The 72,089-nt window shown below is 36.6% G+C and overlaps 1 long non-coding RNA gene and 1 pseudogene across 1 annotated transcript; both read left to right on the top strand.

Annotated features, from left to right (window-relative positions):
- Positions 1–27,304: 27,304 nt before the first annotated feature.
- On the top strand, positions 27,305–71,282 carry LOC140533285 (uncharacterized). The gene is made up of 3 exons (XR_011976864.1): positions 27,305–27,481; positions 70,790–70,932; positions 71,033–71,282. It is a non-coding gene; the product is annotated as an uncharacterized lncRNA (long non-coding RNA).
- On the top strand, positions 47,179–48,803 carry LOC140531257 (actin-related protein 2/3 complex subunit 1A pseudogene; annotated as a pseudogene).
- Positions 71,283–72,089: the final 807 nt, after the last annotated feature.

The raw sequence follows: 72,089 nt of genomic DNA, 5'->3' as shown, positions 1-72,089 counted from the left end.
AATTACTACATGGGGGGCTTTTTGTTTTTATTGATGCTGTGAAGTCTCAGCAAATCCAGTTGGCTCTTAGATCATTCCTCTCTTCCTAATGCAATGTCTAAGTCTAGCCACTGCAATCTGGGTGAGTTGGGGAAAATAATGTTCATTTTTATAATCTATGACAGGACTCCCAATAATAAATCAATTCTCCAACATTTTCTGGCAGCAAACCTTTTGGATGTTTTTGCATTCTAAAGTGGCAGGAACATTTTGTATGCTGTTGGTATTTTTCATTCAGCCAGGTTAAGTCAAAAATTCAAAGTGATGTCAAGGATTTATGTATACATCTTGGCAATGATGTGGCATGTCTGTCAGTTATAATGATTGAGTATTTTGATGCTGAACCTAACTGTAACTTTCTGATTGGGGTTATATTGGTTAAAGTTTATGGAATGCTAGTTCATCTGGAAGAGGGATTAGAATTGTTATACTTGGTTTCAGAGGGCAGAGCCTGAAGGTGTGGATGGAAATTACATAAAAACAAATTTGGGCTCAGGTCAAAGGAAAACTTCCTCATAATTAGAGCTAACCAAAAGTGGAATGGATTGCCTTGGGAGATGGTGAGTTCTCCTTCATTTTAAATCACCAAGCATAGAGGATTCAGTTTTTCTGTATAGTTTGTACTAAATGAACCCTGATGTCTTTTCAAAATATTAAATTCAAGTGATTTGGTAATTTTTTTCCCATTGTGTAATAACTTGTGTTTGAGGTTATTGTGGTTACCATTATATTGGCTTGTGATTTTAGGTATAGAAAGCTTATAGCAGCAACTTTGAGAACAATGGAAAATAGAATTAGAATTGGTGGAAGGAAATCTGAGCTCAAATCCTGGCCTTGCCACTTATCATCTGTGTGACCTTTTGCAAATCACTTAACCTAAATGCTCCTCAGTTCTCTCATCTGTGAAATGGCAGACTGAGGTCAGGAAGAGTCATCTTTCTGAATTCAAATCTGGCCTCAGACACTTACTGGCTGTGTAATCCTGGGCAAGTCACCTGACCCTGTTGACCTTAGTTTCCTCGTCTATAAAATGAGCTGGAGAAAGAAAGGGAAAACCACTCCAGTATTTTGGCAAAGAAAACCACAAATGGGGTCAAAAGAGTTGGACATGGCTGAAACAACTGAACAACAACAATGAAAGGATAAGGGATGGACTAGAGGACCTTGAAGGTCTCTTAGACCCCTAAATCTGTGACTCTGTGGAACTTTTGAGAAAAGTCTGATGCAATGACATTTAAGGTAGCATTAGAATTTCATTCTTGTTACTTGAAGCTTATATAAATGAATATAATGTAAGTAGTGACATATACTTAAATAGATGGCATTATTACCTTGAGGATAATACATTACAGAACCAATCCTGGAAAAAAAATGTGAAGTAGGAAAAGTTTGTATATGCTGGGCATTAGAATCCCAGTGACCTTATCTTTAGCCTCCCAAGGTCTTTCATCCTTCCTCAAAATGCTACCAGATTGTCCCCCATCATTATTTTCATCTTTCCTGGACTTTTTCCGTTTATCACCAAAACCACTCTGAACTTCACTCCTTGGGATTTAATGTATCTTCATTCCAAGGTAACAACTTATTGTCTGACAAACTGCTTTGGGTTAAAGCACTAATGGATGGAGAAGAGTCAATATGTCACACAGAATAAGCATTTGACAAATGTATTTTTTATTGAATTGAGTTGACTATTCCTGACATGGCTAGTGTGAGGAAAAGTCTATATTGTAGGCAAAAATTATCAGTTTGGCAAATATATCTTTAAAATATTTGCATTATTATGAATTATGGTTCTGGAAAAAATATTTCTGAAGTGATACTTGAAGATCGAATTATCAAAGAGAACTTGGGAAAGTGATAGTAAAAATTCAGAATAGAATAAGAAGAGACACGGTTCCTGGCCGTAGGAGAGAATTGCCATGATGGAGGGAGTGATAGTGATGGTCTCTAAAATGGAAACTGCATAGATATTAATAACACTAAGCATGAACATTAGACTAGAGCAATATTTGGAAGATCAGAATCTTATTTAGAAGTACAATCAAATAGCAACCAGCTACTACACTTACTTTTAGCTAACCTATAAATAGATAGGATGGGATAAGACTTTCGGGTTCTGGAACCATTGAGACTTACAGAAAAAATGAAGGAGATAGATTGAAAAGGCAATCTTGGATGCCTTAGAGACTGGGAAAGGAATCTTTGGCTTTAAAATAGGGGAGGGCTTCCACACTGAGGAGAAAAGGTTTTTCTGCATTCTGAGATAAAACTTGGAATCAGGGGCTAAAAGCGGATGTTAATCAATAGTAGCCTGAATTTAGTTTGGTTTAGAAATTCAAAGAATGGGTAGTATCAGTATTTCTGGTTTAATAGAGCAGAACAGGAATTGGAAACTTGCATCCCTTTCTTTGGGTTAATTAGGTGAAAATACAGTAGTTGAAATGGTAGGAATGGTGATTTGAAAAATAAATAAAAGATTAAATAAGTGAGCAAGTCTTCTAGTCATGTATTGAAGAAAGTGGAATAGAATGAGCTAAGGAAGAACCAAAAGGGTCTCTAGAGATTTAATTAATGGATGATATTTGTTCTTCATTCTTGAAGAGGACCATAATTTTGGGAAAGTAATGCCATGACTTGCAAGTGACTTGGAGTTCAGTGAGGCACAGAAGGCCAATGTGACGTCACAGTTCATACCTTCATAAATTTGTCAAACTCTGAGAGGTTGTGACTTGCCAAAGGTCACACACGTAGCAAATAGCTGGTCTCAGATTTGAATCCAGGTGCTATAACTTCTCCCTCCTCCACACTTCCCTCCTCCTTCTTACCCCCACATATTCTATACAATGTCTCTTTCTATTGATGGGGATATGCTTTAAAATTAATCATGAATTTCATGGGACATAAACATTTTCTACATCAAGCTTTCTATAAGATAACTCTAACTTCTTTGGAGCACTTCCAGGCTTTTTCAAGGCTGGAGTGACATAAATATAGTTTGATTTCATTGATCCAAAAAGGCTTATGTTACTTCAAGCAATATTATTACATGCTATTGAAGTCTTGGTAGGAAGCAATTTTCATTTCTTCAGTTCCTTAACTTCTTTGCCCTCCCTTGAGAGTTGCAGTTTTCTAACAAATACAGTGAAATCTCATTAATTTTGACTCAACTAATTAATAATTCATAGGAATTCAATTCAGAAATTCTAGACTGAATGTTGGCCTCTGACCTAACTATGACAAAAAAATTAATTGCTAACCAAATTGATAGTTTGGCTACTTAGGCTGAAGAAGAGTTCAGGACTATACAATATTTCTAAGCACTTAGAAATCTATTTTGTAATCACTATTGACTGCTTTATAATGAATTTTTGTTGGAATAATTTTTAGCTTGTTATTAAAGCACTAATGAGATTCTATAAGATGTAAAGGTCAGCTCCTTATTCTGTTGTCTTGTCAACAATGTTACTGTTTTTTACACTTCAAATGCAAGGATGTGGTTGCTCCCCTTACTGACACAAATTCTTTTTTTTTTTTTTCTGACACAAATTCTAACCCCCTCTTTACTGTAGTAGGCCGTTTCCAAAAACTGTACTGGCCTCAAAATATTATCATCTAAATTTCTAATGAGGAGTCTCTCTGATCTTAGCTAAGCTGATGTTCAGGTTAAGAAACAATCCATACTAGGGCTCATACTCAGTCTTTACAGTTTTGTGGGATCAATCAGGACCTGTTCTTTGTAATTATAACTGTGAGGAATCTTTGCCTGGCATATAGCTAGGTATATTAGGTTCCGGTCTTTTCTATTTTACTTATCTTCTGTCATTTTATCTTCTGTCAATTAATTGGTAATTTGATTTTCTTCCCTCTTATTTTTGATTAATTTTGTTCAAGGTGTTGATTTTGTAGGTTTTTCAAGAAATAGCTTTTTGTTTTGTCTATTCTAGTCTTCTGTTTTCCAATTTATCTGTTTCTCTTCTAATTTTCAAGACTTCTTTTGGCTTTATTTGTTGATTTTCTAATTTCATTCAGCTTCCTTTTCTATTTGTTAATGCATGTTCTTGGAGGGATACTTGTTTTCCCTCCAAATTCTACATTAGCTGCATCTCAGAAATTCTGCTATATTATCTCCGGATTATTGTTCTCTTTTTCATTGTTATGATTTTTATGCCTTATTATATAATTCACTCATTTTTCAGGATGGCATAATCAAATGGACAATGAGGCCCATCTTTTGTTTCTGTTCCCTGTATTGATTACTATTTTTATTGTATTATAGTCTATCAATGATGCCTTTAGAATTTTTGCTTTTTAGTGTTTACGATTTCTCTTCTCTCTAGCACATGGTCAATATTTGACCATACAGTCATTGCCATACAGTCATTGCCATTCTGATGAGAATAGGTGTGCAAAGAGGAGCCGTTTATATGTGAAAGTAGTAAAAAACATACTGATCTGAAGATTATGGCAAATTAGTGAAGTTTAGTCATAATTAAAGAATATGACAGAAAATATAAATTCAAGGTATTTGATAAATTAAAGGATTATAATAAGATAAATCATTACCATATTTAGTTTGACGTAGAATAGAAGGAACCAGCTTTCCCATGGTCTGTTTTTTTGAAAAGAAAATTGGGATAAATACACAACAATCTGGAGATCAACTATGTCTATCAAGAGCCAAACTGAGAAGTGAAAAAATTCAGAAAATTAATTGTTCTATCTATTCAATTTCCCAGAAGTGAACTGAATGATTTGTTTTTCACTGGTGACTAATTGCTTTGGAATCATTTAGACAGAGTAGTCATTAAAGAGTTTCTTTATCTTGAAAGATAATAACTCAATAAATAACAGTACTATTAAATCATTGTAAAAGACTATTCTCAAAGAACTTCTCTCAAACCTAACTTATATATGTGTATGTTTGTCCTTCGTTGCCGAGGAAGACCATGTCATCAGAGAAATAATGACATGGCTTGCACTTGACTTTGTTTTGAGTGAGGGAGGGCTGTGCAGGTCACCAGCTTCACTTCTGCTCCAGAGCCATCCGAATTCGGTGACCAGATATTCATCAGGATGACTGGAGATGACCCAGGATGAGGCAATTGGAGTTAAGTGACTTGCCCAAGGTCACACAGCTAGTGAAAATCTAACATATAATTAAAGCTAGGAGGTAGTCTAAAGATAACCTATTAAACTACCTCCTTTTCAGGATAAGGAAATTGAGGCCCAGAATGTAAGTGACAAGGTCATACCCGAAGTAAGTAGCTATTATTTAATCCCAGTTTTCTGACTCCAAATTTAGTGATCTTTCTAATACATCTCACTGCCTCATCTTGAGCCATCCAGGGCATCTTCAGTCAACCTAAATTAACCAATCCAAGAATGACTGCTTGAAACATAACATACCTGATTTGTGGTATCAGGAAATCTCTTCCAAAACATTGAATGACAGGTTATACCTAGCTAAGGGAGGAGGGAAGAAAAGAATACTTAGGTAGTTGCACTGTGAAGAAAAATCTTATTTTGAATAATTATACACTTGGAGATTTTTAGCTTGCTCTAAGCTTAGGAAGAACTCTAGCATTATCTAGGATTATCATAGCCTTTCTCTTTTTATATTCACTTCATCTAACAGAGCTAATGATTTGTGGTTTAAATCTAAGAAAGAGAGGGTGCATTTGCTGAATTATATGAAATCCTGCAAAGGATAACTGGCTAAAAGACTGTAGAAAGCCAAAATCTTTGCTCATACATTTGTGTGTGCTGTGAAAGCAAGTTATTTAAGAAATGAATTGTATACTCTTTGAAGGGAGTTAATAAGAATTATACAGGACTGTATAAAGTAGACCTGCCAACCTCTCTCCTTCTGATTAACTGAAAGAGATTGATTCAAAATCTACACTAGCAAGGAAAAAGCAATTTTTGTATTACCCCCAGGCAGTTACACCTTAGTGAGAAACATAGTTTCAAACTCTATCTCCCCATTATGCACACTTGCTTTCAAAACTGTTAGTCCATTTCATCATCAATCACTCATGTCCATTCAAGAAACATCAGCTAGCAGTGCAGTTCATTTATTGTATACTATTTTCATACTCAGTACTGTATGAAAATGAATTTTACAAAAGGTTAAATTCAGCCTTATTAAGAGTGTGGGAGCCGCAGATATATGTAAGATAAGCTACTAAGTGCTGTGACAGCAGGTGAGGATAGAAATTGTTGTACAGATTTTATCCTAAAAATGATACTAGAAATGCTTTTGTTTTTTTTTTTAAATGAAGTCTATCTTTTCTTTCTCTTCAAATTTAAAGGGAGCCAAGATTGAATTCCCTAAGCATTTAGGAGAAGATGAGAGAATGAAACAATTTCCTTCTTACAAGTAATTTATGTATACTCCAATTTTATTATAAGAGTAAAAACAAGGAATCTCTGGCTTTTTAACATATGAACAGAATGAAAAATTCTGCAAAGCTGCTTTCAGACCAGCTGACTCACCAGGAGACTTAATATAGTGGTTCAAAGCAAAATCTGTATATTTTAGGAATCTGTGCCATAGAAATTCCACCCCCACATTCCAATGAAACAACAGTACCCCCAAAGATTGTTCTAATAATTGAAAAGAAAATCTAAAGTAATTTTTAGCTTTTGAACTCAAATAGTTAGTCTTGGCAAAATTGGAGAGAATTCCTCATGATGCAAGCAAAAATCTTGAACCAGGAGAGAATTTTGAGGGAAGTTTTCTTAAGAATTGCTTCCTTTGGAAAATTTTCCATATTACATTTTCTTTTCTTTGCACTGTTGGTCTAATTGTCTACTGATATACCCATTATCTTTTATGGTTGCTTCAAAATAGCAAAGAATTAGTTGCATATGATTTTTGTCATTTCTTCTATGTACTTGCCACCGGTTAGCCCTGATTGCTTCATTTTAATAGCCCAAATAATGTAATTACGAAGCTTTACCACAGCATCAGTGTCAGATGACTGTGACCAATGAGAAAGGCAGGGGTAATAGGATTCCAAAAATGTTATTTAGCATAAAATGATAAATTAGTTTCTTCAGAAAATAATCACTGGGATTCTATGAGGTTTAGAAAACCATTTTGGGTCAGGGAATAAGAATTAAGGGATATCAGTTAATGAAGGATAGTGCTATATCCCTAAAAGTGTCAAACATATCCCAATACATTTAGGGTCTGAGATTTCATTGATTCAGATCACAACTCTTTACGTATCTTAGACAACGGTTTTCACAACTTTCTAGAGTTAAAAATATCATCATCTGGTGGCCAGTGCTCTAGCAGCTTTCAAGCTTAATTCGATTCTTGGTCAAAGAAACAGTGAGTGTTCGTTCTTCATTGCCAAAGAAGATCATGCCATCAGAGAAATAATGACATGACTTGCACTTGACTTTGTTTTGAATGAGGGAGGGCTGTGCAGGTCACCAGCCTCACTTCTTCTCCAGAGCCATCTGAATCTGGTGACTAGATATTCATCAGGATGACTGGGGATGACCCAGGTTGAGGCAATTGGGGCTGAGTGACTTGAGTGTCAGATCTCTGAGGTGGGATTTGAACTCAGGTCCTTCTGTGGTCCTCTAGACACCACTGTCCTGCAGTGGTGCTCTATCCACTGCACCATCTAGCTGCCCTGGTCAAAGAAATATACGAGTCTTAAACTGATGATGTTGAAAATTATTTCTGGGGCCCATTTACTCATTGTTTATAAAAGCAGTAAAATGAGGTGGGGTGTGTGCATGTGCGTGCATGCGTGCATGTATGCGTGTATGTGTGTGTATGTGTGTGTGTGTGTGTGTGTGTGTGTGTGTGAGAGAGAGAGAGAGAGAGAGAGAGAGAGAGAGAGAGAGAGAGAGAGAGAGGCAATGTATTCTAATAGACTTAGAAAACATTACATTGCAATTAGTGATCCTACCTTTCTTTCCTTTAAGTTGTGCTACCCAAAAAGCTCTTTGAACAGGGTTGCTGCCAAGGGCATTTAAAGTCAATGACTGAGATTTTAAGGACAATAATCACCATATGCCTGTAGCAAATCAATCAATAAGCATTATAAAATGCCTTTTATTGTTCAGGTGCTGTACTAAATTCTGGGGACATAAAGACAAACCAAATGCCCCCTACCCTGAAAAAGCTATTTAGTCTCTACCTGGAAACATGCTATTTCCATTTAGAGTTAAGTACAAAGTGTATTGAAAATACAACGTAATTCCAAGAGGGAGGGGAGAACCAGGAGTCTGGGGAATCAGGAAAGGTTCTACATGATGTGTAATAACTGGGCTGAATTTTATAGGAAGCTAGAGATTCTAGTAGGGCAGCAGAGAAAATATTTCAGGCACGGGGTCCGATGCAAAAGGTTCAGAAACAGAAAATGGAGGACTACATATAAAAAATAAGGATGATGGAGTTGGTCAGTAGAGCACATGAAGAAAAGTAATGTATAATTAGACTAGAAAGGTCAGTCAGGATTATATTTTGAGGAACTTTAAAAGGATTTGTATTTTTCTTTTGTATTTTATCCTAGAGATCACAGGGAGGTGCTTAAACCTACTGGGCAGGGGAGTGGCATGATCAGACCTCTGCTTTAGGAAAAATGCATTGACAGCTGTTTGAGGGATAGATTGGAACAAATAAATTCCCTTTAGGAAGAGATACTTAAACAGAAAGAGCTAAACACTTGTAGTTTGCTAACATAACACTAAAACAATTGGTTACTTTTGCCAATTTCATGGAATAAAACAACAACAAGAGAAAAAATAAACATACAAATCCTGTTTTATGGAAAGATAGCAGATGATTCAGTCTTACCTTCCAACTAATTGTTTTTGGCATTATATAGGCATAGAGTCACTTTCTGGAGAAATGCTTCCCTGAAAGAAATCAACTAATTCATTTGAGAATAAAAGTTCCATAAATTACTATTCTTACTGTTATTCTTATTATTGGAACTGTTCTTTAGTGAAGTATCTTGTTACAAAGAATCGTGATTCACTATGATCGATCAATCAATAAACATTTGTTAATAGCCTGTGATGTGCTTATGGAAGTCACTTCTCAGTTTGCTTCACCATGCTACCTCTACTTCAACCATTATTTCTACCTCTAGTCCACTTGAAACTTGACCTCTGCCCCTGGGTCTCTCAGTTTTTGTCTAATCTATTAAGGCAGTTTTTGTCTAATCTATTTCCTGACCTCTTGTAGCCATGGTGCTTCTCTAACCATCACGTCAACCTCCTCTCCACCTAGATTCTGCCTCTAACTCCCTTTGTCTGATAAGTCAGCTTTTAATTTATTTTCCTAGTCCTCCTCACTATTTCCTAGCCCATTACACCATACTCTGTTCTCCTTTCCAAGACTCTGTTTAAGTATTGTCTTCCTGCCTTAAAATGCAAGAGCTTGTTTAGTTGACTCTCCCTCTCTCTCTTTCTCTCTTCCTTCCTTTCTTTTCATCATCATCTTTTTCTTCTTCTTTTCCTTCTCCTCTTCCTCTTTTTCCTTTTCCTCTTCTAGGTATAGCCCATCCATACCATTCATTCTCTAGTCTCAGTGCCTCTGCAAGGTGGTTTAGCATGCCCCAAATGCACCTCTTCCTCACCTCTGTCTCTTAGAATCCCCAGCTCCCTTCAAAACACAGCACAGTACAATACCCCAGTTGTTTAGCGTGCTCTTCCTCCTGAGATTACTTTCAATATTTTATGTTCATTTAGCATTTGCTTCTCTTGGGGAATGTTGGGTCTCTCTGCACCCCGCATTGAAGCTAATGATCCTGAGATCAGAACTTTTTTTCTTTTTCTTTTTTGTATCCCTAGCACCTAGCACAGTGCCTTGACCACAGTAGATTACTAATAATTTTTGTTATTGCTGTTCAATTGGTTTCTGCCAGATACCATGAAGATGAGTGAAAACTATATATGTTACCGTAATAGCTTTGAATTGCTCATTTAGCAATATAGCAATATAGTACTAGCTGCATGATATCAGTTATTAAGGTTGAAACTGATCACTTATCTTTCCCTGTGACTTACCAAATATTCAACAAGCTACCCACAAGGAATTAGAGATCCTTGAAAACCGCATGAGAAGGGAAAATGCAAGATTAATTAGACTCCCTGAAGCTGTAGAGTCTAATGGCTTAATTAAGTATTTGGAGAAGGAAACCCTTCAGTTTTTCAAAATGAATGTAGTGAAATATCTGGCACATATAGGGGGAAAAAGCTACATAAGCTTTTCCTCATATGGATTAAAACAAACAAATATGCAACAACAACTTCTTAATTCAAACTCAGAAAATTATCTAAGATGACCAGTAGCAACAATTAAATTTAAATAAGGAAGCAAAAGAAATTTGCTGAAAAGTGAAGCCCCAGAACAGACAAGAATCAATTAAATATATATTGAGTACCTGCTGTGTGCTAGCACTTCTTTCAGGTATCAGCTATAACCCCACCTTCTGAAAGATATATGTAGTATCTCATACTTACAATCCTCCATGTCTGCAAAGAAGATCCTCATATTTGGAGGAAAAGAGCTTAGTCATTAAAATTACACAATAGAAAATTATAGAAAATACAAAATGCATAACCTCATGGTTTTTGCTCTTTCCATTTCCACTATCATAGTAATTGTGTAAATCGTTTCCTGCTTCAGTTTCTTTCATGCTGCATCAATTCATGAAAGTCTTCCTATGCTTCTCTGAACTATTCATATTCATAATTGCTTAGAGTAGAGTAATGTTTCAGTATATTCACATACCACAATTTGTTTAATCACTGCCTAGTTGAAGGAAATTTTCTTTGTTTCCAGTTTTTTGCTACCACAAAAGGTGCTGCCAGGAATATTTTGTTGTACATAATAACTTCCTGTTAGATCTTGTATGTGCCCAACAAAAGGTTACATGTATTTTATCATATTTAATTCACTGGGTGGCAGGTAACAGACATTTTAGATAGCCTTTTGGCATAATTCCAACCTACTTTCCAAATGATTGGACCAGTATCTCAATCAACCAGAACTGTGATTGCCTTTCTACAGATTGTATAATATGGACTTTTCTCATCTTTTATTAACTTTGTCAGTTTGTTGGATATAAAGGTAGATGTTAAAATGGTTTTGATGTGCATTTCTCTTATCATTAGTAGGAACAATCTTTCACCTAAAATGTAGCAATTTGCAATTTTTTGCAATTTATTACTATCTCTTAAGAATAGTTTACTTTTTATTAGACTCCTATTGGTCTTGAATATCAGACCTTTATCAGAAATATCTGAGGCAGACTATTTTTCATTTAGTAGTGTCCCATCTTTTACCAATTGCATTGATTTTGTTAATGCAATTTTGTGTTTCATGTAACTGAAATTATATATTTCGTTTTCTGGGACCATCTCTCTCTTTCAGTTAAGAGCTCTCTTTGTCAGTACCTATGACGGGCACTTGATCTGTTTCTCTTCTAATAATTTTGTTGTTGTTATGACCTTTAATACTTAATTTGTATATCTCTTTTGACATTTTGGGGGCTTAGGTTATAAAATGTTTATTTAAACCTATTTTTTAAAATAAATAATATTTAATTATATTTATCAGACCCTTGAGGATATCATTTGATTGACTCCCAGGTATTCTATGTATTTTGTAGTTCTTTTGAACGAACTTTTCCTTTTCATTACTTCCTCCTTGATTTTGTTATTGCCATATAAAATTGATGATGACTTTTGGTATTTATTTTGTGCTGCTTTATGAAAGAAATTTTTTCAATTATTTTCTTTGTTGGCTTTCTTTAGTTTTCTAAGTAAATATGTCATCTACACATAGGGATAATTTTCTCTCCACTTTACTAATTTTTCATGCCTTTACTTTCTCTTGTTTTATTGCTGTCATATTGAAGATATAAACATATGTGCATTAATAGTGGGGACAGTTAAGTAAAATAATAGTGGAAACCATATAATGTTTGTTTTATTCACATATTTATTGAAAAAACTTCTAATATTTCCCAATTCCACACAATGAAAACCTTTGGTTTCAGTATTTAAATTTTAATCATATTAAAATGGCCTTTCTATTCCTATATTTTTGAGGATTTTAGCATAAATTAATATTGTATTTTGCCAGTTATTTTTGCCATACATCAATTAATGTAATAATATTGTTTCAATTTTTAAAAATTTGACTCTATATGTTAATTATTTTTCTAATATTAAACTAGTTTTGCATTCCCTGGTAGAAATCCAATTCAGTAATAATGAAGTTTTTATATGCTGTAGTGTCTTGTTAGAATTTTATTTAAAATTTTTGCATTAATACTCACTAATGATATTATTTTTTAAGGTTCTTTTTCTTGGCTTTATCTTTAGTGAAGTATTAGGTATTAGTCTATCTCATAAAAAGGAGTTTGGTATAATATTTTCTTCTTAACTTCTTGAGAATACTTTGTATTGCCTAAGGAATCACTTTTGCACAAACTTTAAAATATCAACTACCCCACATTCAGTTATGAATTTTTTGGTTTATAAATTAACTCATAGCTGCTATCTTTCATTAAACTGTTGACTATATTGTGTGCTTTATAGTGCATAGAACCTGAATGTTATGCATAAGGAAAAGAGAGAAGATATATAAATGTTGTATGTTTGATCATATACTAAGAATAAAGTGGGGTGGTAGTTTAACTTTGTGAAGAGAAAATGGTCTTAGAGTCAGAAAGACCTAGGTTCTAGTCCTGTCTCTCATGCATATGGCTGTGTGACCTAAAAGGAGAAATCATTTAACCCCTCATTGTCCCATATATTCTCTGAAACTATATACTACAGGTGAGTTATCAATTTCTATCATTAGAAGGATATACTAGACATAAAGGGAGAGTCAGAATACTCTTTGCTCCTCCTTATCAAATCCAAATATTCCTTTACCTCCATCATCCAGCAACCTCCCATCCTTTGAGGTTCAATCCCTATCTATCACTCAGTCAAGATTCTGGCAGCTATAATCTACAGACCTCCAGAATACTCTCTTCTTTAATGAATTCAGTGTTAGCTCATAGCCTTTCTCTCTACCTGACTTCTGACCTTATTACAACAGACATCAACATGCATATCAATATTCCCTCAAACATCCTAACTTCCTAATTTCTCGATTCATTTATTTCCTGTGACCTAGTACTCTACCTTAGTTTCACACAGAGATGATCATATCCTTGATCTTGTGTCAGCTCACAAGTGTTCTACTTCCATGTTCATGAACTCTCCATTCCTTCATTTGATCACAATTTTTTATCATTTTATCTTTCCTTCTGCCTTATGACTTCTAAAACTGTTCTTTGTTCTTACCATTTCCTCCATTCTTTCCATACTGCAGTTTTTTCCCCTAGGCCATCCTCCCTACACTGGCTATATTCTCCTTCCTTCTCCAACTTGGCCCTTAGTCAATAAGTTCAACTCTCCACAATCCTCTATAGTTGAATGCCTTGCCTTTTATATCATTTCCAATCATGCCTTGCCTAGCCCTAGTCTTTGATCACTATCACCCTCCTCTGTCCTTGCTCCCATTTATGTGTTGCTGAATAGCCCTGAAGAAAATCACATCATAATGACAAGGTCCACTGCAAATTTATGTTACAAAATAAGGGTCCTCACTGCAGCAAGGTAATGCTTTTACATCCGCCTAAACAATTCACTATCCTGTTCATCACAATGATCTTCCAAATCTTTTCCTCTCTTCTCAGAACTTCAGACTATTTCATTCCCCTCCCCTTTCAGTTGAGAAATTTGCCTTATATGTTGACAAAAAAATAAGGCTGTTCTCCCCAAGAGCTTTCTCATCCCTCATCCTTTTTGTCTCCCATTGCTCAGGTGCATTCCTTCACTATTTCCTCGTTACCTGTCTCACATGAGGAGGTGATAGTCCTTGTCAAAGTAAACTCTTTTATATGCACATGTGGTTCCATCACTTTCCATATTCCAGGAAAATTGCTCCTTCTATCATTCCCACTTCTCACTAATCTTCAGATTCTTCCTATCTATTAGCTGTTTCCCTTCTTCCTAGAGATATGCTCATGTCTCCCTTACCCTTAAAAATGCTCACTTGATCTGTTTATCCCCACTAGCTATCATCCTATATCTCCCACCATTTTAATGGCTAACCTCCTTGAGAAAGCTCTCTACAGTGGATGCCTCCAATTCTGCTCCACTAAACTTTCAACTTTCTAGCTAGGTTTCTGACTTTTGAAATCTATTGATATTTTTCCTTTTGTTATAATCATCTGTTTACAAGTCTTCTGTTCACTACTAGATTACAAAGTATAGAGTATATTACAAAGTATTTTGAGTATAGAGACTTTATCTTATTTATATCTGTATCTCTTAGCACTTAACCCCCAAAATAAAAATTTGATATTTAACATTCTGTGAATGCTCAAATTAGCACTTCATATTCTAAGTTTCCTGATTGTATATTCCACACAGCTGGATAAGAACCATGGTCACTTTAATTATGGGGTATTTCACCCTTCAAGTTATTTACTATCGAGTTCTGAAAAAAATGCTACATATATTTTTAAATCATAAGTATTCCTTTATTGCGAAAATATAAATAAGAAAACTAAATAACTCACATTTATGTGTTGACTTATTTATATACATTGTAAGAGTTCTAGGTGAAATTTTTTTATCATTATTTTGGGCAGAAATAGCATGCCTAGGCCTACCCAACAGTTTATATTGTACATAAATATATAGATACAGCAATTTGTTATATCAGCTGCTGCTCAGTTTATAACAACACTTAGGAGCCAAAGCTAATTCTTCAATCTGCCTTCTCTTCTGGTTGCTGTTCCCAAATGTATTTACAGTAATTCATTTAGAAGGGTCAAAATTCACATACAGCATCTCATAAATCCCTAAGGGTACCTATTTTCCTACTAACAGATGATGTGAAATTTTCATTTGATATTTGTAATTTTATTTCTGTGATCAGCACGTAAAGGAGAGTGTTGGAATGCCAACAAATGCAATGAAAACAATCAAAAGAAAAGTTTGCAAAGGAAAGCAACTTTCATTCAATGGGCAAAGCCTAGTCCTTAGACGGATACCTATTTTAATAAAGAACACCAATAATTGCAAAACGTCTATACACACTAAAATTTAATTGAGGTAATAGAGTTGCTGTATGATAGACAAGAAAACTGATACAATTTAACTGAATGCCACTACTTTCGGGTTTTTCATACTGTGGGCAGTTAACATGTATGTATCATAGAAGGAGATCTTAAAAATATGGTTTTGTGGGTTAAAAAACAGACTAGCTACAAGTAATCTGACTCACAGTGTCAAGGATCTGACTTACAGTGTCAAGGATCTGACTCCAAACTACCTTTGTTACCGTCCTTTACAATCTTCCTCAAACAATTTTCACTGCTATTTTTTCCTCCATCATGCTGGGCCTTTTCTCCCTACTTCGTTCAGATTTTCTGCTATGCCTGCCACACACTTTCCATGCAGAAGAGCATTAACTTTAAAGCTGGAATGGGACCTTCAAGGTAATTTAAACTGAGCCTCAGAGAGCTTGAGTGGTAAGCCCAAAGTTATAGCCAGTATACAGTAATAGCCAGCAAAAATTGGGATTTGAGCTTAGGCTTCTTGGGTCCAGATTCAATATTTTCCCCCACTACACCAGGCTTTGGAGATGTCCAGGGATTGGCCTCCTATCCTTTCTTTCTTCATTACTTGCTAAGGTCCGAGTTGGAGAACGAAGGAGAATATAGCCAGGTGGGAGGATCTTTAGTGCCTTACTCTTTGAACTCTTTTATATGCTCATCACAATTTAACTCACATTAGCATTATTTGTGCACCTCATATTTCTGTAATAGGTGGAAGGTCAATGAAGGAAGGAATTGTGTTGCTTCTAAATCTTTGTATTCCTGGGATCCAGTACAGGGCATTGCACACAGCAGGCACTTGATGAACACTTTCTGTATTGAATTCTTCTTCAGTTGTCAGCAGAATAGTTGTTAGTCTTGCTGCCATCATTAAATAGGCTTTAGCATGATGATATACAAACAAAAGTCCTGAACTCTAGGAGACAATTTCGCAAATTATTGCAAGATTGAGTTGAATACATTTGTCTTTGCATGATGCCAACTCAGCTGAAAAATTACAGAACTTTGGTGAGAGTGGGAAAAGAAAGGATATTCCAAGCAAAATAAAATAGTTGGCTTGACTATTCTTTTTTTTTTTAATTTTTTTAATGTTTAACAATCACTGCCATACAATTGCGATTTTATCCCTCCCCACCCACCCCCCACTACCTCCCTCCCTCCCCACGACTGCATACAATTCTGTATAGATTCTACATATACTTTCCTATTGAGTATATTTTCACTATAGTCATGCTATGTAGTCAGACTAAGATAAATGAAAGAATCCGTATAACAAATCAGAACATGATACACAAACAGATACACATACACAAACATGATCTGCTACATTATGTGAGTGACTTCCATATTTCTCTCTCTGAGTGTGGAAGGCATTTTGCCTTGAGGTCCACCATTGGGATTTTTTTTTTTTTTTCAGAAGTTCTTGTGTTATTACAAAAATCTAAGTCTACCAGAAAAAACTCTCACACACTGTGGTTGTTGCTGTGCATAAAGTTCTCCTGGTTCTGCTCCTTTCACTCAGCATCAGGTCATATAAGTCCTTCCAGGCCTCTCTGAAGTCTTCTTGTTCATCATTTCTTATGGCACAATAGTACTCCATTACATTCATATACCATAATTTATTCAGCCATTCCCCAATTGATGGACATCCCCTTGACTTCCAGTTTTTGGCAACTACATAGAGTGCTGCTATAAATATTTTTGTACATGTGGGACCCTTTCCCATTTTTATGATCTCTTGGGGATATAGTCCTAGTAGCGATATTGCTGGGTCAAAGGGTATGCACATTTTTGTAGCCCTTTGGGCATAGTTCCAAATTGCTCTCCAGAATGGTTGGATGCGATCACAGCTCCACCAACAATGAATTAGTGTTCCAACTCTCCCACATCCTCTCCAGCATTTATCATTTTCTTGTTCTGTCATGTTTGCCAATCTTATAGGTGTGATGTGGTACCTCAGAGTTGTTTTGATTTGCATCTCTCTAACCAATAGTGATTTAGAGCATTTTTTCATATGATTATAGATAGCTTTAATTTCTTCCTCTGAAAATTGCCTGTTCATATCCTTTGACCATTTATCAATTGGGGAATGACTTGTATGATTATACATTTGGGTCAGTTCTCTATATATTCTAGAAATGAGGCCTTTATCCCCGAGCTTAGCTGTAAAAATTTTTTCCCAATTTACTACATCCCTCCGGATTTTGGTTGCATTGGGTTTGGTTGTGCAAAATCTTCTCAGTTTAATGTACTCAAAGTTATCCATTTTGCATTTCATAATGCATTCTATCTCTCCTTTAGTAAAGAATTCTTCCCTTCTCCATAGATCTGATAAATACACTATTCCTTGCTTCTCCAGTTTATTCATGGTATCAATCTTTATACCTAAATCATGTACCCATTTGGACTTTATTCTTGTGTACGGTGTCAGGTATGGGTCTATGCCTAATTTCCGCCACACTGTTATCCAGTTTTCCCAGCAATTTTTGTCAAACAATGAGTTCTTATCCCAGAAGCTGGGGTCCTTGGGTTTATCAAACAGAAGGTTGCTATATTCCTTGCCTACTGCATCTTGAGTGCCAAGTCTATTCCACTTGTCTACCTCTCTGTTTCTTAGCCAATACCAAGTGGTTTTGATAATTGCTGCTTTATAGTACAGTTTAAGGTCTGGTAGCGCTAGGCCACCTTCCCAAGCATTTCTTTTCATTAGTCCCTTTGATATTCTGGACCTTTTGTTTTTCCAAATGAATTTTGATATTATTTTATCCAGCTCTAGAAAGTAATTGTCTGATAGTTTAATTGGTATGGCACTAAATAAGTATATTAATTTGGGTAGAATTGTCATTTTTATTATATTAGCACGGCCTACCCATGAGCAACTAATGTTTTTCCACTTACTTAAATCTGACTTTATTTGTGCAAAAAGTGTCTTGTAATTGTGTTCACATAGTCCCTGGGTTTGTTTTGGCAGGTAGACTCCTAAGTATTTTATACTGTCTACCCTAACTTTAAATGGGATTTCTCTTTCTATCTCTTGCTGTTGAACTTTGTTGCTAATATATAGGAATGCAGAGGATTTGTGTGGGTTTATTTTGTACCCTGCAACTTTGCCAAAGTTGTTTATTAATTCAAGTAATTTTTTACTTGAATCTCTGGGATTCTCTAGGTAAATCATCATATCATCTGCAAAGAGTGATAACTTAGTTTCTTCTTTGGCTATTCTAATTCCTTGAATATCTTTATCTTGTCTAATTGCTACAGCTAACATTTCTAGTACCATATTGAATAATAGTGGTGATAATGGACAACCTTGTTTCACCCCTGATCTTATTGGGAATGCATCTAGCTTATCCCCATTGCATATAATGCTTGCTGAAGGTTTTAGATAGATACTGCTTATTATTTTATGGAAAGTTCCCTTTATTCCTACGTTCTCCAATGTTTTTAGTAGGAATGGATGTTGTATTTTGTCAAAAGCTTTTTCTGCATCTATTGAGATAATCATGTGGTTTTTGTTAGCTTTGTTGTTGATGTGATCGATAATGCTAATAGTTTTCCTAATATTGAACCAGCCCTGTAGTCCTGGTATGAATCCTACCTGATCATAATATATTAATCTCGTGATAAGATGCTGTATTCGTTTTGCTAAAATCTTATTTAAAATTTTTGCATCTATATTCATTAGGGAAATTGGTCTATAATTTTCTTTCTCTGTTTTGTCTCTTCCTGGTTTGGGTATCAAAACCATATTTGTATCATAGAAAGAATTTGGGAGGACTCCTTCTTCCCCAATTTTCAAGAATAGTGTATGTAGTATTGGAATTAACTGTTCTTTAAATGTTTGATAGAATTCACTTGTGAATCCATCTGGCCCTGGAGATTTTTTCCTAGGGAGTTCATTGATGGCTTGTTCAATTTCTTTTTCTGAGATGGGGTTGTTTAAGTATTCAACTTCCTCTTCTGTTAATCTGGGCAATTTGTATTTTTTAAAATATTCATCCATCTCGTTTAGATTGTCGAATTTGTGGGCATAAAGTTGGGCAAAGTAGTTTCTAATTATTGTTTTAATTTCCTCCTCATTGGAGGTGAGTTCACCCCTTTCATTTTTAATGTTAGTAATTTGGTTTTCTTCTTTCTTTTTTTTGATCAGATTAACCAAAGGTTTATCAATTTTATTAGTTTTTTCATAAAACCAACTATTGGTTTTATTTATTAATTCAATAGTTTTCTTTATTTCAATTTTATTAATCTCTCCTTTGGTTTCCAGTATTTCTAATTTGGTATTTACTTGGGGATTTTCAATTTGTTCTTTTTCTAGCTTTTTCAACTGCAAGCCTAAGTCATTGATCTCCTCTTTCTCTATTTTATTTATGTAAGCATTCAGAGATATAAAACTTCCCCTAATAACTGCTTTTGCAGTGTCCCATAAGTTTTGGTACGTTGTCTCACTATTGTCATTCTCTTGAATGAAGTTGTTGATTGTTTCTATGATTTCTTCTTTAACCCAATCCTTCTTTAGAATTAGATTATTTAGTTTCCAATTGATTTTTGGTTTCTCTTTCCATGGCCTTTTATTACATGTAATTTTCAATGCATTATGATCTGAAAAGGATGCATTGATTATCTCTACCTTTCTGCACTGGATTGTGAGATTTTTATGTCCTAGTACATGGTCAATTTTTGTAAATGTTCCATGTACCGCTGAGAAAAAGGTATATTCCTTTCTATTCCAATTTAATTTTCTCCAAAGATCTATCATATCTACCTTATCCAGAGTTTTATTTACCTCCTTAACCTCTTTCTTGTTTATTTTAAGGTTGGATTTATCTAGTTCAGAGAGGGGGAGGTTGAGGTCGCCCACTAGTATAGTTTTGCTATCAATTTCTTCCTTCAACTCCCCCAACCTCTCCTCTAAGAATCTGGATGCTATACCACTTGGAGCATACATGTTTAGTAATGATATTGCTTCATTGTCTATGGTGCCTTTTAGTAGGATATAGTTTCCATCCTTATCGCTTTTGATTAGATCTATTTCTGCTTTTGCTTTGTCTGAGATTAGGATTGCTACTCCTGCCTTTCTTACATGAGCTGAAGCACAATATATTCTGCTCCATCCTTTGACCTTTATCCTATGTGTATCCCCCCGTTTCAAATGTGTTTCTTGTAAGCAGCATATTGTTGGATTATGGCTTTTAATCCATTCTGCTATCCGTCTCCATTTTATGGGAGAGTTCATCCCATTCACATTCACAGTTATGATTACAATCTGTGTATTTCCCTCCACCCTCTTTCCCACCATTTGTGCTTTTAACTCTCCCGTCTCCCTTCCCCTCCTCAATAGTATTCACTTTTCTCCCCCTCCTCCTGCAGCCTTCCCCTCCTTCTTTTAGCCCCCCTCCCTTTTACTCACTTTTACTCTTATTGCTTCTTTCCTCCCTTTTAGCCACCCTCCCCTTTCTTCCCCCTTCCCCTCCTACTACCTATAGAGCTAGTTAGGATTATCTGCTTAAGGTTATTGTTCCCTCCTTTGAACAAATCAGATGAGAGTACCTCTCAAACAATGCTCATCTCCCTCCCCTCCTTCCCTCTACTATAGTTTTGTACTTCTTCCTGTGATATAATTTGCCATTTTCTGCTTCCCCCTTTCCACACCTCCTATTACATTCCCTTCTCATACTTAAATCATATTTTTGCCATGACATCATTTACTTTATGCCCGTTCTCTCTACATATATCCCTTTTATCATAATAGCTGCACAGTTCTCAAGATTAACAGGTATCATCTTCCCTTACAGGGAGGTAAACAGTTTGCCCTAATTGAGTTGCAAGTTTTTGTTTTTGTTTTTTCCCCTCTGTTTACCTTTTTATGATTCTCTGGAGACCTGCATTTGAAGATCAAATTGTCTATTGAGTTCTGGTGTTTTGGTCAGGAAGCTCTGGAAATCCCTTATTTCGTTGAATGACTTTCTCCTTGCCTGAAATGTTATGCTGAACTTTGCTGGGTAGTTGATCCTCGGTTGGAGTCCCAACTCCTTTGCCTTACGGAATATTGGGTTCCAATTCTTTCGATCTTTTAATGTAGAAGCTGCAAGGTCCTGTGTGATCCTGACTGTGTGACCTTGATATTTAAATTGTTTCTTTCTGGCTGCTTGTAGTATTTTCTCCTTCACTTGATAGCTCTGGAATTTGGCAACTATATTTCTTGGGGTTTTGAGTTTGGGATCCCTTTCCGGTGGGGAACGGTGGATTCTTTCAATGACTATTTTGCCCTCTGAGTCTAGTACTTCTGGGCAGTTTTCCTTGATGATTTCCTGGAAGATATTGTCCAGACTCTTTTCTTCATCATGGGTTTCTGGCAGGCCAATAATTCTTAGATTTTCTCTCCTGGATCTATTTTCCAGGTCAGTTGTTTTTCCAATTAAATATTTTAGATTTTCTTCTATCTTTTCATTCTTTAGATTTTGTTTGACTGATTCTTGTTGCCTCATTGAGTCATTAATTTCTACTTGCCCAATTCTAATCTTGATCGTATTGTTTTCTTCAGTTAGCTTTCGCATCTCCTTTTCCATCTGGCCAATTTTTCCCTTTAAGGAGCTATTTTCTCCATTTAATTTTTGTACTTCTTGTTCCATTCGACCAATTTTCCCAGTTAGGTTTTGGGTTTCCTTTTCCATCTGATCAATTTTCCCTATTAGGTTTTGAGTTTCCTTTTCCGTTTGATTAACTCTTCCTTTTAGGGAATTATTCTCTCCAGTTAATTTTTGAACTTCCTTTTCCATTTCTTCAATTTTCTTTTTCAGATTGATGTTCTCATCAGTGAATTCTTTTTTTATGGTTTTAAAATCATTGGCCAGTTTTTCTTTTATATCCTTCTTCAGACGTTCCAGGTAATCTAGTTGTGCTTGCGAGAAATTCATAGTCCCATCTGAGGTTTCAGATGGAAGTACAGTCTCAGCTCTGACCTCTTTGGTGTTTGTGTTTTGGTCCTTATCCCCATAGAAAGATTCTATGGTTTTTTCACTTTAGTCTGCTTTTTCCGATTCATGATGTTGGCTGAGTGTTGTAGCTTTTGGTTCTTTCAGTCAGAAGATACAGATCTTTTAAGTTGGGTTGATGTTTGTCTAGGCTAAAAGCAGGCTTTTGTTTTTTTTGTTGTTGTTGTTGTTGTTGTTTCCCAGATCAACCCTGGGGTTAGCTTGTTAGGTGTGTGGGAGGTGTGGTCTGGTCTCAGGCTATCTCCTCAGCTGGCCTGAGGCAAAGGCAAGGTCCGGGGATGGTGATCCCAGCTTCCCTATTGTCTTCCCTTTCCCCTGGAGGGCTGGGGCACGCCTAGAGGCTAATGCGTGTTCCCGCCCCTCCTGGGGCTCGTCTCCCGGGCTGAGGCTTGCTTGGGTCTCAGTGCGAATTTTCTCTGCCCTGGGTCGTCTGTCCCTCCAGATAGCCTCCACCACGGTGGGAAGAATCCCCCTTTGCCACTTTTCCAACCTGTGGTGTTATGAGACCACCCGCCCCCTTCTGCTGTTCCCACTGATCCAGGATTAATCTGGGGAAGAATTTTATGGTTCCCTCACGGTCATCGGGGGGGAGGGGAGAGCACTTACTGATCACTCCGGCATCCCAGCTTCTGGATGTTCAAGTAGTGACCCACTGAAGTCCCGTCTTTAGGCTGAAGATTTCAAAGGCTGTTGCGCTGATATCGTTGGCTCGGCCTGGCTTATCTCCTGCTCCGCTGGTCTCGCCCGCCACTCTCGGGCCCCTCGGGTCCCCTCCGCCCTGCCACGCCGACTGCACTGCGCTGTGCGCCGGGGTCTTACCCCCGTGGAACAGATCCCTCCCGTGGACCTTCCAGTCCAGCCTGGGCTCCGAATCTGTCAAAGTCCGTCTCCCACTGGATTCTACACCTCCAAAATCTGGTCAGACTCTCCGGCTTGACTATTCTTTCCCTGATGAATTGACCCATTATTTTTTTCCAACATAGCCTCATTCTATTTTGGGACATGGAACTTCTTTTAATATAATCTAATTATTTCTAAATCAACTTCTTTTTCTCCATTGCTGTTGCCCAATAATATTTTTCTTAGAGATACTCTTCCACTTTTTATCTCCTCCCCTTCCAGATTTCAACTCATGAAACAAGAATCCCCATTTATGATAAGCGCATTACCCTGTTGCTAGGTTAAGCCTTGATTAAAACCAACTCCCTGAGCCTCCTCTCCCTTCTATTTCTGGAGCTGAGTGGAATACTAAACTCTTCCTAATGGCTTCCTTTATAGAGGGCAGACTCTCAACCCACTTCTCTTTTCATCTACTCCCCTTCTGGGTTTCAATTCCACAGAATAAGATGTCCACACATCGAATACTCTCTGGTATCCCATCCTGCTGCTCCCACTTTCCAGCCTCCTTTTGTACATTTTCTCCTCCTTTAAATTATAAGCTCCTTGAGGGGAGGAGCTATTTTTCTTGTTATTAACTGTATCCCTAGTACTTAGCACAGTGGCTGGCACATCAAAAATGTCTAATAAATGCTTATTAAATTATTGGATTGGATTGGACAGTGTTTAAAACTTAAGTTCCATTCCATTCACTTCTCTCAAAGAGTTGCATTAACTTATTTGAATGCATTGGACACTGGCTATAACACATTTTCATAAAGTTTGTAATTTAGCCTAAGCTAAATCTGTTTAGAATATCATGCATGATTTACATAAACTTCAATATGACACTATTGGAATGTGATTTCCCTTTGAATTAGACCCTAGAGACAGACCAGTGACTTGAGTGTAATAATGGGGTTCCAAGGTCTTAAGCAGTTTGCAATCCTGTAGAATTCAAGGTCATTGAACTTGTTTGTTCTTACAGAACAAACCATAGTTATTGATAGAGATAACCAGATAGAGATGGATGCAAGAAGTTAGATTTTGCTTTCAAATTAAGAAAACAAAGGTAGAACAAAGATAAGATCTGTAAGGAAAAGAATAACTTCTTTGAGATATTTGACTAATATCTGTTTCCCAAATAACAAAATGTTTGAGCCTCATCATGAAAAGACTGACCATTATAATCAGTAATAGAGCTGTATAATTTGCAAATTGATTTAGATGGATCAAGTCTGGCTCTAATGTCCAGCACACACAATGTGCTGAAGGTGGGTAATGACCCATGCACAGATGCAGCAGAGGGGGAATTTAGCAAAACTGGCATCAGCTTTTATTGGATCTCACATGGTGAAATAGCATTTATTTGATATAAATAATAGGCTCAGTGAATTACCAGAAGGAACAGATGTCTGACTTCTAAAAAATGTTGTAAATATACAACTGTATTGTTCTCATAACAGCTCATCAGAGAACACCACAACCTCTAAAATATGTTCTACAAGGTGAGAACATTATGAGTTAGCAAAAAATCTTCAATGAATTGAATGAACATGACTTTCCCTTCCAAGTACATATTCCCTATATTTCTTGCTTTGTCCATTGCAGTATTTAGTGATAAATATACTTGATTTGTTAAGTGTTCTCCTTTTTTTTTTTCCAAGCTAGAATATTAAATATAAGTTGATAAGACTGGAGCTTGCTATCATTGGGACCATCATCCTCTTCTTATGTAGGCCTCTAGAGTTACGCATCATAATAGAATTCTAAATAAGTTTCCTTTAAGTTATAATTTCAGCTGTGGATCTTATTAAAATTATCCAGTCCCCTGGGAAGAGATTGTATCTTCTCTGTTTTGCATATTACTTAACTTTCTACATGCTCAACACAATAAGAATTTTTGTTATAGCTAATTTAATTTGTTTTTAAAGTCAAGAGCAATTTTCACTTATTCATTCTTGACTTCAGTGTGTACAACCTCTTCTGTCTGTGCCCTCTGTTGTTCTCTTATTTGTTCTACAATTCTTTGGAAAATGTAAAGAGTTGTGTACTATTGTCATTCAAATCCTTTACCCTTTGTAAATCAAGAATACTCTCAGGCAATGTACCCAGTGTGATGAATTGACATTCTCATATGTGTGTGTGTGTATATACATACATATATATATATTAGTGGGACCAAAAGTAGATTCCTGTTTAATCAGTGGATTGTGACTCACCATGCCTTCTTTGTCTCTATCAGACCAAAAAAAAAAAAAAAAAGATAGACTTGAGGCAACAAAGTCAAAGCACCCATCCCCTCCAATTTCCAATGTTTTTCCCTTTAAGAGTAAAGGGGAAAGGAATAGGAAGGGAAGATGATTAAAAAGAGAGGGCAGACTGGGGAAAGGGGTAATCAGATTGCATGCCATCTCAGGGAGGAGGAGGAGAAAGATGGGGAGGAAATTTGGAACTTAAAATCTTGTGGAAATGAATGCTGAAAACTAAAAATAAATAAATAAATTTAAATCTTAAAAAACTCAGCAACCATAAAAAAGAGTTAGAAGCTCGATGCAAACACCTGTATTGACTCCTGGACTCGGGTAGTGGTACCACCAAAGACTTCATGTAGTGGACTGTGTGCTTATGTAAATATTCAGAAAATAATGTCTTTCTGATCATTCACTAGTTTCATCCATCCTCAATTGCTCAAAGATAGTCAAACCATTAGCAGCCATCGAGAGTAATCATGTAGAAGAAAGAGTCTTAACTTTTCAGGACTTAGGTTTCAGTTCTGGTTCTACCATGTCCTATGCCTATGGTAACCTAATTTTCTTCTTTGGCTTCCAGTTGGAACATCTATAAAATAAGGCAGGATTAGATGATTTCTTCAGTTCCTTCCTAAATCTCTATGATTCCATGACATGTCTAACTAGCAAAGTTAGAGAAATAGCAATAAGCTATAATATTGCTTTACTCTAGTAAAGAGCTAAAGGAGAATGCCCGACTGAGTAGGGATCAGAAAAATACAGAGAAGCCACATTAGGTCATCCTTTCAGCTGCAGATCACAAATTTTACTCACAGGCTAGTGATTAGAACAGAAACTATGGAAGAGAGGAGAGTCAGGATCTTGGAGCCAGACCCAGGCGGGAAGAACACAGCCGCTGTGCCATCTTTCTAATCCCAAGATAAAGAAAAGAACCACATTACTGTGGCTCTAATTCCTGGGAGGAGATCATAGAGTCAGACCGGTAGAGCAGAATGGGGCTGCAATTATGTCACTGTGATTCACAAAAGGAGATCCCAAACTCAGCCAAAGGAAGAAAACAGGAACTCAGCTCTGTCCCTGTGACCCAGAAGGGGAATTTCATACTTAGCCCAGTGGGGAAGAATAATGCTGAGAAAGCAGACCTGACTCTCGGAATCCTCAGAGCTTTCCAACTGACAGGGCCTGAAGTTAGAAACATTCTACTACAGCTCTACCCATGATGAAGCCTAAAAGCTATGCTACCTAGAATGAAACCAAGGTCAGGACCCTGGAAAGCCCGGTAAGTGTAGTATGGTAGAAAGAAGAGTAAACTTAGACCTAGAAGACCTAGATTCAAATCCTGGCTTATAATCTTAGACAGTTTGTTTAACCTCCTATACCCTCTGATCCAGTAATACAACTGGTAGGTCTGTTTGTATTTATAGCAGCTGTCCTTGTGGTGGCAAAGAACTGGAAATTGCAAGGATGTCCATCAATTAGGGAATGACTGAACAAGATGAGGCATATGATCATGATGGAATATTACTTTTGATCCCCATGAGCCTTCATTTCCTTACCTATAAAATGGGGATAATAATATTTGTAATCTTTAACTCAGGGCAATGAGTATAATGGGAAGACTGATTGATGAAGACCCACTATAATATTCTCTGTTTGCTATCAACCTACATGGAGACTTGGGAAGACTGCTTCCTGAATGGGTGATTAAAAACATGGACAAGTATCTTCTGTTTCCTGTCCTTTTACTTTGTGATAAACAAAACAAGTCTTTTAAGTAGACACTGACCTGAAACTGAATAATTTTATAAAAAATTTGAAAGGACAAAATCTCCCTCTTCCCTGGTAAGGAAGCAAGAGGAAAATTAGGAGAAAAAAGAAATATTCCAAGCCTCTAGTAGAGGCCAGTGGGAGATGCTTCCTTTTTTTCACATCCTGGTCTCCATGTCAGTGTCTATATGTTTTCTGTCTCTGTTGTTTATTCACTTTTCTTATCTTAGGTGAATGGTTACTGAAGATGAATAGATCATGGTATGAGCTTATGAGTTTCAAAGGATTGAAAGAGATGTGGGAGGTTCAGCTCCTAAAAGTCCATTGAAAATTTGCTGGTAACCATAGCTGTTAAGCCCAATGAGAAGCTAACTTTGAAGAGTGACTGGTAAGTTTTTCTTCTGTGGATCCTGAAAACTAGAATATACAAAAACTAGAATACTAAGTGAATAATTGATCCCCTTCTATTTGATCCCCATAAGTAGAAAGGGTTCAGTGTTTAGTTCAGATAAGACCTTACAAATAGTTAAACTCTTAGCTCACCCTCCCAACCACCTTTCACCATGTCACACTGGCCAGTTGAGTTAGAACATGGCTAGCTACTTCTCCCATCAGGGCTTTTTATTTTTATTTTTTTGATGGAGGGAGAGGTACATCTTTCTAATATTGTCATTCATGAGACCTCACCAAGTGTGATCCTCCAACAGTATTTGACTAGTTAACATTTCTAATATCAATTAAAAGTTGACATTAATTTGCTTTTATAATGAGATATTTACTATGAAGATACAAGAACTGCTGAACCTGGGAGCCTATTCCCCCCTATTCAATCTGTCTTTGGGAAAAGTGTACTTATACTTAAAAAAATAACTATCAACTAATCCCTCTCATCAAGTTCACTTCTAAGTGTGTAGCATAGCTAATGAATGAGTTGATACTTTGTTTATAGGTCATGATCTCTCAACAGCAGAGTTGATTCACTGCTGGCTTGAGTGCAGCAGGTTGTTCCTCAGAGTTGATACCTAACTAGGATCAATTGCTCTGGTTATTAGCAGACTTTGCTATATTCTCCAATAGCTGGACCTATGGTGGTTCATCCAACTTTAAAAGATTCATAAGTATGTGACCTGATCCATCGATCTTCAATATTCATTTCCAAAAAGAATAGAGGTGTATGAGGGAGGACTAGAACTTCTGGTCTAAGTGCTGGCTGAGCCTTTTTCAGGACTGCTCATCAACCTTGGGTGCTCAAGGTGTCCCAACCCTCATGTGTGGCTCCAAGAAGCTGCAGCATGTGCAATAACTACATTCTGGCAAAACCATCTTGGAAGACAGGTTAAACCAGGTTGCAGGTAACTGACACTATCCATGAATTGGGGTAGGGGGCGCATCTACCTAACACATGTGACTTCCCCCAGTGAAAAGGGTGAATGAGAATTTGATCCAATGATCATGAAGATGGCTGAAGCAGACACTTAAATCAAGACAATGAAGATGACAAGGTCATCCACTGTATCCTGGGCCATTGCCAGTCATTTTGGCTTTTGTCTTGCCACTGGACTTTGATGACTCTGAAAGAGACAATGAGACCAATCACTTTGGGCAACTCTGTGTCACTTAAATCAAATTCACTCTCAAGTAAAGACATAATCCTGTGAGGTCACTGATCCTCCTTGCAAACAAAGGACAAGCAGCAACAACCAAAGAACAGGAAAAAAACAGAGGCCATAAGAATAGAAGAATAAGGCAACAACATCATCAGTACTGGTCACTGCTTCTGTCACTGTACCTATCACCTCCCCACAAGAGACTCACAATATCTCTTCTCCATCCTTGAAAGTCACCATAGAACAGAGAGTTTTTTTTTTTTTATTTTAGTCTTTTGTTTGTACATTTCATTTCAGCTCAGCAGTCAATTAAAAAGGTCTTTTCTTTTTAATGTGTAGTCAACTGACAGGAAACAGAAACTATATCTGTATATTCTAAATCTGGGAAAGGGGCCTTCCATCCCATATTTCTGGAAGCAGGCTTGCCATGCCTCTATATTAGCTGATACTAAGCTGGATACATTGCACATAACCTCAAGGACAATGCCAACATTGCATGAACAAATTGATTTGTAAAACTTATTGCATTATTTCAGTGTTAGTTGTTATCATCATCTACTTTAGGATCCTGAGGTTAATGCAAGGTATAGAAGTGTTTGAAAAAATAGTGTACCCATTGCAGGAATTCCTGCTACAAAATTTCAGAGAAGTCAGCCTCTACTTAAACACTTTGAATAACAGGGAACTCACTATTTTACGTGGCATCCCGTTCCTTTTATTGGATTGTTTTCTTTATTAGAGAATTCATCTTTATTTTAAACAGAAATTCAACTTCTTATAACCTCTACCTATTCTATTCTTTGGAACTACACAGAGTAAGTCTAATTCATTCTCTGCATGACAGCTCTATAAATATTTAAGGGTAACTTTGCTGCTACGGATTACCTGTTTATTAGATCAGAATATTTTGCTATCACTCTCCCACCATGCATATTGCTTTCCTTTGCAGATTTTTAAGATATGGGTGTGGGACATACAATACCAGACAGTCATTCAGCCTGTTATGAGAGGGAAATGATGTCGGCCATTGTTGTTCATCCTTCATTTTTGAAGAAGACCGCTGACATCCTTTAGACTGTAACTAAGACAGAACAAGCCACACTGCTGCTGCCTAGTTTCCATTAGTTCTAGGATCAGTCTGCCAGCTCAACTCTGCCAATAAGTGAATACTGAGGGGCAGATATATCTGGGAGTAAAAATTCACTATCATGGAGTCAATCTGGATTGAGAAAGCATGTTAGTATCTTGGGGCTCGAGGTTCAGAGAGGCTTAGAGCCTGTGTGACATAGTCTAGGCAATATCACTAAGGGATGAGCTAGACAGAAAAAACTCAACAAGCAAAAATTTTGCTTTAGGAAGATGGGACATAATGGAGGGAATGGGATAATAAGAGAGAGAAGTTTCCAGGGGCAGATAGATAATGGAAATACATGCCCAAGTCCTCAAGAATAATGAGGAAACTAGCTTTATAATTCAGATACGGAACATTTTTTCCTCTCCTACTGGAAGCCAGGGGATTGATCAAGTGATATTTTCTCAGACCAGAATGTGGCTGTTGCACATACTACAGCTTCTTGGAGCCACACATGAGTAGCCCTGAAAAAGACTCAGCCAATCCTTAGACCAGAGGTTCTAGTCCTCCTTTATACACCAGATTGAAATAATATGAGAATGACTACTAAGCTTGATGGCTAAAGGAAGAATGGCACTAAGACCTGTGTTCTAGCATCTCTAACTGAAACCTGGAAGGTTCAAATTCTAGCATCATTTTATTATGCTCCTATTTTGTGTTAGGCATTGTACCAGATGCTAAGTATACAAAGAAATGTAAAAAAAAATACAACTGAGAAGTAGCAACTTGACCAGTTAAATCCATGGTTTGTGAATAAAAACTGAGTTAATATCAAGGCCAAGAAACAACAGTGTGTGTAGGGGATAAAGAGCTTGTCAGAATAAGAAAAAAAGCTTTTGTCTGAGCCCTGCCTCCAAAATATACTGATTATCTGACTCTGGGCCAGTCACTTAACCTCTTAGTTTCCCATATGGCTATATAAGATGATAAATAATAGATGCAATTTCTAATCTGCATAAGCAGAGGAAATTTCTTTATTGGGAATTCTCCATAGTAATGGAATCTCAGGTCTTGTCCAGATATTAACATTCAGACTATCCCTCTGCCTCAGTGTTTTCCTTCTCCCACTGGTGAGTTGTTCCTTTAGGGACCTCCACTTTGTGGAAGGGCTCCAGCCAGCTATTGTTCATTTTTTTCTCTCAGTTCTACTTCTGACTTTCTAACTTTCTACCTCCCATCCCTCTTGTGGTTGTCAGTTTCTTTTTAGGGCTGTCTTCCTCCAGTAGAGCATAGATTCCTTAAGTACCGGAATTGTCTTTCTGCTTGAATTTACCTTTCAAATGCTTATTATAATGTCTAACACGTAATAAGAGTTTGATAAATACTTGCCAGCTATTAACTGAAATACACACACACACAGCTATACATATACATGCATATCTAAGAAAAGATGTGGTGGGAGGTTAGGCAGGTGAAAGCTAAGTTTAGGCTGACTGTACTTGGTGCTGAGCCTTAGTATTAAACTAGAAGAAACTTTGGCAGTTTGTTAAACTAAATATTTTTGTGTTTTACTCTCTTTCCATCACCACCTTCTCAATCCTCCATTGCTTGTTTCCTTTGTAGTACCTTCTATTAGATCCTTTTTCGAAACACTTAAGAGATTGGTGTGCTATGATGGAGGACTGTGTTGTTACAGGCTCTCAAACACACTCGTTGATTTCCAAGCCTCTACTTCCAATATAATAAAAGTAATACCCCCATTTTATAGACAAAGAAATTAAGGTTCATGGAGAGTAAATGAATTGCCCATGATTATACAACTAGCAATTATCAGAGCTAGGTCTAAGTTCAGTTCTTTTTCTATTACCTAATACAATTATATAAAAAAAATGCTACTGTCCTTTCTCATTCTTCACAGAAATGAATGGGCTAAGGGCCTGATTTATAGAATTCAGGAGCCTCAAAGACATTTCTGTGGCAGAAATGCATCCTAGGCAACATTTGAATGGCTATATCATCAAACTGACTCTCTACCACCAAGGAAAGCATCAAATGTAGAAATAGCACCTAAGTCCAGGGGTAGGGGAATACAGACATTACAATGGTACACTGGCTACCTTCCCACACATTAGTTTACCAAGGGGCACACATACAGATGTGCTAACACCAGACAAATTTATTAGGGAAACTTTTTGGAGGGAAATGCTACTAATCATCTATACCCTTCCCAGACCCAGAAGATTTACCTGGATGTGATTTTCATTCCGTAAACAATCAAATCCATGCAAAGGCAAATGTACTATGGCCACCCTGTTAAAATATTATCTTAAATGCCTTTCATTCATTTTATTTCATTAAATGTTTTCCTTTTCTTAAATGCCTCAATTAAACTTGTCCTTTATGAGAACACAATGGCTGACAATTTAGCTAATTTATTCTGGGTATGTCCCCTGGCTATCTTATAACACAGTTTAATAAATTAGAAAAAATTGGGCAGAGCCAAAATGTAGGGAGAAGCCAGGAAATTACCTCAGCTCTCCCCAGTTTCCCTCAGAAACAATGCTAAATCAAGGCTCTAAAAGAATTCTGGAGTGACAGAACCTACAAAAAGATGGGCAGTTTTCCTGCCCAAGGTAACTTAGAAGGACTTCAGGAAAGATCTGTCTCACTTGGATAAAAGGCGAGTGCAGCCAAGCTCAGGCTATGTCCAGGCAAGTCAGTGGGAGGCTCTTAGCCTCAGCACAGATCAATAACCAAGGCCCCTTTATTCAAACTCAGAATGCCAGTGGTTCACCAGGCCAGTTGGGAGTCCTTCAGTCTGTAGCCAGTAGGCAAACTTCCAGCCTTAGGACCCAGCGTACAACAGGTGTGACTAGATTGAACCACCCTAGTGCAGTGGGCAAGGCACCAGCCCCAGAAGCCCTCATGCAGAAAGCCAGCAACCAGAAACCTGGTCCCCAATGCAATTAGTCTGAGACAGTACCCCCTGTACCCCAGAAGCAAAGCTTAACTTTAAAAAATGAGCAAAATAAAAAGAGTCCTGATTGTAGAAAGCTATTATGATAGTAGGCAAGATCAAAACACAAACTCAGAAGGGGGCAACAATTTCAAAATGCCTACATGCAAAGCTTCAAATGGGACTATGAATTGGTCTTAAGCTCAAAAAGTCTTCTTGGAAGAGCTTGAAAAGAGTTTTAAAAATCAAGTAAGAGAGGTAGAAGAAAAATTGGGAAAAGAAATGAGAGTTATGTAAGAGAATTATGAAAAAAGAATCAGCAGCTTGGAAAAGGAAGGACAAAAATTGACTGAAGAAAATAACTCCTTAAAAAAATAAAATTAGCCAAATTGGGAAAAAATATGACTGAAGAAAATAACCCCTTTAAAAGAAGAATTGGACAAATGGAAAAGTAGTTACAAAAGCTAATTGAAGAAAATAATTCTTTAAAAATTAGAGTTGGATAAATAAAAGATAATGACTCTAAGGCACCAAGAATCAGTCAAACAAAATTAAAAGAATGAAAATAATATAAGAAAATGTAAAATACCTCAGTGGAAAAAGAATTAACCTGGAAAATAGTTCCAAGAGACATAATTTAAGAAATGTTACACTATCTCAGAGGCATGATTAAAAAAAAGAGTGTAGACAGAATTTTTCAAGAAATTGTCAAGGAAGACTTCCCTGATATCCTGAAATCAAAGGGTAAAATAGTCATTGAAAGAATTCACTGATCACCTCCTGAAAGATATCTCAAAGTGAAAACTCCAAGGAATGTTGTAGCCAAATTTCAAAACTATCAGGTCAAGAAGAAAATACTGCAAGAAGATAGAAAGAAAGAATTGAAATATCATGGCATCATAGTAAGGATTATACAGGACTTAGTTTCTACAGTAAAGAATCAGAGGGCTTGGAATATGACATTTCAGAAGGGAGAGGAACTTGAATTACAACCAAGAATCAACTGCCCAATAAAATTGAGCATACTCTTTCAGGGGAAAAGGCAGACATTCAATGAAATAAAGGACTTTCAAACTTTCCTGAAAAGTTTAGAGATGAACAAAAATTTGATCTTCAAATATAAGACTCCAGAGAAGCACAAAAAGGTAAATAGTAAAGAAAGAAAAAAACCATGGTACTCAATGAGATTAAGCTGTTTACATTCCTACATGGGAAGATGATACTTGTAACTCTTAAGAACTCTATGTCTATTAGGGCATTTTGAAGAAGTATACTTACACGAAGAGTGTGGGCATAAGTTGATTTTGTGATGATAAAAAATTAAGGAGTGAAGAAAAGGATTGGGGGAAAAAAGCAAAAGTGGAGGCAAAATGGGATGAATTATATCACATGAAAGTGGCATAAAAGATCTTTTAAAATAGAGGGAAAGAAGGGAAGGGGTGAGCATTATTTGCACCTTACTCTTATTGGATTTGGCTCAAAGAGGGAATAACATTCATATTTAGTTGAGTAAATAAATCTAGCTTTCTCTATAGGGAAGTAGGAGGGGAAGGGGAAAAGAAAGTGGGGAGCTTATAGATGGGAGGGTAGATTGAGGAAAGTGGTGGTCAAAAACAAAACAAGGGTGAGGAAGGACAAGGTGAAAGGAGAAAGAGGAAAGGATAAAATGGGGGGAAAGAGGATGGAGAGAAATACACAGTTAGTAATTATAATTGTGAATGTGAATGAGATGAATTCTCCCATAAAAAGCAAGTGGATTATAAACCAGAATTGTACAATATATTGTTTACAAGAAACACACTTCAAGCAGAGAGACACACACAGAGTAAAGGTAAAAGGTTAAAGCAGAATCTATTATGCTTCAACTGAAGTTAAAAAAAATCAGGGGTAACAATTATGATCTCAGACAAAGCAAAAGCAAAAATAAATCTAATTAAAAGAGACAAGGAAGGAAACTACATTTCAATAAAAGGTACCATGGACAATGAAGTAATATCATTAGTAAACATCTATGCACCAAGTGGTATGGCATCCAAATTCTTAGAGAAATTAAGGGAGTTACAGGAAGAAATAGACTTCAGAACTATACTAGTGGGGGACCTCAACCACATTCTCTCAGAACTAGATAAATCTAACCCCAAAATAAACAAGAAGGAAGTTAAGGGGACGAATAGAATTTTAGAAAAGTTAGATGTGGTTGACTTGTGGCAAAAATTGAATGGGGATAGAAAGGAATATATTTTCTTCTGGGTAGTACATGGCACCTACACAAGAACTGACCATATATTAAGGCAGAAAAACCTCACACTCCAATGAAAAAAGTCAGAAATATTAAATATATCCCTTTCAGATCATGATGCAATAAAAATTACATGTAATAAAGGAGCATGGAAAGATAGGCTAAAAACTAATTGGAAACTACATAATCTAATCCTAAAGAATGAATGGGTCAAACAACAAATCATAGAAACAATCAATAATTCCATTAACAAGAATGAAAATAATGAGGCAACATATTAAAATTCATGGGATGTTGCCAAAGTAGTACTTAGGGGAAATTTTATATCTCTAAATGTTTACATGAAAAAAAATAGAGAAAGAAAAGATCAATAAATTGAGTGTGGAATTAAAAAAAAACAACTAGAAAAAGACCAATTCAAAAATGCTTAATGAAACACAAAATTAGAAATTCCAAAAATCAAAGGAGAGATTAATATAATTGAAAATAGGAAAACTCTTGAAGCATTAAATGAAACTAAGGTGATTTACATTAGAACCAATAAAATAGATAAACCTTTGATTAATATGGTTTAAAAATGAGAAAGAAGAAAACCAAATTACTAGTATCAAAAATGAAAAGGTGAATTTACCACCAGGTGAAGAGGAAATTAAAGAAATAATTAGGAGCTCTTTTGCCAATAAAACTGAAATGGATGAATATTTACAAAAATATAAATTTCCCAGATTAGCAGGAGAGGAAATAAAATACTTAAGTTATCCCATTTTGGAAAAAGAAATTGAATAAGCCATCAATGAACTCTCTAAGAAAAACACTCCAGGGACAGATGGATTTACAAATGAATTCTACCAAACATTTGAAGAATAATTAATTCCAATACTCTATAAACTATTTGGAAAACTAGGCAAAGAACGTGTCCTACTAAATTCCTTTTAAGACATATAAATATAGTTCTGATAGCTAAATTGGTAAGAACCAAACACAGAAAGAAAATTACAGACCAATTTCCCTAATGAATATGAAGGCAAAAATTTTAAATAAAATATTAGTAAAGAGATTAAAGCAATTTATCACCAGGATAATATATTATAACCAGGTGGAATTTATATGAGGAATTTAGGGTTAGTTTAATAGTAGGAAAACTATCATGATAATTGAGTATATCAATAGCAATATCCACAGAAATCATATGATAATCTCAATAGATGTGAGAAAAAAAACAAAAAAACTTTTGACAAAATACAGCACCCATTCTTATAAAAAACGCCAGAGATCCTAGGAATCAAGAGAGTGTTCCTTAAAATGATAAGGAGTAGTTATCTAAAACCATCAGCAGGCATTATCACCACTATTATTCAATATTGTACTAGAAATGTTAGCTTTAGCAATGAGAGAAGAAAAAAGAAATTAAAGGTATTAGAATAGGCAATGAAGAGACAAAACTAACACTTTGAAGAAGATATGATCGTATACTTTTAGAATTCTAGAGAATCAACTAAAAATGAATAATTTTTTAAATAATTAAGAACTTTAGCAGTGGCAGGATATCAAATAAACCCACACAGATCACCAGCATTTCTATGTACTATCGACAAATTCCAGCAGCAAGAGATAATTTATATTTAAAATGTCATTATTTAAAATGTATGTAGACATATAAAATGTTTGGGAGTCTACCTGCCAATAAAACTGAGGAACCATATGAACTGAATTACAAAACACCTCTCATACAAATAAAGTCAGACATAAACAATTAGAAAGATATTAACTGTTCATATGTAGGAAGATAATACAATAATAAGGGCAATTATACCTAAATTAATTTACTTATTCAGTGCAAACCAACCAAACTACCAGAACATTATTTTATACAGCTAGAAAAAAATAACAGAATTCATCTGAAAGAAGAAAGGTCAAGAATACCAAGGGAATTAATGAAAAAAAAAATGCAAAGGTGGCTTACTTGTAGAGATCTCAAACTATATTATAAAGTAGTAACCATCAAAACTATTTCACACTAGCTAAGAAAAAGAGTGGAATAAACTAGGTACACAAGACACAGTAATAAATTACTCTAGTAACGGATAAACCCCAAACCTTCCAGCTTCTGGGATAAGAACTCACTATTTGACAAAATCTTCTGGAAAAACTGGAAAATAGTATGGCAGAAACAAGGCATAGACTAGCATCTCACATTGTATAGCAAGATAAGGTCAAAATGGGTACATAATTTAGACATAAAGGCTGATAACCATAAACAAACTAGGAGAGCATGAAATAGTTTACCTGTTATATCTATGGAAAAGGGAAGCATTTTTGACCAAAGAGGAGACAGAAAATATTATGAAATGCAAAATGGATAATTTTGATTACATTAAGTTAAAAATGTTTTTGCACAAACAAAGCCAATGCTACCAAGATTAGAAGGAAAGCAGAAAACTGAGAAACAATTTTTACAGCCATTGTTTCAGATAAAGGCCTCATTTCTAAAATATATAGAGAACTGTGTCAAATTTATAAGATTGTAAGCCATTCCCCAAATCATAAATGATCAAAGGATATGAACAGGCCATAATCAGGTAAAGACATTAAAGCAATATATAGTTATATAAAATGCTCTAAATCACTATTGATTAGAGAAATGAAAATTAAAACAACTCTGAAGTACTGCCTCACACCTATCAGACTGCCTAATATAACAGAAAAAGAAAATGATAAATGTTGGAGATTTGGAAAAAATGGAGCATTAATGTATTGTTGGTGAAGGTGAGAAATGATTCACACTGGAGAGCAAATTGGAACTATGCTCAAAGGGCAACTAAACTGTGCATACCCTTTGATTCAGCAATACCACTGCTATGTCTGTATCCAAAAGAGATTATTAAAAAGGGAAAAAGAATCATATGTACAAAAATATTTATAGCAGTTCTTTTTGTAGTGGCCAATAATTGGACACTGAGAGGATGCCCATCAATTGGGAAATGGCTGAACAAGTGATATATGAATGTAATGGAATACTAACATGCTATAAGAAATGATGAGTGAACAGATTTCAGAAAAACCTAGACAGACTTATATGAACTGATACTGAGTGAAGTGAGCAGAACCAGGAGAACATTATACACAATAACAGCAATACTGTGTGACAACCAATTATGATAGATCCAGCTCTTCTCAGCAGTATAGTGATCTAAGATAATTCCAAAAGAGTCATGATGGAAAATGCTATCCACATGCAGAGAAAGAACTATAGTGTCTCAGTGGAGATTAAAGCATGTTTTTCCACTTTTTTTCTTTCTTGTTTTTTTCCCTTTTGTTCTGATTCTTCTTTCACAACATCACCAGAAATGTTGCTAATGTTGTTGAACAATGAGCTTTTTTGAGTACTTGCATTTTGATGGAGTAGTCATCCATCATGGATTTATCTGGTTTTCAATTCTGTATTTTTGGAAGCTCATTTCAATCATATGAAAATATGAACTATTCAATGAATTAATTTTAACTTGACACAAGAAACTGATTTCTAAATCAGAGTGATAACAATAACTTGCAGTCAAATATATTCCTTTTCATGGTCAGCTAGGGGGCACAGTAGATTAACTACTAGAACTGGAGTTAGGAATACTCATCTGTCTGAGTTCAAATCTGACCTCAGACTCTTACTGTGTCTGGGCAAGTCATTTAATTCTTTTTGCCTCAGTTTCCTGATCCATAAAATGAGCTGGAGAAGGAAATAGCAAGCCTCCCCAGTACCTTTGCAAAACCACAACAATAATCCAAATGGGCGTATGAAAAGTCAGACATTACTGAAAACAGCCTAACAACAAACATTCTTTTTCAATGTTTAGAATACTTGTTGTGATCGTTATACAGGACGACTGCTCCCAGTTTGGATGGATCTAGGAAGCTAAATTTTTCATCATTCATTGATAACCATGGGACTATAAATCATACGGGGAAGCTTGGTGGATAGAGAGCCAGACCTTGACTTAGGAAGAACTGAGTTCAAGTCCAGATACCCAGTAGCTTTGTGACCCTGGGAAAATAACTTCTTTTTCCTCAGTTTCCTTATCTGTAGAATGGGGATAATAATAACACCTACTTCCCAGGGTTATTGTGGGGATCAAATTAAATGATAACTGTAAAGTACTTAGCACAATGCCAGGCACATGATAAATGCTATATATTTTTAATTATTTATTATTATTATGATTTCACCCAGGGTCTGCCAGAATTGAAAGAATGATCCATACTCCATTAGAGAGTACCATGTCCTAGTTTACAGAATATATTTATGTATGCAAAATGCAATGTCTTTCTTCCTTCATCATAGTGATGGATAAAGTCTGACAATTATTTTCTATTCAAATGCATCTTTTCAGTATTATCAGTTGCCAAAAGCTTCTGTCATTACAATACAACCTCATGACAACCAAGTTACCATTATTATCTTCTTATCTTTTATTAGTAACATTTCATATTGGTGTCTCCTTTGAAAGACTTTAGGGAGGCTCTGATGAGATTTAGGAAACACCCATCATCTCCTCAGTCTTGTTAACAGGACTCATTTCCTGGAAAGATTTCCACAGGTAGCTAATCTCAATCACATTAGATCAATTCTTATTAAATCCATTTTCACAGGGCTGAACTCTTCAAATTTTGGGATTGTACCCTATCTGGATCTTGCAGTTCCCAATGTGCTGACTAAAAATGCAACTGGATTTTAACCACCCTCTCCCTTTCACACTTTGTGTATAGATTATGATGAGAAAGACCATGTGGCATCCCCACAATTCTCACCAGAATTGCCTTCATGTTTTATCAATGAGTTGGAGGATTGTCTGGACTTAACAGTCCTAGAATAGGGGCAGCTATCTTGAATAGCCATAGATGGGGAATACATTCCACAAACTGAAATGGCATTTATTCTTATAAAAATTCTTCCTATGGAAGTAGATCCTAGGTAAAATTTTGATGCAAGAGAAAATATTTGAGTATCTTAACCTATGAAATCACAATAACCCAGTTCTATATATTCCCTGCCCCCACCATGTAATGTCATTTCCTTTTCCTTTCTTCCACTGAAAACCTGTACTCAAAAAAGGTTAATATAAACTTATCAGCCTCAAAGCATGAATAACTAACAACTTAATGTATCTTTTTCTAAGTATTTTTATTTAGGAGGCAGTTAGGTGGCTCAGTGGCTAGAGTGCTGGGTCTGAAGTTAGGAAGACTTGAATTCAAATCCATCCTTGGACACTTAGTAGCTGTGTGATCACTAGCTGTGGCAAGTCACTTAACCTCTGTTTGTCTTAACCCACTGGAGAAGGAAATGGTAAACCACTGCAGTGCCTTTGTCAAGAAAACCTCATGGACAGTATTGGTATTCTATGATCCACAGGATCATGAAAAGTCAGACACAACTGAACAACAAGAATTTTTATTTAACAAATATAAAAACCTTTAGCTAGAGGAATAAAGTAAGATTTCAGATGCTAGTCTACAAGTAGGAAAGGTTTCAAAGGGGTACAAATTTTTTTTTGTTGACTGCTCCTAGTATTATAGCACTAGTATAGTGCTCTTCTATACCTAAGAATAAGGTCAGCCTTGCAGAACCATAGGAGAAACATCACCTTTACCTATCACCTAACATTCAGGATTGCTCCCTGGGAGGGCCTGAATCCCTCTCTAGGAACTCTCAATCCAACTCCCTTGTCTTTTTTTTTAAAATTAATTTATTTAACTTTTAACATTCATTTTCACAAAATTTTGGGTTCCAAATTTTCTCCCCATTTGTCCTCTCCCCCACCCCAAAACACCAAACATTCTAATTGCCCCTATCACCAATCTGCCCTCTCTTCTAACATCCCTCCCTTCCCTTGTCCCCATCTTCTCTTTTGTCCTGTAGGGCAAGATGACTTTCTATACCCCATTACCTGTATTTCTATTTCCTAGTTGCAAGAACAATACTCAACAGTTGTTCCTAAAACTTTGAGTTCCAACTTCTCTTCATCCCTCCCTACCCATTCCCTTTGGGAAGGCAAACAATTCAATAGAGGCCACATCTGTGTACTTTTGCAAATGACTTCCATAATAGTCGTGCTATATAAGACTAACTATATTTCCCTCCATCCTATCCTGCTTCCAATTACTTCTATTCTCTCTTTTGATCCTGTCCCTCCCTGTGAGTGTCGCCCTCAAATTGGACCCTCCTCCCCAGCCCTCCCTTCCATCGTCCCCCCCACCCTCTTTATCCCCTTGTCCCCCACCTTCCTGTATTGTAAGATAGGTTTTCATACCAAAATGAGTATGCATTTTATTCCTTCCTTTAGTAGAATGTGATGAGAGTAAGCTTCATGTTTTTCTCTCACTTCCCCTCTTTTTCCCCAAACTAAAAAAAAATCTTTTGCTTGCCTTTTTTATGAGAAATAATTTACCCCATTACATTTCTCCCTTTCTCCTCACATATATTTCTCTCTCACTGCTTGATTTCATTTTTTTTTTGAGATATAATCCCATCCTATTCAATTCACTCTGCGCACTCTGTCTCTATGAGTGTGTGCGTGTGCATGTGTGTGTGTGTGTAATCCCACCAAGTACCCAGATACTGAATAGTTTCAAGAGTTGCTAATATTGTCTTTCCATGTAGGGATGTAAACAGTTCAACTTTTATAAGTCCCTTATGACTTCTCTTTGCTGTTTACCTTTTCATGCTTCTCTTCCTTCTTGTGTTTGAAAGTCAAATTTTCTTTTCAGCTCTGGTCTTTTCATCAAGAATGCTTGAAAGTCCTCTATTTCATTGAAAGACCAATTTTCCCCTGAAGTATTATACTCAGTTCTGCTGGGTAGGTGATTCTTGGTTTTAGTCCTAGTTCCTTTGACTTCTGGAATATCCTATTCCATGCCCTTCAATCCCTTAATGTAGAAGCTGCTAGGTCTTGTGTTATCCTGATTGTATTTCCACAGTACTTGAATTGTTTCTTTCTAGCTGCTTGCAATATTTTCTCCTTCACCTGGGAATTCTGGAATTTGGCCACAATGTTCCTAGGAGTTTCTCTTTTTGGATCTTTTTCAGGTGGTGATCAGTGGATTCTTTCAATATTTATTTTGCCTTCTGGTTCTAGAATATCAGGGCAGTTTTCCTTGGTAATTTCATGAAAGATGATGTCTAGGCTCTTTTTTTGATCATGGCTTTCAGATACGCCCGTAATTTTCAGATTGTCTCTCCTGGATCTATTTTCCAGGTCAGTTGTTTTTCCAGTGAGATATTTCACATTATCTTCCATTTCTTCATTCTTTTGGTTTTGTTTTGTGATTTCTTGGTTTCTCATAAAGTCATTAGCCTCTATCTATTCCATTCTAATTTTGAAATAACTATTTTCTTCAGTGAGCTTTTGAATCTCCTTTTCGATTTGGCTAATTCTGCTTTTGAAAGCATTCTTCTCCTCATTGGCTTCTTGAACCTCCTTTGCCAATTGAGTTAGCCTATTTTTCAGGGTGTTATTTTCTTCCACATTTTTTTGGGTCTCCTTTAGCAGGGTGCTGATTTGTTGTTAATACTTTGCTTGCAAGTCTTTTATTACTCTTCCCAGTTTTTCCTCCACCTCTCTATCATGATTTTGAAAATTGTTTGGCTCTTTAAGACCTTTTCCCAGAACTGATCCCATTGAGTGGGCTGGGATGTAGAAGCACTGACTTCCGTGTCTTCCCCTGATGGTGAGCACCGCTCTTCCTCATCAGAAGGGAGGGGAGGAGAAACCTGCTCACCAAGAAAGTAACCCTCAATAGTCTTGGTTTTTTTCCCTTTTCTGGGCATTTTCCCAGCCAGTGACTTGACCTCTGAATATTCTCCTCACACTCACCTCCCCCCCGGATCCTCTCAGCCAGCACTTGGGGTCTGAGGCTCAAATGCTGCTTCCCAGGCTCAGGGCTTTTGGCAGGGGCAGGGCTGCTATTCAGTGTGAGATTAAGTTCAGGTGCTCAGGTGGGGGCAGGGCCGCCTCTTGGGCTCAGTTCCCTCAGGGGCTTTATGCAGAGACCTTCAACAATGGATCCAGGCTCCTGCCTGCTTGGGGAGCCCCGGTCTGCTCTCACCTCCGCTGCTGCCTCCCGAGGGGGCCTGAGCTATGGGGGCACCCCACGTCCCTCTCGACCCACCAAAGAGACCCTCTCACCAACCCCCGTCACCTGTGGGTGGAGGGACCTGCGTGGCCGCTGGAGATCCCATCCCTGAAGCCCGCTCGGATCTGCTCCTCTTGGTGCCACGGCCACGGCAGGGCTGTGCTTGGCTCCCAATCTGCGGTGCCCAGTCTACGGCACAAAGGACCTTTTGCAAGAGGTTTGCAGGTCCCTCTGGAACAGAAATCTCCTTCGCTCCAATGTTCTGTGGCCTCTGGTGCTGCAGAATTCGCAGTGGGTTGCTATTTACAGATGTTCTATTGGTTGTGGGTTAGGAGCTATGTGTATGTGTGTCTTTCTACTCCTCCATCTTGGCTCCGCCTCTAATTCTGCTTTTTAAAGCATTTTTCTCATTGGCTTTTTGGACCTCTTTTGCCAATTGAGTTAGCCTGTTTTTCAAGGTGTTATTTTCTTCAGCATTTTTTTGGGTCCCCTTTAGTAAGATGTTCACTTACTTTTCAGATTTTCTTGCATCTCTCTCATTTCTCTTTCCAATTTTTCCTCCACCTCTGTTACTTGATTTTCAAAATCCCTTTTGAGCTCTTCCATGACCTGAGACCATTGCATATTTATTTTGAAGGTTTTGGACATGGAAGCCTTTATTTCCTCTGATATTATTCTTTGTTCTTCCTCATCTGAAAGGATAGAAGAAAATACCCATTCATCAAGAAAGTAACCTTCTAAAGTCTTATTTTTTTCTCCTTTTTTGAGCATTTTTCCAGCCAGTTACTTGACTTTTGAGTCCTTTGTCAAGAGAAGGGTATATATACTCTGAAGACCTGTAAGATCTCAGTTCCTCCAAGGTGGCACAATCAAGAGAAAGGAGCATACTCCTCTCCTGGCCTGCACAGTGGTCTGGAAGCAACCCAAAACTTTTCTGCCCAGAATCTGTAATTAGAATTCCCTCACCACAACCGCCTCCAGTTCCACCACCAGGGTTCCTTCTCACCTCTGGGTGGAGCTAGGGCTGAGAATCAGATCAGTGGCTCAATTCCCCCAGGGACTTTAGGTGGAGGTCTCCCAGGGCTGCCACTCAGGGCTGAGATTCAGATCAACTGTTCAGTTCCCCCAGGGGCTATAGGCAGAGAGCTAGCAAAATTGCAGCTGCAGTGCCTGCTGCCAGAGGTCCAGCCAGCATTCCCTTCTTTTGGGTGATGTGGCCCTCCCACTGACCTTTGAAGCTGTCTGTGGCATTTGTAGGTTGAGCAATATGGAAACTGCTGGCAGTGGTGCCCTGAAGCCTGTTCCACATGCTACATGCCAGGCGTCTGCACACCACAGGCTGGGCTGGGCATCCATGAGCTGCATGCTGGGCTGGGCATCCCCAAAACACTTTTTGTAAAAATGAAATCAGATCTAAATAACTGAAAAAAACATCAATTAGTTGTTTGTGGGTAGTCCAAGCTAATATGATAAAAATGAAAATACTGCCTAAATTAATTTACCTATTCAGTATCATACCAATCAAACTACCAAAAATCATTTTGTAGAGCTAGAAAACATAATAACTAAATTCATATAGAAGAACAAAAGATCCAGAATATCAAGGGAATTAATGAAAAGAAATGCTAGAGAAGGTAGCCTAGTCATACCAATCTCAAATTGCAGTATAAAGCAACAATCATCAAAATCAGTTGGTACTGGCTAAGAAATAGAGGGGTAGATCAGTGGAATATGTTAGGTACACAAGACACAGTAGTCAATGATTATGTTAGTCTACTGTTTGATAAACCCAATGACCCCAACTTCTTGGATAAGTACTCACTGTTTAACAAAATGTGCTGGGAACTCTGGGTAATAGAGTAACAAAAACTTGGCACAGATCAATGCCTAACACTGTATACCAGAATGAACATGATTTGGTTAAAAAGGCTGATACTATAAACAAATTAAGGGAGCAAGTAGTAGATTATTTGTCAGGTTTATGGAGAATGGGGAAATTTATGACCAAAAAAGAACTTGAGAACATTAGGAATGCAAAATGATAACTTTGATTACATTAAATTGAAAAGATTTTGCACAAAGCCAAAGCAACCAACATTAGGAGAGAAGCAGAAAAGTGAGAAAGAAGTTTTACAACTAGAGTCTGTGATAAGGGTCTCATTTCTAAAATATATAGAGAACAGAGTCAAATTTAAAAGAACACAAGTCATTCCCCAATTGGGGGATGTTCAAAGGTCTTCCTTTTGGTCAAATAGTCAAAAGATATTGACAGGCAGTATTTAGAGAAAGAAATTAAAGTTATCTATAGTTTTATGAGAAAATGCTCTAAATCACTATTGATTAGAGAGATACAATCAAAACAACTCTGAGGTACCACATCACACCTATCAGATTGATTAACATGGCAAAACTGGAAGATGATAAATGTTGGAGAAGATTTGAGAGTTGGAACACTAATTTATTGTTGGTAGAACCCATATAAGATTGCATGCTGTAGGATAGGATGGAGAGAAATATAGTTAGTCTTTTACAATATAACTGTTATGGAGGTATTTTGCATAACTACACATATATAAACTATATTGAATTGGTTGCCTTCTCAGTGTGGATGGGTTGGGAGGGAAGAAAGGACAGGAATCGGAACTCAAAATTTTAAGAATGAATGTTAAAAATTGCAGCTGGGAAATAAGATATACAGGCAACAGAGTATAGAAATCTATCTTGTCTTCCAAGAAAATAGAAGGCATGGGGATAGGAGAATGGAGGGGTGTGATAGAAGGGAGGGCAGATTGGTAGAAGTGGTAAGCACAATACATGATGTCTTGGGGTGGGTGGAGGGGAGACATGGGGAGAAAATTTTGAATTCAAAATCTTGTGGAAACGTCTGTTGAAAACTAAAAATAAATAAATTTAAAAAGAAAGAAAGGAGGGAGAGAAGAATGAAATGAATGAAGAAAGGAAGGAAGGAAGGAAGGAAGGAAGGAAGGAAGGAAGGAAGGAAGGAAGGAAGGAAGGAAATTGTTAGGAGATGGAAGAGAATGGAGAAAAGTAAACCAATTAGAAACAGCACTGAATTTGCAGGATATGGTGGAAAATGTGCTTGATTTGTTACTTTGAAGATCTGAGTTCAAATTTTGTCTGTTGGAGAAGTCACTTACTCTCTTTGGGTCTCAGTTTTTTCTCATCTGTGAAATGAGCTCTAAAGTCCCTTTCAATTCTCAATCTGTGATCTGGGTTCAAATCCTAGCTCTGTCACTTGCTGGCTGTATGATTCCATCTAATTAATTTCTGTTTTTCTGCAAGTATAAAATAAAAATGTCAATACCTCTAAACATGAAAAAAAGATTGCATGTTGTAGTGGGGAGGCAGGGGGAGAAAAATTTAAAACTTATGGAAGTGGGTGTTGAAAACTGAAAATAAATAAATAAATAATTTAAAAAAAATATGCCTTGCCCTCCAGGATCTCATCATTGTTTTTCTCTACCAATGCAGATTGCAAGCTTCAATGAGTCTGAGTATAGCTTAATTACTCTCTCTCTCTCTCTTTTTTTTTTTTTTTCACAATTGGACTCATGTTTTAATTAGTTAAGGGAAATTCTCAGGTGAGCAATTTCTCTCTCTACCAATTCATAATAGCAACTCTTCTTTAACATCTAGTCCTAAGAGAGTTGCCTGGGGTTTAGAGAGCCAACATTTTATGGAGAGTGCCAGCCTTGGAATCAGGAAGACCTGGGTTCAAGTTCTACCTCTGATATATATTGACTTTGTGACACTAGGCAAGTCACATACTAAATGCTTATTGATTTGAATGAATTTGACTTAACCTCTCAGTGTACAAGAAATGAATTTCTATGGTTGAAAAAAAATTTGTTACCTGATAGCCAAGCTTCTGGTGATAATTTTCTCTGCAGTTAGCTAGAATGGTCCCCAAACAACAGATGTACAATGCATTACTGGCCCTGTACTTAAAGACTTATTGAAAGTTGGTAGAAATCAATGGTCTTCCAGAAAAAGAACTGATAATGGTCTTACATACATACATTATATACTGTGTTCTAATGGTAGCAGTCTATAAGGTGTGCGGGGTGGTGGTGGTGGTGGTGAGAAACAGAAGGGAAAAAGAAAGCTACATAATAACTTTATTAGGTAGTTAAAAGGAAGAGCAAGTTGTACATAATAACTTTACAACTGTGAACAGTTGTAAAACAACTGTTTTAAAACAATTGTAGAATTCACGAATCCTCTGCTCTGGGACCCATCCGCACCTTCCCCATCCCACCTTTTTTTCCTTTTGAAAACATTAAGAATAATGTCCTTACATCAATTTTTACTAGAGCCAATCAGCTGCCATGGTTGGAACAGAAACCGTACTCAATTGCCCTTAGCCCTAATAATCATGAAGTCCACATTTACAAGAAGAATGGGAACCAATGGGTGAAAGCCCATGAACTGAAGGAGCACAATGGACACATCACAGGTATTGATTGAGCTCCCAAGAGAGATCGAATTGTAACTTGTGGTGCAGAACGTAATGTTTATGTTTGGAGTCAGAAAGATGGCATCTGGAAACCAATCCTGGTGATCCTGAGAATTAACCTTTGAGAAATGGTCTCCCCTGGAGAATAAATTTGCTATAGGTAATGGAGCTCGACTGATTTCCATGTGCTCATTTGAGTCTGAAAATGACTGGTGAGTGAGCAAACACATAAAAAAGCCAATTTGTTCTACTGTCTTTAGTTTGAACTGGAACCCCAACAATGTTTTGCTGGCTGCTGGATCTTGAGACTTCAAATGCAGTTTTTCAGCCTATATTAAAGAAGTTGTTGAAAAGCTAGCCAGTACTCCATGGGGTACCAAGATGCCTTTTGGTCAACTGATGTCAGAGTTTGGTGGTACCTGAAGTGGTGGTTGGGTACATGGAGTTAGTTTCTCTGCCAGTGGGAACTGCCTTGCTTGGGTCAGCCATGATAGTACTGTATCAGTTGCTGATGCCTCTAAAAACATGATGGTTTCACAGCTGAAAACAGAGTTCCTCCCACTCCTGAGTGTGTCGTTTGTCTCTGAGAACAGTGTAGTGGCTGCTGGCCACGACTGCTGCCCAATGCTGTTTAATTATGATGATTATGACTCCTTGACCTTCATGTCCAAATTAGACATTCAAAAACAGAGCATGCAGAACAACAACTCTGCCATGACACACTTCCGCAACATGAACAAGAGAGCCACAACTGAGGATTGCAACACTGCTCTAGACATGCTACACCAAAACAGTAACGCCTAAGTGTCTATTTATGAAGTGGACCAGCAAGACTGCCGCAAATTTTACACCACTGGCATTGATGGAGCAATGACAATTTGGGATTTCAACATTTTAGAGTCTTTGGTCCAGGGGCTACAAATCATGTGGAGCTGTATTTTCATTCTCTGGCATGACAGACACTTGACAGAATGCAGCTCCAGCATTTGCATGAAGATAGGAAAGACCCTACCACAAGTCAAAACTGAGAAAATATCCCTTGCAGATGTTTTGTTTTTGTTATTTTGAACATAATTGGTGAATGTGTTGGTTTAAAAAAATCAGCAGTGATTTTTTTTTGATTGGCTATTTTATTCCATTCTTGACCAAAGCTGATCTTTAAGTAGTTTATCATGGGAAATTGTCACACTAAATTAAAGGGGGATTTTATGTAAATTGTCTGCTATAAAAAATAAAAAAAAAATGGGAAAAAAAGCAATTTCAAAACAGTTTTTCATGTGCAAAAAACCAAACCAAACCAATGGGTCTTGGGTTCTTTAGGCACAGCTTTCAAAAACCCTTGCTGATGTCCATACTATGATGTAACAATGGGACAGATATTTAGTGGATGAAGAAATACATTAAATATTAATAAATATAATTAGCAATGTTTCATTCAATTTCTCATGTATTTCTTCCTTATGGATGAATAGTATTGAAGTTTCTGACTGAAAAATATGGTAGAATCCACAATAGAAGTTCAAGCCTTCTGAATACAAGACTGCCACCGACAACACTACACATGGATATAGAAACAAATTCATGGGGCAAAGAAGTCTATGGCTTTTGAAATTTATATGAGCTAACAAAAATTACTTCTGTCAAGACCAACTGTAATTGTCCTTGGATGTAGAGAATATAGAATCTGATTAATTTTCCAAAGGTCTGGGATCACAATCTTTATTTCTTTTTTAAAGAAGCTTAATGACATTCTAGGATTCATGGAATTTTCATTGAAAAAAGGACCTATAAAAGTTAAATGGCTAGCAGAATACAATACACCAACTCTACAATATTCCCCAGAGATCAGCAGACCAAAACCTTGTCAATGATGGCTGTGATGGCAAAAAAAAAAAACCCAATGGAGACTCGAATAATAAAAAGTACAATATTTCAGAAGTGACAGCAAGGCATCCAAGTCATGTGACCAACCAAATGGAGGACTTGATATTCTTTCTTTTCTCTATAACCTCAGCTATTTCTATGATCTAGGAGACTTAGAATCCAAAAGAAGGTTAAAACAAGACCAAACGAACCTCCAAATGCTAACTGACCCTGAGATCAGTCAGTGCCCCTCACCTACCTCCCATGCTACCAATAGTGAGGCTGTATTAGCAGATCTAAGGAGTCAACATAGGGTTGCAACAAAACTCATTCATACATCTGAGTCCCCCTTCCATCTTTTCAGTGTTGTGGAGATCCCTGTTCCAGTCTGTGGAACAGGCTGAGAACCATGGAAGCCATAGCCCCTCAAGAGCAAAAGCCTGAAGGGGTCAAAACCCCATAGCACTAGTGCTGCAAAGCTATGTTGCCAGCACTTGGGCAAAAACACTGCAAAACTCTGAACAACCAATGAGTTACCAGAGACCAGGACAATATGCTATATATGGGGAGGGCTATGCAGCACTGAATTAAATCTGAGGGAAGGAGCACAACATCCAAGTGGGGCCAATTCTGGCCACCCAGAATTCACTTGGGTGCAGAGAATGAGACTGTTGAACCATAAATTGACTAATAGAGGAAGACTTTAAGACACTTTGAGATTCAGCCCCCAAGTAAGACACAATCAAAAGGGAAAAAATCAGAAAGTGAATAGTGGAAAATCAGGAAAAAACAAAACAAAACAAAACTCAAGTTACCAAAGATCTCAGGAAGAAGAAAACAGAAGCAACATGAAGCAGGGAGAAAATGCTGGTCAAAAGAATGACAAATTGCTTAAGAAAACATCCCAGTATTCTCTCCTTCAGTGCTCTTCCTATGCAAAATGCTTTCAGTGACTGAAGGGGAAAGAACACTATCTGCTTAATGTGAAACTTCAAATCTGAATGAAAAGAAATCCAGCTAAAAGAGAATTGTTTATCTCATTGTACTATATTCTTACATAGATGGAAAGGGTACTACTATTTTGAAACTACTATTTTTGAAGTTACTAATCTCAGAGTCATTCTCAACTTTTCACTCTCCTGTGCCTTTATTTTCATTGAGTTGATAGATCTTGCTGATTCTACCTTTCCAGCAGCTCTCAGACTCTCCCTTCTTTCCATGTACATGACCAATAATCTGTTCAAGGCCTCATCACCTCCTTCCTAGGCTACTGAAATATCCTGCTAATTGGTCTCCCTACCTCCATTCTCTTAGCTCTCCAATCCATCCTTCCATAATACAGCTAAATTGATTTTTTTAATGTATATCTCTGATTAAGTCATTCACTCACTCAAGAAGCTTCAGTTGTTCTCTATGGCCTTAAAACAAAATACAAACTTCTTTACTTGGCTTTGAAAAATGTTTACAATCTATCTCTACCTTATCTTTACAGACTGATTTCCCATTATTCTCCCCCAACCCTCCACCACGTTTCACCCAAACTGCTAGATTTGCTGTTCATCTCATCTGTACATCTCATTGCTCAACATTGCATCTTTGTACAAACTATTCCTCATGCCTGGAATGGTCTCCTTCTTTACCTTCAAGTCCTAAAATCCCTAGTTCCCATTAAGAGTCAACTAATATCACTGGCTACAGGTTCTGATTCTGTCAGTTGTTAGAATTCACTTCCTACCTTCTTAAAATTACTTCAGATGTACCCATTATATCCTTTGTATTTACTTATCTGAGTACATATTGTTTCCTTCAATAAAAAGTAAGTTTTTTGAGAACAGGAACTGTTTTCAATTTTTCCATGGTGCCAGCCATGTCTGATTGATCATAATCGATCAATGATTGATCATATTTCTTCTCTCGTGTTGATCATAATTCTTAAGCGATTCACAGTTGTTTTTTTTTACAATATTTTGGGGTTTTATTTATATTAAATAACGACCATGTGCCTTTCAAAATGTCTAGCACATAGTAGGAGCTTCATAAATGCTTAGCGACCTAAACTGAACTCAGAGTAAATGAAATCTGGAAGTTTTTCTGTTTATTTGATATTTAGATAATTTATCTGGTAAAAAACCAGAGGTGCTAAATGTCACCTTAGTGAATCCATTTCAGCAAAACATAGTCTTCCCTGAAGTCTGCTAAGAAAGTGTATGTGAAAATGACCAGATTTGCAGTTTGTCTGTTTTTGCCAGTAATTCCTTTTCCCCCTGAAGCTAACCCTACATGTGGCTCAGTAAATGACCTCCCAGTAATGAGCACATTATTTTGAGTCTTGAAAGCTTTTCTGGCTATTGTTCTTACTGGCTTTTCACTCATGTCTAATTTACATCCACAAGTGTTTTTATGCCAACACAGAGATTGCCTGAATAGATACTGTTTGAAAAAAATGTCCACATGAGGACAGCCATTACACTATGAGGATAATTATTAGGTAGAAACAATGGGTGATAAAAGTACATAGGATCTTGAAACACAAAGAATGTTTCTGCCTCTCTGAATTAGCAGACTCTCAGTAAAAGACAGAAGTCAATCTTACAAGGAAAGAAAAGCACATTGATTACAGGGTGTTGGTTTGTTTATTTGTTTGCAGTTTTCCAAGTCTCAGCTAAACAATATCCTAACAGAAAGGTTTCCATTTCAGCTGAATCTGTATCTTAGAAGCATGACTGCTATTGGCTTGTAGGAAGCATGCAGAGATTTGTCAAAGTATAAGCTGGCATGCCTCTCTGTGTAGCACTAATTTAAATGTAGCTCTGCTATATTTCTCTAATATCATAATTTGTCTGTCTGTTGCACGCAGGATTCCCACTGGACTAGGAACAATATCTAAACTGACATTCCATTAGCTCCCGAATTAATAGCCTGATATTGTTTCACCTTTCTTCCTTAATTTTTACACCACCAGGACCACCTGCCTCTCTAAACATTTCACCTCTAAGTACAGTCACATAATCTTGGAATTGTTGATATTGCCAGTTAACCCAGTGCCCTTTTTTGCCTCCAGTAAAGGCTGTCTTCTTACCTCCAATATAGGTTGCTTATAATTTTCTGTCTCCAAAGGAAGGACTCAAAAGGGAGGGAGAGAGAGAAAAAGGAAGGAAAAAAAGAAAAGAAGGGAGGAAGAGAAGGATGAAGGAACAAAGGAAAGACAGAAGGATGTAAGGAAGAAGGGAAAAAAGGAAGGAAAGACAGAAGGAAGAAAGAAAGGAGGAAAAGAATAAAAGGAGGGAAGGAGGAAGGATGGAAGAAAAAGGAAGGAATGAAGAAAAGAAAAAGAAGTTAAGAAAAGAAGGAAGAAAGGAAGAATGAAGGAAAGAAAGCAAAGCAGGAAGGAAGGAAACAAGGAAGCATTTTTTTAATGTTTACCTTGAGGCACTATGCTTAGCAGGGGTCAAGGCAACATCTTCTGTCTTAGAAGAAACACTACTCACCCTTCTTAAACAAGACACTTCAACTTCAGCCAGTAGGGATTAAGGAACCTTTCTCTTTAGTTAAAAAACACCAACTATTTCACTTTACTTTACCTAATATACAAACATTTGTTAGAAGCATGACTACAGACGAAGCAACGCACAAAGGCACTGTGGTACTCTGAAACACATAGATGCCAGAGGCATTCAGGGACAGATTTCATATATAACAATAGATATTTTTCCATGTAATTATAAAGACATATATATACTTCATTACACATTCTCATAGATACAGGAAAACAAAATAGGTACTTGATTACAGATGCAAGAACACATAAATATTAGGGGGACTAAATATCTATCATCTACCTATTTGTCTTTAGGAGATACAGTCCAGTGAGATGGTTATAGGATGCAAATCTATCATGTTTCATATATAAACAAACTAGACATTCTAGGTTCAATGCCATTATGCATTTGTTCTGTGAGCCTTTGTTAGTTACACAGCTAACATGTATCAGAGACAGGATCTGAAGCCAGACCTTCTGACTTCAAAATCAGTTCATCATCTATGCACTTTGTCGTGCTGTCTTTATTAAGCTCTTATTACAAATAAACATGCTTCAATCTAGGAAGAGACAGAAAGATACATGTGACAGGAACTCCTACCCTCAAAGGGCTTGTAATATATCGTCAACTCTGGTAAGAAATAACGAAAGAATCACAGAGGTTTTGCAACCACTGTTAATTCCAAAAATTCCAAAGAGCTCACACAGGTTAAAAGCAAAAAGCTTTCTTTATTCCACTGGGGGAGAGAAATTAGACATGTCTCAGGGCTTCCTCTAGTAGGAAACCCAAGGCAGTGGGGCTAAACCTTGATTTGTATATTTTTGGCTAGATAAAGAATCAGTGTACTGTAGCAACAGTGATGTGACACAAAATCAATAGTGAGACAAGGTTGTCTAATGACAAAAAGTCCATTCATAGCAGGGCTTCACATCTAGATCTTGGTCTTGGGTGCTTGCCCAGGCTTAGTTCAGGATCATCAGTTTGGTGATTTAGTTGCAGCAAAGTTCATGCAGAGGATTGTTGTTATGTCAAGTGCAGGGCACAGCTTGTATGCTATGCCTCATCTCTGGAAAACAGGGTGTCTAAAAAGAGTAAGGTGGTCTTGGATCCTGGCATTTCTATCCAATAAAGGAGAAGCAGGTATAATCCATGAGAGGGCAGTTAGACCAGGAAAAGATAGTAGAGCATCTTTGGGACCTTAGAGGGTAAGGTGGAATATCCATTTTATCACAGATCAGTTTTTCAAGAGGACCTATTATGAAAGTGTGTCCCAAGTATTATTGAGAAATTCCCAGTAGGGACTCAGGCCTTGGTGGTTTGGCACATCACAAAAGGGAAGAGGAAAAAAAAGACCTATGATAGTATACTCAACCCTTGTCCAGAATCTTGGAACAGACATCTCATTTGGGTATCAGTTGCTTCTGAGTCCCGACCAGACAACCTTAATATCTCCAGAAATTTCTACCATTCACTCAGGAGCAAGGATTTTCTTCAGATGATCCAAGAGTCCACATTCATAAATTTGGCAGCTGTGTGAGTAGTCAGAAGGACCTGGTAGGGTCCCTTGGAAACAATAATTTAATGATCAGTACAAGGCCTGATAAGGCAAGTTTTCAGATAAGATATATGGATTTCTTGAGATGTACAATTGCAAGAAAACTCCTTGCACCAATCTTTGGATCTAAGTTTCTGGTTAACATAACGCAGACCCTTGTTTAAAAGTCTCTAAACAATACACAGAGATGGTCCAGTTTCCCAGTCATGAAAGACTATGTTCAAGCAGTATAATAAGGTTTTTCATAAATTCATAGTCATGATTACATTGTCAGGTTTCATAAATATCAAATTACAGATCATACTACTTAGATGACACACAATGGACTGGTTTTGAGAAGGGAGATTTACATGTCACCAAGATAACCAAGAAAACTTAAACATAAACCAAGATCTCAAGATTATGGTCAGCAACCAGAATCTCAAAAACTGAGTCTAGAAACAAAAGATAAAAGCAATACTATATTTACCAACAATATTAACTAACATCAAGTCTCCTTGTAACCTAGTAACCCATTCTCAATATCCATTTATCCAGCACATTTTGAGTCTCAGATGTCTCATGTAGTTGTATGTTCCCTAGACAACTTTTCTTCTATGATAGGTTTTATTCTGAGGACAGCTCTGAAGGGGACTCTGATTCTATGGTTCCAAACCTAGAAATTTCTAGATAATTCTGATTTAATATAATTTAGGACAATCACTCAAAAAAATTTGGTTCTTCAATTTTGAAACTTCACCACAGAATTTCAATTTATATACCATTTGCTGTTTCCATCCTTATCTAAATCCTGTACCTGATATAAGAATCTTTAAAAAATTTGTAAGGGCAAAGAGCTCTTCTACCTTTTAAATGACCAGATACCTTAAAAATGGGAAAATAATTTCATTTTCTTTACTGTTATCAGTACAATTTATGTGCAAAATCCTTAATCCAATTTTGAGAACTTATTACTGCCAAAATGTACTCAAAGCTTGAGTTTTCATGACAGATAAATTTAGAACCCAATCATATACACATGTGCATAGTTCTTAGAGAAGACAGTCTAATCCTGTTGCTTTCTCAAAATTCACTATTCCATTTAATTAGAAGACTTTTTGTATTACATGTTTGTCTTATTACTTTGCCTAATCATTTCCCCCTGAGGAGAATATCATCCCTGTATTATAATCTGACCAAAAAAAAAAAGAAAGATTAAAATTGTAAAATGTTCAGATTTGCATTCTATTATAGTAACTCAGTAATGTCCCAGTATCAATCTATTATTTAATAAATTTATTATTGTACTTACAAAACTTCTTGATTATAGAAATTTGTTATAAAAGGAAAAGGAGGGACAAAGTTATAGCAATGTACTATATCATAATGGGGAAAAATTCCCTCAGTTCTGTTTGATTCCAGGAATGAGTCATATCTTTCAGTCAATCATATAGTCACAGGAAGGCTCAATCAAGATTATCCAGGAGGGGAATTTTCCATTTCAGAAAGGAAATAGCATAATGGGGAAATAGAATCAGGAAGCTCCTACCTAGGCTTTGCCAAGGTCATTCCCCAAATTTTTCCTAAACACAGAAATACACTTTTAGAATTTCCCAGACTGCAGCACATACCATGTTCTACTATTGACTTCATGACAATTCCAAAAACTATCCCTGTAATCCACACTCAAAACAATGGTAAATTGTAGTCCCCACAATTTTTGCCTTAAATGACAAAATTTCACTAACCACAACTTAGGTAGGTTTTAATAACTATCTTTCCTGATTTTTCCCTAACATTTAGCATGAATCCTTTACTTATAGATTAACACTAATCATTTTCTGGTGCTTCAGACATACAGAAAATGCCTGATAGTTACTTGTGATTACCATGCTGAAGCCATATTTTTCATAATAGAAAATAATTTTCAAATGATGATTCATAATTTTAGTAAACATTATTATTAGTTTTATAACAAAGTATACCTCAATAAGTATTTAACAGTTTTCCAATGTTTATTTTTATCATATCCTTTTAAAACCCAATTCATAAACTTACAGTTACAATGGTTTCTCAAATTCCACAATATAAGAGAATTTATGAAAATAACAAGAACAATATCATGTAATTAAAACATGAAACAAAAGTTCAGATGACATCAATTCAGTAAATTGCATTTCCAAATTATCCTATATGAAAAATCATTAATCTTATTACCTTTGTCATTTTTAAACCCACTTTATATTTATAACAGTTTCATTCAATTAAAAAATGATAATAATATAGAGCTTAGCATATGCCAGTCACTGTTTTAAGGACTTTGAAATCATTATATCATTTTGATTCTTAAACAAACCTGAGAGGTGGATACCGTTATTATTTTTCTCTTAATAGATGAGGAAACTGGGTCAAATGAGATAAGGTACTTTGATCAAGATTACACTGCTAATAAATTTCTGCAAACAGAACATACTTCTAGTTTCCCTACATTTCCCCAACATTTTCTTTTAACACCTCTTTTGGGAATCTGATCTGAGATGGAAGGGATTAACAAGATAAGAGGAAAGTGGTCTCTGAATTACGGAGAGGGTGTCCACAGAAAATTGGTGGTTTAAACAATCTTTTGTCTCTTCATGGTTAAGAAACAGTTAACAAGAGGTGACTAAAAAGTGCAAACCTTATATCTATTTTTTCCCCCCTCACTCTGGGATTACTTCCAAACTAGCTGCCTTCCTTAATTACCCTAAAACAATGAATCTATCAGTCTTCAGTGAAAGTTCAAATGCCATTTTAACTTTTATAAGATTTTAATTCTTATTTTTCCTTAAAGCAAATTTACAGAGTAGCATCCCAAAACTTACTATTTCAGAAATGGTTAAATTCCTGAAATTACCCCAAATCTCAGGAGTTCTCACCTGCAATTTTAAAAATGATAAATCTTTAAACTCCATAATGATCTCAAAATCTATCAATATGTTTTTAACATTTATATAAACTTTGATTATCTGACTTTATTTCTGTGATTCCAATGTGGCCACAACTGAAATGACAGAAAAAGTGATTTGAAGATTTTTTTCTCTTTTCTCATAACCTAATCTCCCTGGGAAAATTTAAATGGGAGTTAATCCTGCATACTGGGACAATTCCTTCAAGTATGAAAGTTCATTAATCTTCCCCACTTTTCTAAACTCTTTGGCTATATCCCTTAGCAGTTTTCTGACTGATAATATTTCAAATTTTTCAAAGTATCAGAATCTCTACTGTTGGGACTGGAAGCTCAATTCCGTGTGGACAGTCTCGGGCAGGTAAAAGTGGGATTTCTAAATCTTAGAGTCTTACGAGGCCCTCCATGAACAGCGGGGGTTCGAGAAGGTCAGACTGAGCTAGCTCGGCTAGCTCGGGTATTTCCGCCTCTCCCCCGGAGATACCTGATGGGTGGAGTCTCCCTGCCCTCGAGGTCGTCCCGGATTGGAGCACACCTAGTTACCTAACAGCATGGTATTGAGATGCAAACTGTGTGGCTGAAGATTAAGTAGGATTGAGGAAGCCAGAAAGCTCTCTCTTAGCACGTGTGGAGCCAAAGAGAAAAGTAGGGCTCCGCTTCTTTTCTTTCCTCTCTCCCCTCCCCCTCTCTCCCCGCTTGTACTTCTACTTCCAATCCCTTAAGCTTAGCCTCCTTAGGAAATCTCCCCCTCTTCCTCCTAAGGAAGACCCCCCTGCATTTGTAACCCAGACCCTGAAATAAAGCTCAACCCCTGTTTGACTCTGGAACGTCCTTTCTCTCATACGTTTATCCGGTTTGGCCAACCGAAGACCTGGGACAGGTAAGAAAGACTCGGGTAGCCCAATACAGGCCTCTAGGCTTGGCACTCTACAAACAATAAAACACGACCCAGACATTTTATGTTTTACAAAGATACAAACACAGACAAAATGATTAGAAAGACACATAGGATGATTCTATCTAAGCTTTTCTTAAGAGAATCTAAGTTACAAAAAGCTTCTTACTTAGTGGTTTTGAGCAGCCATTTATTGAAAAAAACATCCCATCCTGCGTATTTAATTTTCTTGCTGGCTTCATCAGGATGTTTCTTAAAGTAATTTATTTTATCCCAATCAAAAGAACCTGAAGTTGGCTAATAGATGGGAGTTGTCTTGGGTCAATCTCTGCCAATTAATTACATTCCAGAAGGTTTTGAGCCCATGACATAGACTTTGGGCTACTGTTTTCTGAAGCAGATCATCATCTGCACCTAGTTTACAGACCTGAGAGAAAGTGGTATGCATTTCCAAAAATCTTGACATGTGAAGTTGAAATAAAGTTCCTATAATGGACAGAAACACAAAACCTCTCTGAGGGAGGGGGCAAACAAAAACTCTCTTCAGTCACAGATAACCAAAATTTCAATCCATCAAGCAAGCAGAGCTCAACCAAAGACAAGAAATTATGAACCAGAGTAGGAAAATCACCCACTATCACACTCCAAGAGCAAATCTAGCTAGGCTCAAAGGACTCCTGTTGATACTGTAATTTGGATTGCACTAGGGGCAGGGCAGAATGTAATTAATTACTTTCAGATCCTGCTGCCACCAAACTGGCAACTTTGGTACCAAGTGACCAAAGAGTTACAGAGGTTTTGCAACCACTAGTAACTCCAAAAATACCAAAGAGCTCACACAGGTTAAAAGCAAAAAGTTTTATTCTACTGGGGGAAAGAAAAAAGACACGTCAGGGCCTCCTCTAGTAGGAGATCTGAGGAAAACCTTAATTTATGTATTTGTGGTTAGATAAAGACTCAAACGTATAGTGCAGCAACAGTGGTGAGACCCAACGGTAACAGTGAGGCAAGGTTATCTAGTGACAAAAAGCCCATTCATAGCCTCTTGGTGCTTGCAGAAGCTCAGGGCCATCATTTCTGTGATTTAGTGGCAGCAGAGTTCATCCAGAGGGTTAGTGCAAAGGATTGTTGTTGTGCCAAGCTCAGGGCCCAGGTTATGCTAGGCCTTAGCTCTGGAAAACAGGATGTCTGAAAAGTGAGAGGTGGTCTTGAGTCTTGACAATATTAAGAAAGAAATGCAGAAGTGTGAATTTTCAAGTAAATGTTGTTAAATGTATTACAAAACAAATAGCTCTCTTAAAAATGTACACAGGACATGCTGTTAGGTTTAATTTGCATTATTAATGTTTACTCCATCATGTCCCTACATCTACCAATCAACCAAATAAGCCCTGATTTGTACAGCATTTGCTGATTTCTGAAGTGTAGATGATCACACTGAAAATTTAACGCTGATTTCTCAACAGCTAATGTGGGCTGGTTCAGCCCACCCCTGGAAGCAACACATATAAGAACACAGCAAAAAATAGGCAAAATTGTCACTACATAACAGAGATACAAAATGCTCTGTGTTGTCCAATGACTCCTCCTGAAAACTAGCACATGTGAAGCTAGTTAGTGAGAGTAAATAGATTCTCCATTATTTAAGAACTAAGCTTTAAGCTACAGTTGTTGTGATAGTCCCTGACAAAGATTTGCATGGGGAAGTACTTGGGTAAACTAGATGGTACAGTGATTAGAGTGCTGGGCCTGGAATCAGGAAAACTCATCAGGGTGAGTTCAAATCTGGCCTCAGACCCTCCTTTGCTGTGTGACCCTGGGCAAGTCACTTAACCCTATTTGTCTCAGTTTCTTCAAGAAATGAGCTGGAAGAGGAAATGGTAAACCATTCCAATATCGTTGAAGAAAAATCTAAAATCACAAAGAGCTGAACCCTACTCAAAATGACTTCACAGCAACAACAACAAGGCCTGTTTACCCTCTCTTAAAACAGAGTAACCTTATGTCGACTGGCCATGCCTGCTTTAGGAGTTGTCTTTTTTGTAATTTTTAAAAAATGTTAAATTTAAATACAAAATAAGAAAAGAAAGAAGAAGCAAACCTAAATACTAAAGCTTAAATACAAAATAAGAAAAGAAACTCTGCCATGTACGCAGCAGAATAGGAGAGGATTCAAAATAGAAGGCAATATATTTCCATTTCAAGAAAACCTGTATATTAAATACTACACATTGTGTTCAGAGTTGTTCATCTTTACTTTCTTCTAGGTTTTATTTTGTTCTCTGCTGTGTACGTTTTACTTTGTTCTTCTTTCCCTTCTTTCTTCTCCCACCCCTAGAAGGCTGCAATTAAGCATGGATACACACACACATACACATATAAACACAAACATATAGACATACATACATTTACATACACATATACATAGAAACATGCCATATGTACGCATATACATTCATATGTAAGACTGCTTGTGCTCTGTTTGTCTGAAGGTAGATGACATCTTCCTTCACAAGTTCAAGTCTTTCCATATTTTTCTAAATCCACCAACTCATTTCCTACACTGCAGCAATATTACAACCTTATATTGTCTAATTATTTTAAATGGTTTAAAATAATATTGATTAATATGACTGACATATAGTGTAGTTTTCCTATTTTTCTCTTTAGATTAAATCTATTTTAGTCTTGACTTTGTCTGAGATAATGATTACTATCCATGCTTTTTTCCCCTAATAAATTTTACTTCTGATCTTTATTTTATTTTTATGTGTATCTCTTATTTCCTATCCCTCCTGACTCCTCAACTTTACTTCTACCCACTACCTTGTCCTCTTATTACTTAATCTACCCACCCTCCAAGAATCCCTCCCTTATTCTCTCCCTTCCCCCTTTCCCCCAGCCCTCTTGTTTCTGAGTTTAGAAGACTATTATAGCCTTCCAAATATATGTTATTCCCTCTTTATCCCATTCCCATTGATCTAGACACTTCTATATCCCTCCTCATCTAATTGCCTCACCCTCTTATTTCTTTATAAATTTAGAAGACTTTTATTCCCTTTTAAATTTATATATTGTTCTTTCTTTAATCCAGATCTGATGTGAGTAGAGTTCCCTCTAAAAATCCCTCTTTGCTCCCTATACCCTAGCCTTTTATTTATTTCTGAATTTAGAAGACTCTTATACATACATATATACATATATATAATGTACAAACATATATAATACACACACATATATGCATATGTACCTATGTGTGTGTGTATATATTGTTCCCTCTGTAACCCATTCCAGATGAGAATAGGGTTCCAGAACTCCCAGCCCTCCTGCCCCATCTAATTCCTCTGTGTCAGTTCTTCCTCTCCCATCTTATTTATATAAGATAATTACTCTTTTCACCTTTTCCTAGGTGGTATTACTTTTTAGAATCACATCATACTCATCTCTACTCATCTTTCTAACCACCCAGATATTAATTACAGTCTTAGACATACAATTTATATTTCTTCCTATAAAAAGTAAACAGATACTCTTTATTGAGTCACTTGTAAATAGTCTTTGATGTTTACCTTAAATTTTTCTTATATTTTGTATGTCAAATTTTCTGTTGAGTTCAGATCTTTTTGCAATACAATCCTGGAAGTCTGGCAATTCATTGAATATTGATTTTTTTTTTTGTTCAGGATTATGCTTAACTTTGAGAATCTATGAAAAGAATAAAATATGGTCCCTGTTCCTCAAGGAATTTTCAACCTAGTTGGAGAGACCAGATGAATAACTAAAGGAAAAAAATAACAAAAAATTCATGAGTATTTCTAAATTGTGCAGCATTGGCTAGAAGTGGTATAAGAGGTCTGAGAAAGTAGAGATCAGAGTAGATCCTTTGAGTTTCACCAACTAGTGAAGGTTTCATGGCAAATGTAGATCAAAAACCAAGCCCAACAATCTTTTTCTTTTATATGACTGGTGTGGATAAAATTGTTATTGTTGGAACAAACCAGAATCAGAAAGAAAAAGGAACCAAAATTAAGGAATCAATGAGGGTTTATTGAATTTGTCAGCATGGAAGCCCCACTCTCATGGGCAGAGATTCTCCAAAGGAACAGGACAAAGCTTATATAAATTTCAATATAGGCATGTAGCAATTTGTGTATGAGGTACCTCATGATTGGAGTAATATTGTTGTTGGGGCTTGAAGAATAGGAAAAAGAGATGTGACATTCCTTGATTAAAAAGAACCTGATGTTGGAGTTTGTAACAGGAAAGGGTCTTCTTCAGTCAAGTTATCTCTTATAACCCCACCCTAATAGATATGGCTATTTCAGATACCTCCTGTTTCAGTAGAAAGGAAGGATGAAGATGGGGTGAGAGTTGTAGCATAAGCAGAGTTAGCAGCAAGACAGAGCCATCCACACTGCTTAGAAACCAGAAGAGAAGATGAGATCATGAAAGCTATTCTGTGATTTTTTTGTTTTGAATGATAACAGTGACTCAATGGTCCATAGAACATCTCACTCTTTTACACAGTTCTCTCATAACCAATAACATGAATTTCAAGACGTCTCTGGAAGAGAGAAATGCTAACTGGATGATATGAGTCTCAAACTGATAACTCTGACTTCAGGATCAAATGCTTTGATCTAATTGATCCTTTTAAGTTATGCTCATTCATTTTTTGATTAATAAAATGTAGATGATGTTAGCAGATCCAGTTTTCACTCTCTGCCATTCCTAGTTAATTGCTGTTTTTTTTTTAGTTTAAAATAAATAGAAACCTCCAAAGACAAAGAAACAGGGAATGACAGCAGGCAAACTGTAAAGATGTCTAAAGGTCTTTATATGTAGTAATAATAGAAAACATCTATATTGTGTTTAAATTTTGCAAAGCCTATTTATATTTTATCACATTTGATTCTCTTAACAGCACTGTTAAATTATTTTAATTTAACTATCTCCATTTGACAGAGAAGGAAATAGAGACTTAGAGAGGTGAACCTCTACAAGGTCATGCACACAGAATGTCTCAGGGTGGGGGGATTTGCTGACTCCCCAGACCTCTTCTCATTATCTCAACTTGTTGCTCAAATAGAAGATAATATGCTAAAAGTTGAGCCATCAACTCATCAAGATATAATCTGTGATAGATGTTTTAAAAATAGAGACTAATTAACCTGTCAGTAGAGTATCTACTATACAATAAGAAAATCTCAGTCTTGAATCTTGAATCTCAGTCAGAGCCATCTTTCTAATCTTATCATACAGGAACAAAAAATGTCCTTTACAACAAATAAATGGTTCATCAGCCTTTGCCTGTAATGAGGAGGAATATACTACTACATACATCAAAATGGCAATGCATTCCACTTCATGGTGGTGTTCCTTGCTTCAAGCTTAAATTTGCTTCTTTTTAACTTCTCCTTCATTTCTTAAACAATACTGCTATCTGGGGCCAAGAAGATCAAGTCTAATTTTTTTTTCACTCTTTAATTACTTGAAGATGGTTATCAATCTACCTCTTCCTTTCATGGTTTCTGTCCTCTGGACTAAATATTTGTTTAAGTAATCCTTATATAGAATGACTTTAAGAACCTTCACCATTTTGTTCTTTTATCTTGGACATTATTCTGTTTCTCAATGTCCTTTCTAAAATCTAGCGCTTAAAGCTAAATAACAGTATCACAGATGGGACATGCCCAAGCACTTAGTGTTAGATTCTCTGCCTGTCAATGCAACCTAAGATTTCATTAGCTTTCTTAACTGTCCCACAGCACATACTTGATTTATACTGAATTTGTACTTCACTTAAACCCCCCAGATCTTTTTCAGGCAAACAGTGGTCATGAGCTATACATTCATACCTAATTTTGTACTCATTTTTTTTACTCACCTGTAGAATTTTGCATTTATTTCTATTAATTTCATCTTATTCTATTTGGCACAGTGTTCTAACTGGTCAAGACCTTTTGGTGTCCTAACTTTTTTATAAGATCAAATGAGGTAATATTGGTGAAGTTTTAGCATGATACCTGACACACAGTAGGTGCTACATAAATGCTTGTTTTCTTCCCTTTCATATAATGTTACCTATTATCTTCCAGCTTTGTGTCATCTGCAAATTTGATAAGCATGTTATGTTAAACAGTACACAGATAAGCACAGATTCCTGGATGTTATTTTAGTGGAAATTTCTTTCAAGATTGACATGAAACCATTAATAACTCTTCTTTAGGTCGAGTCAGTCAGTCAAAAAGGATTTATTAAATACCTACAATATGCAAGACTACCATATGCTAAGTGCTGAGGATACAATGAAAGGTAAAAACTAAACTAAATTAACAAACAAAAAATAGTCCCCTGCTCTCACAGAGTTCAGAATTTAATGAGTGAGACAGCATGCAAATAACTATATGCCAACAAGGTATGCACAAGATGATGTGGAGATAATCTCAGGAGGAAGGCACTAAGATTAAGTGGACCAAGAAAGGCTTCTTGCAGAAGGTGACACATTAGAGGAGACTTAAAGGAAGTGAGAAAAGTCAGGAGACAAAGATGAGGAGGGAGAGAGTTCTAAGCATGAGGAACAGTCAGTAGAAAAAGACCAGGAAATGGTATGTTTGAGAAGTACAAGGAAGTCAGTGCCATTGAACTGAAGAGTACTTTGAGGGGATTAAGGTGTAGAAAGACAAGAAAGTTAGAAAGGATGAGCTTATGAAAGACTCTGAACCATTTGAAAAGTTACAAACATACCTACTACTCACACATGTGCATGTGCACACACACACACAGACACACATCCATGTTTTCCACAATAACATGAAATTGTCAAATGTTTATCTTAATATTCAGATAAAATCTATCTATAGTATGTCACTGTCTACGAGTCAATAATCAAATTCTAAAAAAGAAAATTAGTTTAGATTAGCACAATTATGCCCGATAAAACCTTACTGGCTCTGTATGATCACCTCTATCTTTTTAAGATAATCAGATAATCAATAACCACCTTCCTTTTAATAAAGCAGTCTAGAATTTTGCTAGCAGTTAAAGTTCTTTGGCCTGTAGTTTGCAATTACCACTCTCTACCTCTCCTCTTCATTCTACCTTCCTTTTTGTGAAAACCAGGACAGTTTCCTTTTCCAATCCTATGGTACCTTTACTATTTTCCAGTATCTTCCAATGGTCAATGATGGTGACCCAATAATCATATCTGCTAATTCTTTCAGTAACAGAGGCAGTCGTTAATCTGGGTCTAGTGACTTGGACTAACCAATATCCTCTTACTATCTTCTTACTTGTTTAGGGTATTAACTTGTTCTTTTTTTCCTTTCTACAAATATTTTGTTTGTCAGGAACTCTTCAGCTCTCTTTTCTCTATCAACTTTAACATTATTTCTGACATCCTAAATGACTTGCATGCCTTATTAAATACTCTTCTTATCTCCCATATAGCTAAAATAAATAAATAAAACCCAAACACCAATTTTGTTGTTCTTACTTTTCCTTGTCAGGTTCAACGCATTTTGAGCTTTAGGACTCTTGCCTGGCACATAGTGAACACTTAATAAATGTTTATTGATTTACAAATTGACCATATTTTTGTACATATTCTTATTACCTGCCTTTGTTTCCATCTTCTGGACATATTATTAAAATCTAAATTAGTGAATGAGTCACCTCTATATTCATATTGATCAATTTTAACAAATCTCCTTTTCCCTCCTTATTGAAATTCTTTGTATACCTTAAGAATTTCACTGTTGAGCATTTCCAACAAATTTAGAATTCACTTACCCTGTAAAATCTACTTTATGGGATGAAATCTAATCTCTTTTTAGGCTTTTTGTAATTTCCTCTTCTGAAAACCAGGATACAAGAATGACAGTGCGAGGGATAGTTTCAGAGAAACCTGGGAAGAATTGTATGAACTGACGTAGAGTGAACTGAACAATTCATGTAACCTGGCTTTCTTTTCCCATTTTGAGATGGAGTCATATCTTCCTCCTAAGGTTGCTGTCACTTCCACCCTAGAAATTACCTTCTACTTGTTGGTAAGAAAAATATCAAGAATAGACATTCTCTTAATAAAATTTATGTATCATCTTTTTTAGTTGTCACTTTGTTTCTTTTGAATCTGTTTTTTAGATATTCCTATAAGAGCTATTATCCATAGTGAATAGAAGACCTAGCACTTAAATGAGTCAGTTTTGCTTTTTTGCTTGAGGAGGAGGGTATAGCTACTGGTTAAAATAAGGTGCAGGGATCATCTATTTATTTAATTGAATCCTGACCCTCTAGCTAATGAATAATACAGAATTAACTATAACCAAATATTCTATTCTTTTGTGAAAACTCTATCACTATAAGCCCACATAAATATCTAATGTAAATTTTACATTTTGATATGCAGATATTAATGTTACCTTTGAAGAAACATGTAAAATTTTTAAATCATTTGATTTGTGGAATATATTAGAAATATAGGCAACTTTCTCCCCATGCAATATCCATAACTTCACTATAACATTATTATTAATGATGATGTAAGTTATTTCATACAGTTATTCTCCTCTTGAGGGATATGAAATGTAATATGAGAAATAATACTTATTTCAATATTTTAAGGATCCTTGACCAACATGGATCCCAACACCTTCACACTTTGGTATATCATTGTTTAATGGTGTTTACTATGGTCAATATTTTCACCAACTGTTCTCCTGCATGAAACTCTCTCCCTACTCATCTCCACCTCACTTCCCTGACTTTCTTGAAGATTCGTTTAAAGTCCCACTTTCTTAAGAAAGTCTTTCTCAATCCTCCTTAACTTAATGCTTTCTCTCTGTTGATTATTTTTAATTTATCCTGTCTATATTTTGTTTATACAATGGTAGTTTGCATGCTATCTCCCTCATTAGACTGTGAGAAAATTAAAAGCAGGGAATGTTTATTTTTGCCCCCACCCCCTTTTGTATCCCTGGGGCTTAACAGAATGCCTGAAACATAGTAGAGGCTTAATAAATGCTAGCTGACTGCCCGACTATGGATGAAACAAAATGATAAAAGTTGTGAAATTTGGTCTTTTTAGTATATTGGTAATTCCATACTTCAAGGATTTGTAACCATAAAATCATAAATTTAGAGATGAAAGGTACTTCAGAGGTCATATTTTTCTACCCCATCTTTTTTTTTTTTTTTTTTTTTTTACAGATGAGGGCACTGAGGTCAATAAAGGTTAAGTGATTTACCCAATATCACAGAGATCATAAGTGACAGAGACAGGTTTTGAACTAAGATTCTTGACTCAAAATCCAGTGTTCTTTTCACTGCTCAACCCTGTCTTTCCCTATCATGTTGTTGGTGTGTGTATTCCCTCCTCTTATGCAGCTAATAACCTCTCTCAAAACTTAGTAGATGGTCTTGTAGGGTTTCAGGGTCTGAGATGTTCATCAGCCTCTGGACAGCCTAGTGACAAATCTTTACAAACTTGGTTAAGCTGGTCCTTGAGCAACAGAAGCAAACTCCATTACTGAACTGAAGTCTTCTTATTTTGGTAAGATCAGCCTGAGTCTGTGCTCTGTTAGAACAACCTTGAAGGATTTAGTGGATGTAGTGGAGAAGAGTCATGATATGAAAAGATAAATTAGAGTATGAGTTTATAAAACAAATCAATGCTCTTTGTGTACTAAAAATATACAGTGTGTGGTAAGAAGGAAGAAGGGACATATGGTTTCTTTTTATTCTCTTTTTATCATTGGACATTAAGTGATAGCTAGAGATATGTATTAGAACTTTGCTAGAGATAGATTTCAATAGATGGAAGTTATATTTTTGATAATTCATTTGTAAATTATAGGTCTATTCCTTCTATCTATTTTCATTTTTTAAAAAGTGGGTAGAAATTTTTTTGTTTGTCTGTTTTTTATCAGATGAATGAAATATCATCTAGTCTTGCTCTAGAGGTATTTCCAGTTCCTTCTCTCTCCCTCCACCCCTTTCCTAGCTCAGTCCCCTGGCACTCTGCTGCAGTGGTTATATATCACTCTTTTATTCATTCCCTTACTATGTTTCTAGAACAAGACCACTGCCAATGTTCTTTCTTAGAAGGACTGAATAAGGAAGAGAGGGGTGGGTGGGCTCAGTTGCATTGAGAAGTAATCTAATGCTAGCTTAAAGTCCTCTAAATACTTTCCCTTTCAGACTGTGAAATGCCTTCTAGCCCTTTAGAGGTGACAGCTCTAATCACTTGTCAATTGACTATCAACACTTCCAACCTGTCAGTAGGTTTCTCTTAAAGTTGGAAAAAGCCAAATGGAGTTTCAGAAAGAATGAAGGAAACTGGAGCACAAAGACATAAGTAATGTATAGGAGGAGAGAGAGAGAGAGAGAGAGAGATAGAGAGAGAGAGAGAGAGAGAGAGAGAGAGAGAGAGAGAGAGAGAGAGAGAGAGAGAGAGACAGAGAGAGACAGAGAGAGAGAGAGAGACAGAGAGAGAGAGAGAGACACAGAGAGAGAGACAGAGAGAGAGAGAGAGACAGAGACAGACAGAGACAGAGACAGAGACAGAGAGACAGTGAGACAGAGAGAGAGAGAGAGAGAGAGAGAGAGAGAGAGAGACAGAGAGAGAGACAGAGAGAGAGACAGAGAGAGAGACAGAGAGAGAGACAGAGAGAGAGAGAACAGAGAAAGGGGTATAAAGAGACAGAACCAGGGAGATATCATAATTTAATGAAAAATTGAGACTCAATTTTAAATATAACATTAGAAAAAAGATTACAACAACTTATCATGAGAATAATACACTATGATCAAGTAGGATTTATACCAGGAATGCAGGGCGGCTTCAATATTAGGAAAACTATACATAAAATTCATAATTTTAGATAATTGTCTGAGATATTGAGAGATTAAGTGACTTGTATAGGACTATACAACCAGAATGTGTCAAAAGCCAGATTTGAACCTGGAATTTCCTGAATCTGCTGCTAATCCTACAACTCCTAAACCATATTGACTCTCTTCTGTATCATTTCTTCTTCTTCCTCTTGCTCTTTCCTCCTCCTTTTTATTCCTCTTTCCCTTCTTCTTGTCTTTTTTCCTTTTTGTCCTCCTTTTGTTCCTCCTTTTTTGATAAGAGGATAGAATGAATAAAGGGCTAGCCTTTCAATCCAGAAAAACTGGACTTCATGTTTTGCCACTGAAACATTCTGTCTGTAATCCTGAACAAGTTGCTTATTTTTTTCACGCACTCAGAAACATTCTGAGACTGTAAGTAGCAAATATGTTGTCAGTTTCCATTAGTGGAAGATGTTTGCATGCCTGCAGTTTCCTCTGCTGATGAAATCAAGATCCAAACTGCTGTCCCCCTCCAACTATCTATACTTTACCTTCACTTAGCATAGAGAACTCTATAGATTGCTACTCTCTCTGCTTCTCAAAGCCATAAGGCACTGCATTTTAATGACTAGAGTTAAATAAACAGACCTGGGTCAAATTATAAAACCATCCTCAATGATTGACAGATCCACCCCAGTATTGTGGAATATTTTTGTGGCTTAAGTATGCCGGCTAACTGTAGCCACATACAATTTCCTCAGGTCCTTTCCTTCCTTGTGTCTCAGGTAAAACAACTTTCTCTGTTGTATGAATGGATACAAGGAAGGTAGGGTCGAGTTTTAGTAATATTATTGTGGCAGCCAGGTACAACTTTTATTGGGGGAAGAGTCACCTCCATCAGGAAGACAGGCAGTTGATAAGCAAAGAGCACCATCTGTTGCCAATAGTCCTATAAGAACATGACACAAATAGGAAGAATATAACTATTTGTGTCAGTGGCAAGGCTAGGGTAGACCATGATATTGAAGATGGAGAAATAGGTGAAACAAGACAGTCTGATAATGATAAACATAGCTAATATTTATGTAGTGCTTCTTATGTGTCAGGTGCTGTGCAAAGTACAAAGGAAGGATCATACAAATTATCATCTCATTGGATCCTCACAACAGTCCTGTGAGTTAGGGGCTATTATTATCTCTATTTTACAAATAAAGAACCTGAGGCAAACTGAGGCTAAGTGACTTGTCCAAGGTCATATAGCTAGTGAATGTCTGAGACCAGATTTGATCTTAGGTCCTCCTAACTCTAGACTCAGAGCTCTATCCACTGTATCACATAGCTTGCTCCTATGAGACCTATATTTCTAATAATACCTTTTTGTTGCAGAATAGCATGGCTCTGGGGAAAGAGGGTATGTGTATTCCTGAATGGCTTTCTCTATGTGTTCCTTTTGATGTACCTCTATATTACGTCCATTTCATAGAGAAATCATGTACATTGGTGTATACTGCAATCTTCTTGATGTCTTGGACCCAGAGAATGTCTAAGCGTTGAGTGATGGTGATTACCACAAAATCAGTGACATGCATTTTTGTCAATAATTTCTGAATTCTTAGATATGTTCTCAGACATGTTGGTGTCCATTGACCACAGTATAAACCCTGAGGGAGGAAAAGATGAGGAAGAATAAAAGAAGTTCTTTGGAAGATTTGTGTTGGATAAAAGAATAATTTTTTTTCTCCAATTGTGAGCATAGCAGGTCAGTGTTCCACTTCTCTGACACTAAGAAAGAGAGGTTGGGGATGGTAATAATAGTCATCAGGATGGTTCTACCATTATTTTCATTCTCTCCTCTATAGTATCCATGGGGCAGCTTTCCTCCACTGGCTTTCAATAGTAGAAAATGTCCTAAGTACACTAGGATAAGGTAAGTGGACTGCTTTTACTGAGTAATCTTGTTAGTTTGCCCACCTCTTTGATGTCATAACTGGGGTAAGCATATCATTGGTTTTCTTATTGTTTTTCTGAATCAAAATAGCTCAAAAGCTATTTTTTTTCACAGCAGAATTGATACTGAAGCATTTACTACAAAAGAATCAATTAATTGCGATAAATTCTAATTTTAATAGATTTTAGAGACTTACTACTAGAATAGACTTTTATCTTTCTAATTGCAATAAAATGGTAAAATCTTAAATATACATATATAAATACACACACACACACACACACACACACACACAAATAAATCTATGACTACACCAGACTTGGAATGGTATAGAGTATAGAAAGTGGTGGATTTGAAATCTGCAGTACAAGTTTTAAAAAAATACTATTTCTGGAAAATAATTACAACATGACTGGGGGCAAGATTTTTTATTTTTACAACAGTCTCTGTACCTCAACTTTCTCATCTATCAAACAAAACTTATAGTACATGTTTTCCCTATAAGAGTTGTAAGGAAAGAACTTAAAGATCTATACAAATGTGAGCTATTCCTATTATTTACTAAGGTTTGTCAAAAAAATTAGGTTGGATGATAAGATTGCTGGTTTTTCATGCAGAGGGTCTGAGTTTGAATTCCAGGTCTGTCCCTTAGTGACCTTGAGTAAATTGCTTCTCCTCTTTGGCCTCATTTTCCTCATGTATAAAATGGGGGGACTAGACTAGATAATCTCTAAGGTATTTTCAAAATCTCAAATTCTATGGGTTAAGATGACCTCCATATCTCTTTAGGTCTAATATTTTATCATTATATAACTGAGACTGGATAGCCCCTTTAAATCTACTATGCCTGGACATGGCAGTGCATATTTTATCATCCAGTTAAATCAGCCATTGAATGTGTTCAAATGATTATCTGCAATTATGTAAGTTAAGAACATATTATCAAACTGATAGTGCTAGATGTTCCT

Source organism: Notamacropus eugenii, chromosome 3 (assembly GCF_028372415.1).
Source record: "Notamacropus eugenii isolate mMacEug1 chromosome 3, mMacEug1.pri_v2, whole genome shotgun sequence".
Taxonomy (NCBI): domain Eukaryota; kingdom Metazoa; phylum Chordata; class Mammalia; order Diprotodontia; family Macropodidae; genus Notamacropus; species Notamacropus eugenii.
Note: the sequence above shows the minus strand (reverse complement) of the source record. Positions and strands in the feature narration are given on the sequence as shown.